Source organism: Salminus brasiliensis, chromosome 8, assembly GCF_030463535.1.
Source record: "Salminus brasiliensis chromosome 8, fSalBra1.hap2, whole genome shotgun sequence".
Taxonomy (NCBI): domain Eukaryota; kingdom Metazoa; phylum Chordata; class Actinopteri; order Characiformes; family Bryconidae; genus Salminus; species Salminus brasiliensis.
In genome coordinates this window covers 27,249,279-27,321,367 of record NC_132885.1, presented here as the reverse complement: position 1 = coordinate 27,321,367, position 72,089 = coordinate 27,249,279, and the positions used below count along the sequence as shown (strand labels likewise).

The following is a 72,089-nucleotide window of genomic DNA, read 5'->3' as shown; positions in this document are numbered from 1 at the left end:
ATCCGATTATTCTATATATTATTAATCCGATCTAGCTCAACAGCGGGAAAAATGAGATTATTTTTATTTTAATTTTTATTCCTATCACAATACACAATATCATTATTAGTCTCGGGTTTATTAAATTGTACATGTTATTATGCACATTTTATATAGCAATTATACTCTAATTCTACCACCAATGACAATATAATATAATAATAATAATAATAATAATAATTTTGTATATCATTAATAATAATAATAATAATAATAATAATAATAATAATAATTCGTTTAACATGAATAAAGCCATTAATCGTCAGCTCATCCTAATCCAGCTTTTTGTGAGTTGAATTTAACGGCTCTTAAAGTTGGGGTAAACGCCTGGAAACTTTAACTGCACGAGAAAAGCTCGTTTGTTCCAGCAGAAACCACACACACACACACACACACACACACACACACACACACTGATTTAGCAGTTTTAACACAGAAATAAGCGCGATGGGCGCGCGCGCGCGTGTGTGTGTGTGTGGGGGTCCTTTAAACTTGTCAGTAATATCAGATCGGTTCGTTTATTAATCCCTGAATTGATAAATAATTAAGATTTTGTTTAATTCCAGTTGGATCCTAATGAACCTAGACAGAGAGGGAGCACGAGCCATCAACGTTACACACACTCACTGTGTGTGTGTGTGTGTGTGTGTGAGAGAGACTGAGACAGAGACCGATACAGAGAGAGAGAGGGAGAGAGATTTCTTAGTAAGAAATATGTAAACTGTGTGTGTGTGTGTGTGTAGTTGTGCTTCTGTGCGCGTAAGAAATGTTCTTTCTCGTGTAATCGTGTGTGTGTGTGTGTGAGAGAGTGTGTGTGTGTGTGAGAGAGAAAGAGAGTGTGTGTGTGAGAGAGAGAGAGAGAGAGAGTGTGTGTGTGTGAGAGAGAGAGAGAGAGAGAGAGAGAATGTGTGTGTGTGTGTGTGTGTGTAAACTTGCTTGCTTCCTCTGTTTTATTCTATCCCTCCTACAATACAGGGTCCAACTTGAACCACATTCTCTCTCTCTCTCTCTCTCTCTCTCTCTCTCTCACACACACACACACACACACACATACACACACGCGCGCGCGCACAAGCAGGTCTGAGTACAAGTCTGATGATGGATTCCTGAGATTTCTCCAAACGTCCAAACGCAACTCTGTAATACATCACACACAGCGAAACACACACACACACACACACACACAAACGAAATTCTAACACCATCCTCATCCTCATACAGAGTAAGGGAGCCGAGTCTGGAGGCGCTGAAGGCAGAGCTGCTCCAGCAGGGAGAGAGATCTCTGGAGAAGGTAAGAGCGCTCACTGACACCGAGAAGAGAGAGAGAGAGAGAGAGAGAGAGAGAGTGTGTGTGTGTGTGTGTGTGTGTGTGTTAGCTACAATCTCAGACATTTAAAAAGCCTCCAAGCTGTGAGGAGATGAGAAGATGACTGTGTGTTTTAAGGGAGGCAGGTGGGAAAGTTCTGCGCTGATGAAATGACTGTGTTTCAGTCTGCAGCTCCACGATCAGAGCGCGGAGAAATCATCTCTTACTTCAGCTTTTACTTCAGTCTTTCATTTAGTGTTTACTGTATCTTTATGTCCAGACCCCCTTCCCCCCCCCCCCTACTCCCCTCCTCCTCCTCCTTCCAGCAGAATTTCAGAAGTTACTCCAGAAAGCTCTAAAAATAAGCCCGGTCTGGGATTAAGGACAGTCCAGGACTAGTACTAGGGTTATTACTAGCTAGTTAGAGGTGCGTTAACGCACACAGCAGTGCTGCATAACAGAGGCGTATTTAGACCCACTGAACTGAATTGCACCTTAAAGGGTGTAGAATTAACTCTAATCTCTGTTAAAAATCCTAGAATTGATATTACAGGTGTGGTAGATCAGTGCTGCGTATTTTACTGGGGATTTTATTAGCACAACGTAAACCCTCAAAACCTCCAAAAGCCATCCAGGATGTTCCGAGTCTGCCATCCTCACGATTCCCTCTCAGAGCAGCAAGAGCAGCACATCACATCCATATGATTATTAATTTGGATATCTGATTTTTTAATATATATATATATATATATATACCCTTTATATATATATATATATATAGAAAGAGAGAGAGAGAGAGAGAGGGGGGGGGTATTTACACATTATATTCACTTAGGAACCCAAATCACATTAACATGAACAATAATATTAACGAAATATTAATAATGATATAATAATAAACTGCCTCGCTCTTTCTCTCCTCCCTCCCTCTTCCACGTTTGCTCTGTGTTCCTCCCTCTCTCACCGCCCCCCCCCCCCCTCCTCCTCTCTCTCTCTCTCTCACCTCCCTCCTTCTCTCCCTCTCTCTCTCCCTCTCTCCACTCCCCCTCTCTGTCAGTCAGAGCGGTGCTGCGCGCGGACAGATTGAAAGTGACACACTCTCACCGTCGCTCTCGCTCTCTTACCTCCGCGGTAAACCCTCTCTCTCCCTATCTCTCTCTCTCCCTATCTCTCTCTCCCTCTCTCTCTCTCTCTCTTCGTCTTCGACTGGTTTGGGCTCGTGCGCCGCGCCGCGCCGCGCGAGAAGCTCTCCTTCACTTTCCTCAGTGACGTTCTGTTCGCGAGGCTGCGCGAGGCTGGAGATCTCGGGCTTAGATTGGCGAAACACTGCAGGCTCGAGGCGGATACACACACCATCTCGCGCACACCCCTCGAGGCCGGGAACTTGTGGTTCTGGCACTTTTGAGCACTAAAGCGTCTCTACCTCTCTCTCCCTCTCTCTCTCTCTCTCTCGCGCGCTCTCTCTCTCTCTCACACACCAACATACACACCCACACACCCACACACACACACACTCTGCTGTGTCTCCGGTGTACTCCACACACCGCCTCTCAGTCGCAGTGCAGAGCGGAGCGCAGCTGACCCAGTCCAGCCCTGGATTCTCTACTTTTACTCAATGGACAAAGTCCTGTCGACGGCCAGCCCCGGTACCAGCACTCCATAAGCAGTAAGTTCACCTCCAGATCACCTCTACACACTCACACACACTCACTCACACACACACACGCAATACCAGTGCTGTAGAGCTGCTGCTCTGCATGCTGAACTCAGGAGCAAATTCAGGCGAAATTGTCGAAACGAGTCGCGATGCTCATTAAAGTGACTCCTCAGGCGAACCGATTCTTTGCCGCATGTCTACATTTGTGAATGTGCGGCACAGTAAAGCGCTGTAACTCGCTCTGGGCTACTCCAGTCGGTCGGACTGAGAGTGAATGAAGCGAACACCGAGCTTTTAACAGGGATGTCTGTTCCAGTCCAACACAGCCTCTAATAACGGAGTGTGTAATCGACACACTGAAGCCCTGATGGAGCAAGATGGAGCTGACTGCCTCCTCGGTTACTCTGAGAGGACTCGCTGTGTGAACATCAATGAAGTGGAAAACTTTCTCCTTTTAAACCTCTATTTTAGAAAGAAAAAAAAAGCCTTTTCGCTTTAGTGCTCATAGGTAAAGCTGTGTGATGCTTTAATGTACTTACAGAAGGTGACTGAGACTGAACCGTATACTCAAATAGTTTAGTATATGTGTGGATTCTTTAAAAATATATATTAATAATAAATAGTGTAATAATAGATAAGAGTATATATATATACTACTACTACTACTACTACTACTAATAATAATAATAATAACAACAACAATAATAATAATAATATAGTAATAATAATGAATATGTCGGTGGTGGTTGTTATTATTATTATTATTATTATTCTTATTTCTGTTATTATTAATAGCAGTAATAGTAGTATTACTAGTAGTAGCTTCGTTATAATACTAATACTATTGGAATACTACTAGTACTACCACTACTTATAATAATAATAGTAATAATAATAAAAAAAGATACAGATAGATATTTATGGCTAATTTAATTAAATTCTAAGTGTCGATGTTTTCCATTTTTTTAATCATTTGACCGACAACTAATCTACAACTAGTCTAGTATAAAAAGTGAATCAATAAAAGACTCTGCACTCAGGTCATGCCGGTCCTAGAAGTTGGGCAAAGTTTCATTAGTTTAATTAGTTTATTAATAAAATATGAACGGTTATTTTTCTGGTTTTAGTGTAAATGATTGCGCGATTTAACAGAACAGTATCCCACACGTGTTTCTCTTTCCTACAGTTTTTATGTTTTCATGATTTAAATGACTTTATTAATCATATCAGTTGCGTTGAACATTGATATTATTAATCATATCAGTTGCGTTGAATATTGATATTATTGATCACATCAGTAGTGTTGAACATTGATATTATTGATCACATCAGTAGTGTTGAACATTGATATTATTAATCACATCAGTAGTGTTGAATATTGATATTATTAATCACATCAGTAGTGTTGAATATTGATATTATTGATCACATCAGTAGTGTTGAACATTGATATTATTAATCACATCAGTTGCGTTGAATATTGATATTATTGATCACATCAGTAGTGTTGAACATTGATATTATTGATCACATCAGTAGTGTTGAACATTGATATTATTAATCACATCAGTAGTGTTGAATATTGATATTATTAATCACATCAGTAGTGTTGAATATTGATATTATTAATCACATCAGTAGTGTTGAACATTGATATTATTAATCACATCAGTAGTGTTGAACATTGATGTTATTAATCACATCAGTTGCGTTGAATATTGATATTATTAATCACATCAGTTGAGTTGAACATTGATATTATTGATCACATCAGTTGAGTTGAACATTGATATTATTGATCACATCAGTAGTGTTGAACATTGATATTATTGATCATATCAGTAGTGTTGAATATTGATATTATTGATCACATCAGTTGAGTTGAATATTGATATCTAACTGTCTGGTCCAGGGGCTGTGTGGCTTAAGGTTTCTGAGGCCGTAGAGTTTTGTAGAGTTTTGCGCGCTCACGTTAACACCACATGGACGAGCGAAAGCCACTGACTGCCAACACACACTCAAACCTTAATGTGTGTGTGTGTGTGTGTAAACGTGCCTGTGTGTGTGTGTGTGTCGACACTGACCTCTCTTATTCATCGCTAGACCTGCATCTAGTCATTTAGCATGTTGCGTTTCGCAACGTTAAAGAAATTCCGACTAATTGGAGTCCTTTCTGATTTTCTCCTTAGTGCAGACTGGACAGTTCTAATGAAAGCAGCTCATGGTGTCCTGCAGATCTGTGTGTTTTCTGCAGATTTGATAAAGCAGAAGTATTTATTCTTCCCTATTGCAGTAGCTGCTCGGTCAGTATAGCGCAACTTTGCATGCTAGATAAATGCCCCTCTTATTCTGTAATTTAATTATAGTATTTTCCAGTGATGGAATAAGGATGATAATAATAAATCGCGTGCACCTGTCGATGTAAAGATTTTCGGAACAGCGGAGTTAATAACTCTAAATATTATACATTATAAATAAGAAACTGATCAAAATATCTGATTTTTTAGTATGAAAAAGCGACGTGATAGTAGTATATGTATGCAGTCAAATGAGAGAACTCACTATTATTATTTTTAAAATGTTAAATCGCACAATTGAAAGGAAACCCGCTGAAGCCGCGTTAGAAGAAATGGTGAAAAAAACGGTCCAAACCCGATTAAAAAAATAATAATAAAAATAAATAAATATTACTACTGAAACTTCATTACTCGGTCGAAAGAAATTGTTCCGAAATCAGAGCAGAAGATGAAAGTGTAATTTAATTGAATTCTTGTTGTCAGAGAACAACAAACAACTAAACAACGGACACTAAAAGTAGCTTCCACATCCAGAACTCCTCATGCACCGATGTCCTCTCTTTTTTTTTTTTTTTAGATTTATTTAGTCTAAAACAAAAAATCCATCAAAAAAATCCAAATATTCGAGAAATATTTTTTTGTAACTTTTTTTGTAAATATAGTTATTATTCATCGCTACTTATCAGTGGCCCAAACTCTCAAGCAGCCTAAACAGGTCAAATTAAAAAAGCAAAAGCACATGGAGGGAGAGTAGGATTTGGTGTCCTGTTACCTTGGAGATTTTGGCCCTGTCAGTTCAGGTCTCAGTTTGTGCCACACAAGAAAAGTTCGTGGAAGTGAACTGTATACATGAGAAGGCACTTGTGCAACCTGAGAAAGAGAGAGAGGCACAGTTAAGGCACCTAAGTCTCCATCAGAGTGACTCTGACATTCTTTCATCCAGTACCTGTTTTGAGGCTGTATTGTGTCAGAATTCATTTGGGGTAAACTTGACTTCATAGTGCATTGCTCTTTTTTTTTTTTTTTTTTTTTTTTTGCTTTTTTTTTCTGGACTTCAGAGAAGAAAACGACTACAACTTTCATCTCAGCAGCGAGTTCTTAAGCTTTATCTGATATACAAGACAGCAGCTTCAACTAATTCTTCAGCCATCCAGCTCCAGATTTAGAGCCAGCACACACACATCTACTGTTGCAGGGCCAGGCAAATGACTGTATTGAGTTAAAGAAGTAAAATGTTCAGGTTTAGTTCGTAGATTGCCTGTAAACACACCTGGCCTGTGTGTTATTGCATGAAGCTGAAGTATAGGTGTTCCGTATAGGTATTCTCCATATATCCCAGTGTATTTTTTTTTTGTTTGTTGAGGTTTTAGACGTTTCTACTTGATTCATCTTTAGTTTTTTTAGTTGATTGATCTAGAAGTACAGTTTTTTTCCATGCATGTATTTAACTGATCTAAGCAGGGATGCCCAGTGATATAAGAATCATATCAGTATCAGCTGATAACTGCTTTAAAATTGTTTGGCACCGGGCAAATGTTTAACCAACCAACCAACCAAAATTTCAAACCAACCTTTATTGATGTATGTACTCTACTCTGGAAGAGCACAATGTTTGAAAGTGATGCTTTAAGTTCTTGCATTTTATTCATTCAAGTACTTTTGAAATTCTATACAAATAAAAAAATGAATTAATAAAACCAAAACCAATTTATTTGAATGATTTAATTATATTTCTATCTTTTGATTCATTAAAAATGCACATCAGAAATGCTTTAAAACGGCATGGAATAAAATCTCTTCCTATTAATATACATTAATGAGAGATTTTATTGTTTTGATATTTAGATTTTTTGTTTCTCTGTTTGTTTACTTGTTTATTGTTTTGGACAGTGATGAATTACTACATTTCTCTAATCCGGATGAATTTAGTCCCTAATTCTAAAATGTTTATGTATTAGTTTTGGTGGATGCTATACATCATCATTGCCATTATTATACATTCCCTGATCAGGATATTCCTAGACCTAACCTCTGTCTAGTTTCCATGGTTATGAATTTAGTTTCAAATGATTTTGCACATCATATTTGCACATAGCTTATTAATACAACTGGTACAGGCTACAGGTACTTTCCCCCTCTGAAACCCATTCTGCCAGCACTATCAGCCTGCGTGTTGAATTGTATGTGTGTTAAATAGAGCTGATAGTCCTGTGCGCTTCGCTTTCTGCCAGTGGTGTTGAATTTGCAGCGGTTGTTATTGCCACTTTCCGTGTACTTAGCACCGACATACTTCACACTACAGAGTCAGATACACACTGTTAGTGCTTTAGTGGAGGCGTTTGTGTGTGTGTGTGCTTGCATATGAGTGTATTTTGCAGTCCTCAGTCCTGCTCAATGTGCTTGTCTACCATGTGTGACAACTGTGAGAGTTATTCCTATGAGTCAGTGTGTGGTCCTTGGAAGTGTCAGAGCAGCGAGACTGCTCTGTGGTTAGTCTATGTGTGTGTGTGTGTGTGTGTGTGTGTGTGCGCTTGCGCACACATATGTTCTTGCCTGTGTGTGTGTGTATGTGCACAATTTAGGGAAGGATAATAAAGTCCTGCCTCCAACTCTTTATCTTTCACTATTAAATGAGATGTTTATGAGCCAGCTAAACGTGTTCTACAGAGGGGCCGCCACCAGCACCCCTTTGCTTTTGCCACTGATTGTGTTTCCTTGGTGCACAACACATTCACACAATGTGTGGCCATCCCTACATCTGTCACGTCTTTTTTCCTTCATTTTCCCTATTAATCTCATACTAAACGTCTACAAACTCCGACTCACTCCTTACCCAGCTTGAGTTACACCCTCGCAGCTACATACGCACCCAGCTTGTCTTGCTCTGGACCTTATTTCCCCTTCACTATATGCTATTAGAGTCTCCTCATTGCTGTTGTCTTGTTATGTGTAGACCTGTTTAATTATGTCTCCTGGTTTACGCCGTGATCCGAATAGCTGATAAGTTGTTATCTGTCTTTCCCCGTCCTTCCCAACACACACCTGTGCAGAAGAGACACTGCAGGGGCCTTCGCTGACGTTCCTCCAACTCTCTACTCATCCTTTATCAGTGCTCCAACTGGGCCCATGTTTTAATAACCCTGCAATAAATGACTATCATTCAACTATTCCCTGGTCAGCGAGGGTAACGCCTTCACACGTCGCCAGCACGCAGATATGGACTAATAGTGCAGAGCAGGGCAAGCAGGGCAAGCAGGGCTTTATCTCAGCCTTCATTCACAGTTCTGTCTATTAATCGTTATTAGGAACCGGGTAAAGGGCTGGTTTTATCATTTGGCTCTGGAAGAGTCAATGAGCAGCGAGGTCAGTGTTACGAGTGTTCACACTCACCCTGTCTTCTCCTTTTTACTCATCAGAGAGATTTTTTTTTACTTAAACTCTAATGTTATTATTATTATTAATATTATGATTTTTATTATTATTATTATTATTATTATTATTATTATTATTGGATTAATGATATCGAAATATGAACTGAAGATTATTTCATCTTCATTTTTTTTTATCTAATCTGCTGTATCTGTTTCATACATTTTATTACCACAAACAAACGTTCAATGTATTTCCATGTACTTTGGAAACATAACACATAGAAGCTAAAGGTCAACTTGTGGAAACATATTCAGTATTAATATCAGTAGTATTCTCTGCTTTTGCTACTTTTGAATATTTCTTTATTTTTTAATGGAGCTACTGTAAAAATAAAATGTAAATTATGTAGTTATGGGAGTGATGTGCTTATGGAAAGATCTATAGACAGATGCCTAAAGCATCTTTGCTGAAAAATAAATTGGATTTATTGATTTATTTTGGATAAAATTGGATAATTGGTACTTCTTGCTCTTGGGCTCCCCCTGCAGTTGGGGAGTGTAGTTGGCGCTTTGCTGCAGCTGAAGCTGCAGCTACACTAGAGTTACATAGTGCAGTTCAGCACCGTGCCGAGCCTGGAGTGCCAACTCTAGGGAGAATCTCAATGATTTCTAGGCTGTTATTTTAGGGTAAAATTCTACATAATGCTGCTTTGAAGATAACATTTGTTGTGTCATTTAGTTTTACCCTCAAGCTAGGAAGCAAATGTAGCTAATAAGCAAAGGTAATTAACACAGCGCCAGAGTTGCCACATGCTTGCATTAAAGCCTGCAGAATTAGTCTAGTAATCTCATTAATCTAGACTTGCTTATGGGGTTTCTGACGCTATAAAAATATACCTCACATAGGGAAATTCTCTAACACCTAGATTTAAGGTGTCCGTGTCGGATTATAGCCCACTTTGGGGTTTGCGCTCCCTTTTCCTCTCTCACTGTCTGTCACTCCTGTTGTTGACACGGACGGTGTTAACGCACAGTGAGATCAGTAGTGTAGCGTTTACTACCCTCTGTTTCCTGTGTGTGGCAGAAATGGCCCAGAGGCCATTCTCTCTCTCTCATGCTCTCTCTCTCTCTCTGCCAGAGGAATGAGGGAGAAGAGAAGAGAGGTGTGCTAGAGCGAGAGGGTGCAGAGCAGAAGCTGTAAGTATATAGACAGGAAGAGAGAGAGAGAGAGAGGGAGAGGGAGAGGTGAGGGAAGCAGTCTGTGCCGTGTGGCCGTTGCAGTTTGGAAACCGTAGCCTCTCGGGACGAGAATGCTGTTCCACTCCCAAGCCTGGCTTCTCTCAGCCAGCTCTAAACATAACAGCCGCTGGGCAGTGCTCTAATGTGTGACTGCATTCTTAAAAAATAAAGGTTCTGGAGTTGAACGTACAGTTCTAGGAAAAGCATTTAGAGCAGAACCTTCACATATAATGTAGGTTCTTAAAACTTCTTAAAAAAAGGGTTTCTCACACTCCATTGAGAAGTTCTTCAGGTAAAGGTTCTTGAAACTTTCGCCATCCTTCCATGCTGACCTCTCACCCATTTATCACAGAAGCTCAGATTATTTAGGAGTCTTTTTTTATTCAGGTGAAAATGGCTTTAATGATTTATTAAGATTCGGCTTTTATCTTCACGACAAGCTATCATTCAGTTTGTCCATTACTGTAGAAGATAACTCGCACTGATTGCAGTTTTATCGGCAATGCTTAATCTATTGAGCTGATATCAACCTGTTAAAAGGTGTGTGCATCTCCAGCATGATCAATAAATTTACATAAGCATTGTGTTATGACAACTGTTTCCCAGTATTTGACGTTGTTGACGATGTTGATAATAGATGCCACTTGTAATAGAAAGATGAGCGTGGTCTTATTGACGGTCCATTTGGCCTTGAGTTTATCGTTGCCACTGGGACAAAACCTTCATTTTTATCTTATTTTTTTATCTATTTTTGTAATTTACTTTGACAGAATTATTTCAATTTAACCTTTTTTTGTCCTTTTCCAACTATGAATTTTACAAGAAATTATTTCTGGAGTATTTTTGTAGTTTTTGCTGTTCCTTTCTCTTTTTTTACTATGAGCATTATAACCGTATGCACTACTCATCATCCTTATCATCTCATGGTCATGATCTTGTACTTGTTATAAACATGTATAAAGGGGTCTTGATAGTGGTTTGGAATTGTGGATGCAAGTATTTTGACATTGCTACATGTGTCCTTAACAGTGCCAGTAATGTGTCTGAGCACCACATTTTAAATAGCCCCTTCAAACAGACCCCCTAGTGGTTTAGACGCAGAGACAATACTTTCAGAGTCCTGCCTCAGCCTCTGCCTTTGTTGTTTGGTGAAGTGGAGGGGTTTATGAAGAAATGCTAGCAGACATTTAGACCAGATATTCAGATGATTAGGAACATGTCTTGTCAAACATATCTTTAGTGAGAGGAACTATACAAAATTCCTGTGCATTTCGCTTTAGAGATTGTGTTACTTAAGATGCAAAGCAGAATTAGCCAGTTTCTCCACCTTAAAGGGGCGTAAGAAACTACGCAGATGTCTTCTCATGCCTGTACTGACCGTCTAGAAACGTTAGGGATATGACCCTCTGTGTGATGTAATCTCATGGATGGAGCTAATTCCTCAGCATCATTTGGATAACCACCCAGTATGAGTGCAGATACAAGAACTGACTTATCTCCTCTGTCAAATATTTGCAGCTTAGGAAGAGAGTGTAGGAGAAAGAAAGCGGGAGACTGAGAGAGGGAGTGAGAGACCAGCACACTGATGGCAGCTGAGATCCAGACAAGTTCTCGATTGGCATCAGTGGCCTCATTAGGCGCAGACAGGTCAGGACCTGTGCTGTACTGAACGGGTAACGAGAGGTTCAGCTTCAAATCAGCTGATAAATACATGAAAGAAACTGAGAGAGAGAAAGAAAAAAGGTGCAGGAGGATTATGATGGCTGATACTAAGATGCGGTAATAAGATATCACCTAGCCTGTGTTCTTTTATCTGTAGTTTTCTAACCTACTAATTATTTCCTAACACTTTTACCTTACCTTCACTGTTTATTTATGCTTAACTGTGTTATTCTAGTGTTATATAGTGTTTTACTGAAGAAAGCACTTATTGCTGCACTCTGCACGGCTGCGACGGATAGTTTTTGTGAGATGAATAATGAGATTAATAGTTCACTGCTCATCCTACTCAACTTTTAAAAGACTCCTTTCCGTTCTCAGATCCACTAATGCCTCCCAAAGAGGTAGAGCTTCTTTTTACTAAGTACTTTACTGAAGGCCCTTTATGAGTCCTATGGGATCTCTATAGTCTAACACGCATAGACAAACAAGCATAGGCGCACAGTTTATTTGGAGCATATTTACGACTTCCAATGCGTCTGTGAAAGTCCCCTTAATGTTGTTGATTGACACACCGAACACAGTTCCAGTTTTGTTACAACATGTTTTATAGTTAACTCGTAGATTGTTGTAAGGCAAGTTGTTCCGCAGACAGTTCCAAAGAGCAGCTTTTAGTAGTTTTGTGCTTTTTCAGGACATAAATGTCTTTTAATCTGTAAGAGCAAAGCATTTCTTTTTGGCTGCTGAGGTTATTACATAGGTATGTATGAAATTACTCATATATACTGAGAGTTGTCTGTGCTCTGTTGGCCTCCATACTTATATTAGTGTGGCCGAGACATAATAAGCTCCAAAAATCTAGTCAAAAAATTATTTTACATAATTTTGGGACCTTTAGTAGTGCTCTATTCATCATGAAATTTCACACAATAAGAAGAACAGGCAATTTAGCCTGTGTCAGAAAGTCAAAAACAGAAAAAATAGGCATACAAGTCTCCATTAGAACTGCATTCATTAGTCCAGTATGCATATATACGCTAACTGCCCAGTTGTTTTTTTGAGGTGCCTACACTTTTGCATAGTGGGAAGTTCTGTTATTGCATATAGTGTAAATAGACTGATCACATTCACCCGCCACAAGCCCAATAATGAGATCAGGCACTGATATTGGATTACCATCTTTTAATATTGTTTAATATCATTTCGGTTCACAAGCGTCACTTCAGCCCAGCATCATCCCAGAGCTATATGATGGATCTCCTTCGCTGGCGGGTAAAGCACATGCTACCACTCACTTTCTCATTTCGGGTAGCGTTGTGTGATGGGGGAGTTTTTGCCAATGAGGCTGGGTTGAATTGGAAATTACCAAATTGGGGGAGTTTGGGTGAAAAAGAATGCCATTATTGTAGCAGTGCTTTTCTATTGAGGTTATACAAAGCTCTGCATGTGCGTTTGAACACCTGTGTCAGAATATTGTACACCTTGAAGTAACCTAGCTGAATTTACAAATACAAAAGGGGTGTCCACAAACCTTTGGACATATAGTGCAATTCTTAGAGCCGTAAAGATAACTGCTAGATTAACATTAAGCCAAAAAAGTTGTGCCTATGATGTTTCGTAGCTGTGCACCCTTTGGGAAACGGACGCATGGACCATGGCCATTCCACACTTTGTGCTGGAATGTTGTGTTTAATGAGTGCTATTAATTCTGGACACATGTGTGAGTGTTATTCTAGTCATGCATGTCTGTTGGTGAAGTGTGTGTTGCTTACACAGGAGCTGTAGTAAAGCCCCCGGCCCTCAGTGACTCTGTGGCTCTATGCATGCTGGACTGCAGTTGACTCGTCAGTCTTTATCTCAAACGCATTTATTTGCACTTGTTTGACGTTTAACCATTTTTTCCCCCCTCCTTCTTCCGGTCACTCACCTCCCTGGGCTTTTTATACATTTTGAAAATTTGAACCCAGCCTCTAAATTTTGTATTAATGTATTTTTTTTTATAATGCTGGTGTTTTCTCCTCTGGGCTGCAGCAATGGAAAATAAGAGACTGTGAAAATATTGAGCGCGTGCGAGGAGAAGGAACTTAACAAAAGATAGAGTTACAGTGAAAGGTGCCTCTCTCTCTCTCTCTCACTCTCCTTTTCCTCTGTATGGAGATGGAGGGAGTGATATGTAAATTTGGCTCCTCCTCCATTTGGCCAGTGTGCCACTCAGTCTCTCACACTTGGCCGGCGAGCCTGGCTTTCACTCTGATGGGCATTACCAATATTAAAGGTTTGGCTGGTAAACAAGGACCTTTGGAAGAAAGCCCAAATGGAACAATCACTTACACAAGCACACGTAGGCACGCTCAGGGGTGCACATACAGGCCTCGCATACACACAGACACGCGTACACTTTTATACCACCGCTGCCCACAGGGGTCAGGGCGCTATTGGTGCCAATACACATATATACACACAGCCTAGTTTACATTCCCTGTAGACGCTGGTGCAGAACGAGGCAGTGGGCCTCGACATGAGTGTTTGTTGATTGCCGCGATAAGGGATCAGTGCTGTGGGTTACAGGACGGTGCCCTCAGCCTCGGTTCAGCCTCTACACTTTACCTGTTCTGAATGAGCAAACGGAGGAAAAGATGTTAAGCCGCAATTCGGACATTTTAGATCTTCTGGCGCCTTCCGTGATGATAAGCTGTGATGCAGAGTTTGTTGGGGAATTTCTGTTATCGAAATGATGCCCATCACACAGGTAGTGAAAGAGTTTTAAATCGTGTTATGATGAAGGTATATACTCCCACAGACCTTAACAACCCCCTCTGTGTTTCTTTCTCTCTCTCTCTCTCTCTCTCTCTCTCTCTCTCTCTCTCTCTTTTTTTTTCTCTCTCTCGCAGCTCCATACTCTCTGGCCGGTGTTCCAGTGTGGAGGGCGATGGAGAGATCAGAGAGCCCTCGTCTGCGGGACAGTCCTGAGCGCCGCCCCTCCTCCAGCCCGGACCTCAGCGGACCCCCGCCAGGGAAGATGAGTCGCCTGGAGCTCAACGGCAGCCCAACAGGGCCCCGCAGCCGCCACAACGGGGCCCCACACAGACCTCTCGGAGGTAAGACTCCAAAAGCAATAATCTGCACAGTAATGATACAGTGCAGAGACTAGGTAGAGTTGCAGCATCTACCCATTACCCAATCCGAGTTTTGATCCACCGTGTGAACCTTGTTAACCCCTTACATTCACAGGCACCCTTTTTTAAGTTCTTAAGTTATCATAGTAGAGAATAGAAGCCTGACAGCTCTTGGGAAAATAACCTATTTTGAATTGAGCGTGGTTGTGATATCACAAACATGAACTCATTTACATATAACCAACCTATTTAGCCTGCAGCGGTTTAACCCATGGGTTCTTGTAGAAGTGATCAGGAGCATTGATAGAGCTTTGGATGTTGGGAAGCAAATGTGTTCCAGCTCGAAAACAAGTGGCTGAAGATTTTTTGCGACATTCCTGAGGACATCTGACTAAATGTAACAGTTTGTTTGTTTGTTTGTTTGTTTGTTTGTTTTGTTGCAGTCCACACACTTTTTGACTGAGGCACAAAACAAGGAAACCAATCAGAACAGAGATCATTTATATAGCATGAGGTTTAAAAACCAGAGAGCACCTGTGAAAGTTCCTTTATATTAGTTTATTTTCTAATTATATATGCATCCAAAAGTTTCTGTTACAGCCTCTGATGATTCACATCATCAGTCAATCAGAACACGAGCTTTAGTAGAAGATGAGGCTGAATAAACAATCAGACCTTTTTGTACTAAGACATTAACATGGTTTGCTGGTCATTCATTTGCTTAGAAATGAAAAATTCTAAAATGCTTTGTTGTTTATTTCCAGATTTAAGCCTACATTTTTAGTGTTTCAGACTTTTAGACTTTCAGACTTAAAAACATCATGTTAAATTAAAAGGATAAAAAGATTAAACAAATATTGTACATTTATTCTGAAATAATAGAGTATTTCAGAAGTGGAATTCAGGAAAAAATGCAAAAAAAAGGGCAATATAGTCCCCTTAAGTCATCACTAAATCTGCAGTGGCGCTATTTATTTTCGTACAGAACCTAAAATTAAAATACGTCAGGTAGAGCAGGAGTTGACTGTAGGTGGAAGTGTGGAGAGCTTGCCTTCGGTAGAAAATAATAATACAATAAAACCACTAGAAAGTGTCGAGAGCCGTGCTAAATGGCAGCCCAGGCTTTCACATCTGCTGTGTGTCGTGGCTCCCCAGTCAGTTTATGCACTTCCCTCAGAAGGCCGGCAGGTCTGTTTGAGTATTTTATTAGACTAGATTAAAAGGCTAAGCACAGCACAGCCTACAATATCAATCAATTCCATCCCATACACTAATGTGGCCCCAGTAGTGTCGTGGGAACCATATAACACCAGGCGTACTTAATAAAGCGGCGCTGCTGAAGCCTGATTTACTCGCCTGGGTCAGTTATTGATCACAGGCGCATGAGCACACACACACACAGACTACACACACACACACACACGCAATGTAGTTGCAGAAAGAGAATTGAAATATTGGGTGTGGTCATGGCAGCTATTATTCCATGACATTTGTTTTTCTTTTTTAAAAAGAAAATACACACACACACATACACATACACATGCACACAGCGTTCACCCTCCTCACAAACCTAACACGCTGATTATATTCGCACTTCATTCGCTGTCGTTTCACCGGGAGTTTATTTAATTTGATGCACTTAACGTTATTTATTGAGGCAAACTGTCATCAATATCAATTAGCTGGTTGGCTTGACAGTAAGTAAGCTAACCATTAAGAGTGACATGACATAGCTTATCACTTTTTCAAGATGTGCAAGTCTGTATGTATGTGAGTGAGTGTGAGTGTGTGAGTGTGCTTTTTCAGCATGAAAATTGTTGTTAATCTGCAGGACAAGCGGAGACAGAAAGAGCTGCATATCCAGAGCTGTGCAAAAGTCTGAGGCAGCCGAGAGATTTATTTAAAACTGTTTATCTCAGCAGTGCGTTTATGCCTGTAAAACATTATAGAGCATTCTCATAAACACAAATAAACATAAATACAGAGCAAGCAGTAGTCAGTATGTTTGCCAGTAAAGTTATTGATGTGTAGGCTAGAAGAACACTGTCAGGAGAACAGTTCTGGTTTGGTTTGTAGTTCTACTGCCACTGTATGGCTTTGTTCGGTTCCATCGGCAGCTCATCTGATTTACTGTAACGAATGACTGATTAGACGAACTAGGTCCTGGATGGGACGTGGAGATACTGGCCCTCCTTGAGGCAAGATTTTCTTGATTTTTTAGCAGTCTGCTATAAAACTAACAAATAAGCAGTTATGTTCTTTACATGTGACTTTTTTACGTACGCTCTCAGAACACAGTGCTTTTGGAGCTTCCCTTTACAGGAGCAGGAAAAAGCCTTCTTAAGTTTCAGTGGAAGTCACTGTAAAAAGGTTGTCATTTTGACGCAATTTCTATACAGCATAGTCCATACAGCATAAAATATCAATACAATGTAAAGAACAGCTGTCAAATTCACATTATGTTAAAAAGTGAGATATGACAAAAAAGGAGATATAAGGTTTTGTGTGACTGCACCTAAACCTCTTCACCCTAAGATACAAGGCAATCAACATCTTTACCAGATATTTAAGTGAAACAAGCATATTCAGTAAATACGGTAAAAACGCTGTACTTTTTAAAATAGAATCTACAAAGATGAAGAAGAATGGAGTTATATACTGTATATATATAGTAAAGTACAGGTTAGTACTGATTAACCAATTCTACTCTAATATTAGAATTAATATTAAAATTAGAATAGAAATGTATTCTAATATTAACAGATGGCTAAACGTCCACGCAGTGCTCTTTTTAACATAAGCAGCACCTAAAGGGACATAGAAGGAGATAACATGAGACACTGCCAGTTTAAGGTGAAAGTGTGCTTGTCTGTTTGTGCATATGTATGAGTGTGTGTATGTGTGAGTATGGTCTGAAAGGAAGAGAGGGAGAGGGCCTTTTCCTGTGCCCTGGCAGCTGGGGTCGATGGTTAGTCCTAATGAGAGGTTGTCTTTGAACAGAGGAAACTCAATGTGTCTCCTCCAAACCACAGGAGAGCACTAAAGAGAGGGCCACACACATACACGCACGCGCATACACACCCATATACTGTATACTCATACGCAGCTCTACCCAGTGTATGCACCTAATATTAGCCTCCAATTACAAATGGCTGGACCTGGCCTACAGTGTCCCAGTGAAACTCCACTAATCACCCTGTCACACAGTATAACACCCACGTAGTGGGCTCATATACGTACTAACACATATATAGAGAGAGATAGTGGCACAGCTCAGCGTTTTCACACAAACACAACAGCTATTCGCACAGACATACTGCACGCAGATGTCTGCACAATGTATTGTGACGAAACAAGACTGATGAACCTTGGGGACGGAAGAGGGAGAGAACGAGAAGGAGAGAGGGAGAGAGAGAGAGCTGCTGGGAGCTGTGTGTTGACAGTTATATTTCCCTGTTGGGGTAAATTCACTTACTTGAATTGGCACAGGCCCATAGTGTGTAATTCACTCCATAAGAGCATTCTCCATTCTGAACTGGGAGCTGGGATGATTAATGGGGAGGAAATAGAAATATAGGAATTGACTGATTAAAACAAGAGGCATTTGGGGGTGTTGTATATATGTGTGAGTATATATATATATACATACATATATGGTGAACGAGATAAAATGGGACAGAATTCTATTGCTATTGTGTGTTTAGAGTATATACACATAGACTATATACATGCACATGTGCTTGCATGTGCCTGTTTGTGTGTGTGTGTGTGTGTGTGTGTGTGTGTGTGTGTGTGTGTGTGTATGTCTGTCGTTATTATTAGTGGCTGGGGTTTAGCTAATGCTTTCAGTCCCTCTGTTCTTTGGAGAGTTTTAATTAAGAAAGCTTTGGCAATGCATGGAGAATGAAAAATAAGAGCAGGGCTTGCCTGGTGGAAATATGCAAGTTTACTGCACACATCAATTAACTGCTTAAACTACAGGCTTATTATTAAGTTGTTCATTTTGAGGCTTATTATCCGGTAACTGCTATGAATTACAATGACTTATCCATGCATCCTTGGCTATCTCCTGTTGCAAGCTTTACAGACCCCTGTGCTAAAACACCCCATTTAGCTCATGAGAACCATGAGAACCATAAGAAACTGTAGCAATCTTATTCAAATGTAAAGTTGCTGCATTAAAAAGTTAAAAAGCCCTGGATCACTGCTTAACAGAACATATCCAATTATAAAAATCGTCATCTTATAGGCAAATGTTAGCCAACTGTAATGCAATATTGACAAATATTGTCAAACTACTGGCCTTCCAGCAAAACTGTACACACAAACACTGTAAACCTGTCAGCTGCTCATCAACCGCTTAGAAAAATGCTAAAAATTAAATTTGAATATTAAATAACAAAAGGTCTGTGTGCTATGAAGATGTTCTAATCAGCTTCCTCATGTGCTGCTATTTAATGAAACTGAAGATGCTCCCATTGGCTGGTTTGCTGTTGTGAGGCAGTACTAGCTCAGCCTCTGGGCTACATAATAAGACAAATCAGGCTAAATGCAGGAAAAAAAACCCGGCAGTGTATCACTGCTGTCTGCATTTAAACGGCTGAAATGACTGAGCTAGACACAGCCACTGCAGCTAATCCAAATTAGACAGGACGCCCTTGTTAGGAGCAGGGGTAGCTACATTTATTAGCAAATACGTCATTTATTAAAGCGACATATTCAAGTCTGGGCCTGCCAGCGGTTCAGGGGAGTTTAAGGTGCCAGTCAACAGAGACCATGAAGCAGTGCAGTGAACCAGAACAGTGTTCAATGGAGGCGGTGAAGTTTGCATATTCCGTTGCCACTTCCAACTAATTCAGCTAAGTGTCTTAACCGTTAGCTCTTAGAGCTGTATCTTGAGGAGATATCAGCCCGGCTTGTAAAACAGAGGGCGCAGGACTCGCAGAGCTGAGGCGCCTGATGATAAATACTCTAGGGGTTGGTTTGATAGAGCATTAAGGCAGTTTGCTCAGCACTGAATATTTGCATGCGCTGACTGTACCGTTACAAGTGACCAGCCCCAACTTTTCCATTCAGAAATACAAGCGATTACTCTTTTAATAATTAATCATTTATCAGTTTTAATACAATGTGCCCAGAGGCCAGTTCTCAGAACTCAACAACTCTCTCTGTCTCTTCTCTTTTTCCCTCTCTCTCTCTCTCTCTCTCTCTCTCTCTCTCTTTCACTGTCTCTCTCTCTCGCTCTCTCTCAGCAGGTCTGATGATTCCTGTGTTTTGCGTGGTGGAGCAGGTGGACGGAGGGATGGTGGTGGATGGAGAGAGTCGTGAGGAACATGCAGAGTTTGTTCTAGTCAGGAAAGACATCTTGTTCACTCAGCTGGTGGAGACGGCACTGCTGGCCCTCGGCTACTCCCACAGCTCCGCAGCCCAGGCTCAGGGTGAGTCTGAATCTGTACTCGTCTCAGCACTGCATCCTGCACTGTTGTGAGAAAACCTCGTATACTTCTAACTTTACAGGAGAAGGTTGAGGCAGCGGTAACTTTGCATCTGCCCCTTTACGCTGGAGTTAGGAAAAGCCTTACAGCCTGGAACTGCTTTTTCAATAAGGCACAGTAGAGAGAAGCCAATCAAAACAGAGGGAATTAGCATATGCCAGTTCCAAAGGCACAGTAAGAAAAACAGTCTGTTTAATTCTAACGGATTAGGAGAGGTTGAGAAGTCTGACTTGGCCAGAGGGTGAATGGCACACTGATGGCAGTGCAGTCATTCTGGAAGGCAGACAGCAGCAGGGACATCTAGTCTATGTTGATCTTTTACCAGCATTAAACAATTAGGGTGGACCCCAGAAAAATACTACAAGTGACCTCTTAAAATATTCGTTTAATGACCGTTATGTGACCAGAAAGACCATTATGTGAGTATTTAAAGAAAAGGATCGTAGTCCATGTTTATGATTGTTATTTTTGATCCATTTTTTTTACTAGGGGGGCAGGCTAGTCATTATCTCTTGTTATTCAGAGGCAAAATATAACACCACAATATACAGTGTGTGTCACAATGTTTGCTTGTCCCTGAGGTGGAACAGAAAAGCATAAAAAACAATCCCACCAAAAATTATGAGCCCTATTATTATGTTTATTTAACATTAAAAAAGCTCTTCACTGAACCCAGTGAACCTGGAGTAATTACCCTCTTTATAAATGAGCCATGCTGTAACCACGATAACCACAATATACTCAGAAATGGTATTGTAAGGTAATTCATCACGGTAATGATCAAATATCAGCATATTGCCCACCCCTAAGCACAGTTGCTATAGTTTCAGAAAAAGTGAAATACATATTTCCCACCACTACAGTATGATTCTGGCCTGATCAGTGTGTAAAGAGTAACAGAGCTCCATCAACAGGCCTGAGTGTGACCGAGCTGCTGACAGGAGCGAGGCTTTGATAAACTGTTTGCAAGAACTGTTGCGAGAAGAAAAAGAGGAAGGCCATTTGTTCAGCACAACAGAATCACAGCCTGAAAAACTCATTAAAAGACAACAAAGCAGACGGAGAGGGAAAGAATGTGGAGTGTGTGTGTGTGTGTGTGTGTGTGTATGTACTGTACGCTTGTGTGTATGTAGGACATTTCTATTGGAATTTATGTTTGTGTCTACATGATGCCTTTGTAGTGCTCTACTGTGTATAGACTCCATATTGCAGTTAGTGTGAGTGTGTGAGTGTGTGTGTGGGTGAAATACTGCGATTGTTTATGAGTGTGCGAGCCAAAGAAGGAACATAATAACACTTTAATTTATTGTTGTGCACATGGTTGTCATCTCCTGGAAGGCTGAAAAGTTTACTTGTATTCTGTAAAGTATGCAGAAAATTTAAAACAGCAATTGCTCTGAGTTTAGCCACGGTAACAAAAGACATCAGCGAGTATCTGAGGAGTGGGTCCAAACTTAAACACAGATAAACACATTTTGATCTCATTATTTTCTCAAAGGTAGAGCATCCAGTTAATTAGATAATTCTGTCTTTCTCATTTCAGAAAATATTTATCATCTGGTGAGACGAATGAGCTAAGGCCTTGTAATTTAGGCCTGTGCAACGAAGCGTTTGGTAATTTAACTAAGTTGAAGTAGTTTTACAGAAATAACAGACTTCTCGAACTGAAAACATGTGCTTTGGCTGCACATTTTAAATACATTCTAATCTTATTTTCCATTAAAAAGATGTTTGAGCTCTCCATTGCTGCCTGTTGGGTGGATAGATGCTGAATTTGAACAGTAGTGTAAAGTGCTGCAGTCCAGTATGTATAAAATTATGTTTTTTAGGGGGGTTTGGGGTAGAATTTGGGCTAATTTGTAGAAATACTCCCTTTGTAGAAATATTTACACTCTTAAAAACAGGTGAGGGTTCTTTAATGGTCCTTTAGTAAAGGCTGTGGATCTCTATAAGATCATTAAACTGAGTACATGCTTGTTTGCCTGGAGAAATAGTTTTTCATAGACAAGGAAATGCATATGTTATATTAAGACGAATTCAGCTATTGTTAATGTGACTCCCTTTTCAGGTAGAACCCATTTTTGCCTAGAGAGACATAAATTCACAAAAATATCCATACACTAAATACATCTGAAGAAAAATTGTGCTGACAGTGGTAGGACTGTAGTGCTACTGTAGCGTGTGACTAAACCATTGTACTTCTGTAGAAATGAGGTAGCTATAGTAGTGGTAATAGTCAGTTGTTTGGGTGACAAAAAAACAGGGTTACAGGGGAAGGCCCTTTTTTATGAAAATAAAAGAGCAAGAAGTCACCTCCCAGAACAACATCAAAAACAAGAGCGAGAGCAAGACTAAACGAAAAACAAACAGTTTATGCGCGAGTCAATCCACGCCACACCCATTTTCGGTCAACAACTCAAAAGCCCAAAGAAAAGACAAGAAGTAAAGCCACTTATTGTACTCTCTCTATATATATACTGTATATATCTGTTCATCTTATTCATCCAAATACAGTCTTTACTAACTAGAGCATCATCTACTAATGAGAGAGAAAGAGAGAGAGAGAGAGAGAGAATGAGAGAGAAGAGGGGAGAAAGAGAGAGCGAGCGAGAAAGAGACCTCATCTCAAATGAATACTTTTTGTTTTTTAAAATAAGCGTTTATGTTAAATGAATAATTTCTGGCTTAAATTATACATTTTTTCCTCTGCGGTTCACGACCAAAATTACACAGAGTCCCGGCTATTTTCTCCCTGTTTGAATTGTGTCCTGCATAGCTCCCTTCCAGCAGTGTATTTAAGCTCCTCTCCCAGCACCGCGGCCTTTCTTTAATTAGCCCGGCCAGTAATTAACTGGGAGATATTGTTTATTTCAATTATAAGGGTCTGAGGATTTTTATAGAAATGCGCGGACAGACCTGTAGTTTAAGGCTTCAGACAATTAACAGTGGTGATGGCTTACAGAACGAGCGCATTGTTGCCCTGCCACGTTTGACATGCGGCCACTGAGGGTCAAACCGCCATCTGGGTCAGTATGATGAAAATGTGTAGTATTGCTTGATATGGTACGAGCAGGCATTTCAATTCTTTGAACTTTATAGCAGCTGGCTTGGTTATTTTTTTCTTTCTTTCTTTCGTTGTGTGTGTGTGTGTGGTTTTTACATTTAATGGGGTTGCTATCATTTCACTCAAAGACCTGTACAGTATGTAAAGTAGATGTAGTAGGGCTGGGCGATTAAGCGAAAATTAATCATAACTAACATTCAGAACTTCTACCCGATGTCATCTTGCCCACTTCCCCCACTGTGCGTGTTCATGTACTGTCCCCTTAAAAACATACTACCTTGTGTGTAGTTACATGACTCCTCCCCGTCCAATCTGCAACATGGAGGAGAACTCAAAACGCTGAGCCCACAACTCGAGCAGCTTGTACCAAAGACAAAGCCAAGTCCGTTGTTCATTAATTATTATTGATATAATGTGCTTTAACAATGAATTGTGATATTGATTTGAAGTCATATCACCCAGCACTAATATATAGTATATATACCCAAAAACCTTGTTTATATTTTACATTGTGTCAATTCCATGATAAATGCTGTAAAGAAATGCTCTAAAACTTCAAATAAAATATTTTTACATTGACTTCCATCTATACTAGTACTGAGCAATATAACCTCAAATCAGTATCATGATTAACCAAACATTTTATCTCGATTCTTTTTTAATAAACAGTTGGGGTGGAGCTGTGTGATGGCACATGCGGTAGTATGTTTTTTTTAAGGAGACAGTACATAAACACACACAGTGGGGAAAGTACTTTTTTTTTTTAATTAAATAATTTATTTGAATTTCCTCACTCTCATAACTACATAATTTACATAACTTACATAACTTAAAAGTCCAATAGCAGTTACCAAATATATTTTATAGTAGCTACTGAAAACATTGCATCACCAGGGCCATTTGTGAATGTTTAGGGGTGTTAAACAACATTCCCCCAATAGCCTGGCTCAGATCATTTTGTTTGCAATAATGAAAAAGAATTTTAGTCAATTTCATTTATTTTAATAAGGAAAAATGAACAATTATAAGAGTTACAGTAAACACAATAAGACAATATTGAATCATTGAAGCATGTAATTGTAAATACATACAATTTAATATAACACAACAGGTAATAACTTGCCTGCACACAAATAAGCAGTAGTAATAATAATACTAATAATAATATATGTATATGTGGGGCATTTTAGTATGTAATAACTGCTAATACTGCAGGACACAGCCTCATATAATAATACAGTTTATGTAAATTACCGCAGTTTTTAGTGTGTGCTGTCTCTCTTACAATAAGTCAGTTGGTTAAAGTAAAATGAAAAGAGGAATCAGTTATACCGTAGAATTTAGATAAGTCCACCGGATGGACAACTTATCCATTTGGGCTACTATAGGCTGCATTGTGAAGGTAATCTCTCTCATACTCCCTCACTGATTTGGTTACTCTCTTGATTGATAGTGATGGCATGTGTGTATCTGTGGTGTCTCTGATTCACACACGTTGGGGCTTTCCCCTTAGCACAGCCATGCCACTTAGAGCCATTCAGGTGTGTGCAGCCAGGAGCATCTATCACAGCTCGTTCTGTTTAACAGAGTGTGTGATTGTGTGTGTGTGTGTGTGTGGAGAGAGAGAGAGAGACAGAGCAAGAGATCATTTTGAGACTGTGTGGAAGTACGTGTGTGTGTGTGTGTGTGTGTGTGTTCGTGTATATGAGTGTATATGGATGGGTACACATAAGCTTAAGCCAAGCCACCAGCATGCCACATGAAAAGCCATCACTAGGAGCAGGAATTTTAATGTGGCAATGGGAACAATGGTTTGAAGTGGAGGAGGGGGGGGGGGCAAAGAGCAAAGGCTTTTCCAAGTTAAAAATGATTCATTAATGACCTTACCACAAGCTCTGTGTGTGTCTGTTTGTGCAACGTTAGCGCATACTGTAAATGGGAATAGACTTGCCAAATGCTCTGTCGTCTCGGGAAAGTTGTAGAACATTCCCAGAACAGGACAGTTTTATCAGCTTGTTGCATGGGGTTAATAAGTGTATTGCTCGATTACACCGATTGTAAGTAACATGGAACTGTATGTGGGTGCACATTTTAATATCTTATGCTCATATCAACATAATAAACATATTGTCTCTGCCTCAATTAAAAAACAATGTATTGGTGACTTTACAGGAGAGGGAAAAAATGTTCTTAACTTTGAATGGAGGTCTATGTAAAGAGTTTATTCCAAGTAATTTAGAGCCTTTCTATTGGTCTGTTCATCCAGAAGGATTTACACAGGGTACGGAGCAGGTACAGGGTTCAAACGATGGAGAACACTAAAAATCACTGGACATCCGCGGTATATATATATTAGCGTTACTGAATAACTCATGGCATTTCAAAGCTAAAGTCTTTAAGATTAATGATGAAATAAAAATGGCACCATTAGTTGATTAAATACGTTGCACATCAAAGCTCATTGTAAAAATAATAGGAATAATGTGGCAAAAAAGTAAAGTAATTGCTTTCTCCCCAAAACAAGACTGTACAAATAACAACAACAATTCAAACCATAATAAAATATCTCCTCTTTTCCTTAAAAACACCAATTCAATATCTATTGAAAGTTTTAAATCCGCGCTTTTGACAGAACCTTCCTGTTTGTTTAAAATAAACAATGTCAGAGGTTGTTTAAAACTTTTGACATTGACGTTAAGCTACCCATTGAAAAAAAAAAAGTACCATGGTTTTGTCGAATGCTAGCTTTAGTAAGAATGGCTGGGTGGCTTGAGCAGCATTGCACAACGAGACAATGAGCAAAACAGACTCGTCCCACAGAAATCAAAGCACCACAGTAATATAAACACAGTCTGGAGAGAGAAAGAGAGCGAGAGGAGATCAGAAGGGGGAGTGGCACCACACAAATTGTCTTCATCTGTTTCGCTTAGTCCTCTAATTCAGTATCTGGGGAATACATCTCCGCAGATACCTTTGGAGGAACGAAACAAAAACACAAGACTTCCCGAAGGCCTATTAGTTCGTAACAGAGAAGAGCGTGAGTTAACTGGGAGTCAAAGGGGTGGCCAGGGCCAGAGCCATGGATGCAGCGTCCCACCGGGAAAGATCAGGCCAAGAGGAACAAACTAGGGGTGGAAGAGCTTGCGTCGTGTGGCGTGTTAGTTTGTTTCTACCCGTCAAAAAACACTAAGCCAGAGACATAGAAGAGAGGAGTTTCTGACTGTTAATACAGTCCCATAAATACGCTATGATTTTTAAACTTAATAATATATATATATTATTATATATAAGTATATATATATATAATATAATAAATATGTAAATTATAAAGAAAAATATGAATAAATAAAGTAAAAATGAAAAACACACGTATAACAGAATCCAATCCAACAGGCAGATGTTATAGAGTCACTGGCTTCTATTATGAGCATGTTATAAAGACTCCAACAGGTTCTCTGTTTTTTTCATTAGTAGAGGGAGACGTATCATGATTTGTCCGCAGTAATCAACTGTGTGCTTCAGATGCAGCAGATCGAGGCTGAAAAACACTGGGGTGTTCTTTTAGCTGTCCAACGCTAACTAGTGTTGGCAGACAATAGAGGCTGTGGTGTGTTGACTGGAATAGGCCAGTCAATCTGTGTGCACTTGAGCCACTTCTGCAACTGGAGCTTTTTAACTTACAGAAACAGCCCGGAGGCCGAGAGAGAGAAGGAGAGAAGGAGAGAGGGGCTGGCCCGTACGGCATCTGGCTCCCATTTACTGAACAGTAATGCGATTTGCATTGTTTAGTTTTCACAGGTTCAGCCTGTCTCTAATAAGACTCAGAGAAGCTGTCCTACGACCCCCCCCCCCCCCCCCCCCCACCACCACCGCCACCCTCACGGGTTGACTATTTCATCTAGGTCTGGGCTGCACATATCTACATATAAGAGTAAATGTAAGCAAAAGAGGAGCTCTGTGTGCATGCAGAGAGAGCACGGTATACATTGCTATGTGTGCGCCTCTTTTGGAAAATAGTTTAAGGTAAATAATGCAACGTGCAGAGGGTCCGGTTTCCATGTGCGGCACATCCCAAAGAAGCTTGTGACATCTGGAAATAAATAGAGCGGAGTCAATGATAGATCCAGTTCATCTATTTTTAATGGCTCTGCGTAGTTCTTCAAAAAACCTGCAGGACGGGCATGATGAGCGGTGAATAGCTGTTGCGTCAGAACAGAAATCGTTTTTTTACACATATTCCAGTAGAAGTGCTGATTGAACACGGAGCCCATATACTGGATGTAATAAAGAGATAAGATAGACTAATCATGTGAGCATCATCATGAAAAGGCATGAGAAAGTTCAAAAGTGCTAGAGGAGATGAGCTTTATTGCTTTATATCGATCAGATTGACCCGCGGTGGTTCGGTCTTCAATCTCAGTCTACTGTGGTTCCAAGACTCTCCTCAAGTCCCAGGCAAAAGATCTTGTGGGCATCTCCCCACTACAATCAGCCAAAAGAGGAAGCTCCGAGGTCGCTCAGGGACAGCCTCCATACGTTTGCAAGAGACAATCAGATGACACAGGGATGACAAATATGGCCGCCTCTGTCTCTCGTGGACAGCACGCATATACAGGCCTTTATGGACTGCTCTTCAGCCATAAACGGCCGTCCCATCCTTTGCACAGCGAGAGGCATTTATAACGGTCAATTTGGGTTAATCAAACAATCATTGACCGGTGTTTATGGCAGGGCCATTAATGGAGGGGGGCGGCCGTGGGTGTCCGTGTGGAGCGCTACGGTGGGTGCGTTAGCCGCTCCCTGCACGTCCTTGCTGGCTGTAAAAAAAAAAAAAGGGAGCAGCGGCGCCCCTGGGAGCTGCGCTTAATGGGGCGGCCGCCAGCCAGCGTGTCAGGTGCCTCTTCCCTGCCTGATAAGACTTTAATAGATAAGGCCTTATCATTACTGCCATTGTTCCCCGCTGTCTGCTTTTATAGCCTGGGATGAACTGTTCCATAGGGACAGAGAGACATAGAGACAGAACAAGAAAGAGAGGGAGAGAGAGAGAGAGCCATCTATGCAGTTTCCCATGTCCATGATGCAATGCCCAGAGACAACAGGCACATTCACAAACCATAAATAGTGACTCATCTTCCAGTCTCATCTCATCTACCACTCTAATACTGCATGTGAAAACACGCAACAAACGGCCTGCAGTAAATAAGGCCTTTACTGCGGACCAATGTCTATGTGGGAATCAGTTAAAGGGGTCTCTTTTCTTTTTGTCTTAGTCATCCCTTGTCATCCCGTGTCCCTCGCCATCACTGCTTTTCCATGGAGACGTCTAACACGTGTTCTGTTAATGCTTAATAGTTTTTCAACCGTAGTGGTGACGTAATGTCCACTGGTCAGCTTATGACCCAGGCTTTGGGCTGAGCGGTGGTGATTTCATTACAGCTGTGACATAATGGGAGGTACAAATGAGATCAAATTTGGTTAATGAAGCCTCTTTCTCCCTCGCTGTCTTTCTCTTACAGGAATCATTAAGGTGGGCCGTTGGAACCCCTTACCCATCCACTGCCTGACAGATGCTCCAGAGGCCACGGTGGCTGACATGTTGCTGGATGTCTACCACATGGTCACACTCCGCATCCAGTTGCAGAGGTCAGATAGCGTAACACACATCCAGTAACTCTGCAGTGGATTTGTATTGGCATGTATTTCTTTAGAAGACCCATCATTCATGACCTTGCTCGCACCATACTGGTGTTTTCCCAGTCCGGATCATGTTTTCCTCATTTTAATGGTTTTCTATGCTTACACGCTCTTTTCACCTCAGGAGGGGCTTGTTAATTAGCTGATTAGTTGGACCTTTTGGTGTTTAATCTGGGAAAACACTAAAATGCACAGAGCAGGAAAGCTCCAAGAAAAGGAAGAGGGGTCACTGAAGTATACTTCTTAAGCTACAGGAATACATTAAGCAATTGGCAGAAAAGAATTTTTATTAGTAATATTTTATTATGTTATTCTAGTGGAAAAATGCATAATAGTTGTGGTCAGTATTAAAAATATTAACATATTACTTACAATAATGCAATAACGTCTGCAGATTCCTGCTGTGCCTTCGAACCTTTGACTATTTTAGCTATACTCTAGAAATCCGTCTTTGATCTGTCAGGTGTATTCAGGTGACCTCATCTGCTCTTAAGCTTTCCTTAAAGGATAGCATTTAGGGCAGAGTTGGGGCCGTGCCAGAAAGAGCTGCAACTTTTAGCGTCTTTCCTCAAAGAGGTCTTTCATGGCTGCTGATTGCAGTTTACTCTTATATGCTGTGCAGATAAACACAGGCTCCACATGACAGGACGGGTATATGATTGTGTTGCTGCGCACCGTCCCAGTTTGTTTCCCTGCGTCTCCATGGCAAGGGGCACTGTTTTTCTGTATTGATCATCTGAGGGGAAGCTGCAATGTATAGAGAATCAGGAAGTGATTGTTCCTATGGTTACAGCTTTGCCAAGCTGGAGGACCTGCCGTCAGAGCAGTGGAACCATGCGACAGTGCGCAATGCTCTCAAAGAGCTGCTGAAGGAGATGAACCAGAGCACTCTGGCCAAGGAGTGCCCCCTGTCCCAGGTACACTTACACTTTTTTTATATATTTAATGTTTGTAATGAGCAGGATTTTTTGAACTTCACATCCAGAGCTTATTCAGCAACAAATGATGGAGGTATTGCCATTTTTCATACCATATACCATCTCAAAAAGAATAAAATTCAGTCTAATGGGGTGTAAAAGAATTTACTCCAAGGGTTTAGACATTGCTGATGAGAATAGGCCTCTTATAAAGATGGATTGACCTCATAAGCTGAAGGAATCACAAATAAGAAAACCCTGTTGAATATCAGAATCTTATGTTATATCTATTATATCTACTTATATCTCTATTACTTATATTATTTTCATTATATTTAATTATATCTAATTCCACATATAGTTAGGGTTGGATTTACCATTTGAGCTTGACTCAATGGGAGAAGTTTGTCATAGTTCTCAGATATGCCTTTTCTTGTAAGTGATATCGTAATACTCCGCTTAATCTAAAAATATTATTATATTTATTTATTATACCACTGATTTGTTTCATTTATTACTAGATATCCCACAATTTTGAGGGGATAGAAAATAATATTTTTATGTTATCCTCTCAACGCTGTATCTGTCTGTATTGTCCTTGCTTCATGAAAAAGTTAAAGTTATGGAATAGTTATACTGTCATCAAACCTTCCCTTTCTGAGTAAATAATTTGCCTTAGAGATGGTTTAAACATGGTTACACTGCTGATGAGTGCTGACATCACAGCATGGGCATTAAAGGACTGGAGTATGGCATTATTACAAATTGAGGTACTTTGTAAAAGCATGTAAAAACTCTCTCTCCCCATCTAACCCCAATTAAACCCCTCTGCCCTTTACTAAGTGTTATCAATCTGCTTTGAATTTGTATGACAGAATTGATCAAACTTATGAATAAACTCTTCCATATAAACACTCTTCATACTGCTTTGTGCTTAGCTTGAATTTATGAGTCATTTCTAACGCCGCAGAAATTACTTTAATAGTTTCACAGCAGTTATGTGCGTGTGTGAGACTAGCGTCGCATGTTCACTTCCATGCAAAAGAGCAATCAGTGAGATTTATGTATCTGTGCATGCTGTGTTTAAGTGGAGCACTCTGTGTGGGTGTTGATCCTCATATCAATTGCTTGCATATGTGTGTGGCTTTCTGTCTCTGCCCCGGCTCTGTGTCACTGAGTCTCGGAACATGTCGCAGTGCTAGCACACAGCCATGCTAGGCTGTGCACTTTATAGAACCTTTTATTTAAAGGCCTTGACCATTCGCATTCATTTCACTTATCTCATGTATATGCTGTATATATCTGCCTTTATTGCTGTTTGTCATCAGTCCTTTTTCTTTTCTCTGCCCTTCTTTTTTGACTTTTCCCAGAGTATGATTTCATCTATAGTGAACAGTTCCTACTACGCTAATGTCTCCACTGCTAAGTGCCAAGAGTTTGGCCGCTGGTATAAGAAGTACAAGAAGATTAAAGGTGAGGTCTGAGCTACTGTGCTTTGATTTTACTCTATTTTGTATTTGTGCAACATCTTATTGACAAACCTTTGCTGCTGTTCTCTGCTCTCTGGTTTTCTGTTGAGTATATATTTTTGGTGTATATACTGTAATGTAACCATCAATGCAAAAAAAAGTATTAATGTAGAAACTACTATGAATTATTTGGTAACATTTATCACATTTGTGGTGCTCCACAGGGTTTTATTTTAGGGCCTATAACATTGATTTTAGAGATTAATGCCGATATATAGGCAGGCCTGTGTACAGAGCTCAAGAAGTTAAGGTAGTGAGGCTTGAACACCACCCTAAAGTGGTCAAGTGATTCCTAAAATCTATCAAACAATTACATATGATACAGTTCTCTCTTCTGCTCTATTTTCCATTTTTTATTCATGTAAATATATTCGTGTCCAGTTTTTTTATAAAAGTTATAAAAGTACTCACTGTCCACAAGATAACACACTAGTCACAATTCAATACAATTGTATGTATATTTAGAATGGTTCATTGTGTAGCCATGTAGTCTAAACATGCTGCCAGTGCCACGTATCAGGCAGAGTTTCCTGATGTGTCCCTAATCATTAAATTCAGTTAAAAAAGAAAAAATACTCTCTTTTAATGCCCCCTCTCGCAGTGGACTGTAGAAACACAATCCCCATATAGTCTAATGGAAAGCACACCTCCTTCTCCCTGGGGCTGCAGGAGGTCTTCGCTACCAGGACATCTTCACCACTGCATCATTTAAGCCTCTTAGCATCAAAATGCCTATGACAATTTTCCTCCTGCCCTTGCCCCCTCAAAAAGCGACATAATTACACAGAGAGACAGATCAAAGTATTGCCCCAACCCCAAGTGCAGTGACACAGAGACAGAGACATGGTGGAGAATAAAGAGGTCTTCAGCACACTGACAGAGCAAGCAGTGTTGGGTTACACTGAGCCTCCGCTATTAGTTCTGCTCACTGCTTCCCAGAACCAAACACACAGCCTCGCTCCACCAGATGTGAGCTGCATCATGAAGGCATCCTACTGGGTGACTCTGTTGTCTATCATAATCTTTAGTAGAAGTTGCTAAAGACTGCAAGTTTTGTTATCTGGTTCTAACAGTTGGTCAAATTTGTGCCATGGTCGCATTATTTCACTTCCTTTTTCTTTGGCTCTCAGGTGACTATTTTGAGAAGATGTGGCCAGGCCGAGAGAATTCTGAAATTAAAGGTAGGTGGTCATTTTAGAACATAACTGTAAAGCAGGGGCTTCCAAACATGGCCCTGGAGTACCCGTGTCTTGCACCTTTTAGAGGTTTCCCTTCTCCCACACTCCCAATTCAACACAGGAAAGGCTTTTTAATCGTCTGTGGATTTTCTAACCCTGATAGTGTCTTAACTATTTCCTTTGTCTCTTCACAGTGGAAAGGGACAGCCTGGTGGACTTCTGTGTGTTAGGACAGCGCCCTCCCCCTCATCTGGCCAGCCTATCTCAATTGGGACCTTTAAGCAGTGCAGGTTCCCTTGTTAAGGCTTCTTCTGGGGAACCCCAGAACACATCTCAATCTCAGCCTCCATCCCAAGGGCAACCACAGCCACCCTCTTCCCACGCTGGCCAGCTCCACCACAGCCCGCCGCTGCGTGCCCAGGTGGCTCCACCACCTCCTCCAGCGGCTTTGCAACCTCTCCTTGGTCCAGGAGGCCTCCTCTCGCCTCAGCTCAGTCCGCAGCTCGTGCGGCAGCAGCTAGCCATGGCTCACCTCATCAACCAGCAGCTGGCTGTCAGCCGTCTGTTAGCCCACCAGCACCCACAGGCTCTCAACCAGCAGTTCCTCAATCACCCGCCCATCCCAAGGCCTGGCAAGTCTGGGGGACCTGTAGAGCCTGGATCCAACCCTTCAGCAGCAGAGGTCTCTTCTGACATCTACCAGCAGGTTCGCGATGAGCTCAAGAGAGCCAGTGTCTCACAGGCTGTGTTTGCCAGGGTGGCATTCAACCGCACACAGGTACAGAAACTCCTACTGGATTTTGTCAGGATACCTGGATGTGATTTTTTTTTAAACTAACATCTCCAGAGATGTCCTTTATAGTCAGCAGTATTTCTGCCAATGCTACTAAATACGTGGAACCTTAAATTGTTAAAACTGAACAATAAATAAGTCGTTAGTCTACAGCCTTTGCATGATGATCAGATGCAGTGACTTGCTTGTGCTTAATTCATCCAAGTCAGTCAGCAGGGAACTAAAACATTAGTTGAAAACTCAGGCCAGAGTTTTCAGATCTGCAGGCCACAGCACTAAAGCCCAGCATGGTGGTTCCAGCCCCAGGGCCATATCCAGTCTCTGCTCCCGCCCTCTCAGCAGCCCACACACCTGGCACATTGAGCATCCGCAGGCCAGAATTACGCCCCATTAGAGCCCAGCCACGGAGTGGGCGGTAGATGATGTGATGCAGGTGAAGACCAAGTGGGATTTAGTGTGTATATTCTTGCAAGAAGTGGGCCTCCTTCAAAATGCTTTTGTGCGTTGATATGTGTATATGTATGCGTGAACTGATATGTTATTGTTGGTAATAACATTGAATTTGTTATGAATTAACAGATGTTTGGAAGGAGGAACATGCTGAAGCTCCTCCTCCAACTTAATGTATTTTAATATATAAATGCCATTTTTTAATGGTGTTAAATTACAGCCACCATGACAGTCATTGGGATCAAGTATGAAATCTATGACCCACAATTCAGAAAACACTTATGATAAAACGTTACTAAGTAACTAAGAACCTGCATAAAATAGTCTTGTCACTTTTTAACCTCTGTTAGGTTGTGCATTTTCTATTGGTTAACTTGTCATGATTTTCCACAGTGCTGGAATATTGGAATAATGTGGCATGAATTCACAAAATGCTTGTTTATGAACAACAGGGCCTGCTGTCTGAGATTTTGCGGAAAGAGGAGGACCCTAGAACAGCCTCTCAGTCTCTGCTGGTCAACCTCAAGGCCATGCAGAACTTCCTCAACCTTCCTGAGGCTGAGCGAGACCGAATCTATCAGGAAGAACGTGAGCGCAGCATGAACCCCCCTGTAGGCCTGCCCCCAACCTCAAACTCCGGCTCTGGGGTGAATCGCCTCTCTCAGGTAGCCCATTATCCTTCTACCCTACCCATCAAATTCAGCAGTACACCCTTCACACCCTTCCTGTCGTTCTCTGTGAACAAATATAGCAGAACCTGCTCTCAACATTTGTGTTGTGTCTGAGTTTCCATTGTTTGTCTGTATGCTTTTGAGATGGTTGTGGTTTCTAACTAGAGGATTGTTTTGTGTTTGGTTTTTTATTTGGGTTTACATCATTATTGTTTGTTTTAAACTCAACCCGAGGTTTATGAAGTAAAGATCGACATAAACCAAAGCAGAGGTTTAGAAAGTTGTATAGCTAACCTGTCAATGGACATCATGTTATTTTCAACGGACATCTTTTTATAATAAGTTCAGGGTACTTATTTCCACTGATGATTCAGTTTAACTGTAAATGATTCACTGAAACCACTTGTGTCCTTTATAGGTCGAATGAGTAAAATTGCATGACATGGCATTTTCTTCATGCCACAGAATGCTTCCTTTTGTGTTGTGAATGTACCTTTTCTAATTGCACCCGATGCCACCTTATGCAGAAGGTGTGGGAGCGCAGCATGGATGAACAGTTAACCCCTGACGCCTGGGCATCTATTTGGAAGAATAAGGCCAAAATCACAAATTCGGTAAGGATCTCTCTGCATTTGCTTACTGAATATGATCAGACAGGGTGTTGAAATATCATTTCAGGAATTATGGCTTCTATTAGCACACTGTTCTGACATCATTGTTTTGCTTATGAACTGTAAATGGTTTATGAACCTAATTTAATTTATATGTTAACTCTGTAACCTGTAGAAAATGAGTCCATTTCAACTTCAAGTTTAAATGAAAACACACACTGTACAGTTTGTTTGTGCTGAATCAGCTTAAGTGCTCTGGTGAAGTCTGATGCTTTATTATTTTTGCGTGGACCTGAATTTTAAATGTATGCAGTATTAATCACATATAAATGTTCATATATTAATTACATATATGTACATGTATATGTGAGAGAAAGAGAGAGAGAAAAGATGTAAATAAACATGAAAACAGTAAAAAAAAAAATTCATTTTTAAGAAATTTGATTTTGTCCGGACACTCCCAGCCAGAACATTTGATTTGTTCAACACAGATCTGTTCAATTCCAACTCACTTAAAATGACATCACTAAGCATAGATTTACCAAACTAGGTGTTGGGTGATATGTATAATTAATACTAGACTCCCTCAAGTAGATGCTTTATTGAATGTTTATTCTAATATTACTGTTTTACTAATAGTAAATAAACACTTACTGCCCACATAGGGAGCTTTGTAATTCTAATTTCTAAAGCTGCCTTGGTGCCACACCATTTTAGCGCTTTTCAATCAGTCTGGAGTTGTGTAGTGTTCCTGAAAAGACTACATCATGTGCCAGAATTCCTTTAAAGATAGACTGACAAGGCAAAGAGGTATGGCTCTGCTCCTGTTCCAGCCTGTTTATATTAAGTAAATGACTTGGGACCTTGTTTTCTGCACAAACTTTTGTATCATTTTGGATCACTGAGCAGTTTGCAAACCTAAGGCTGCCCTCAATAAAACAGGCCAGATAACAACTTATATCTGATATGAGGACAGAGTCCTTGTTCTTTATTCTGTAGGAATGCAGTTGTGTATTGTTATTATTATTATGTCTGTATACAGTTATCTGGCTATCGTTTGTGTTGGGGAATGTGAGATTAGCTTGCCCGTGCCTGCAGAACAACTTCAAACACTGCATGAGAAAAACACGCCCCCCCCTAAAATCAATACGCCATAATTCAAACATAAACTACAAAGCAGATGCAAGAGCAAGCCTTAATAACGTATTTGCCGAACGTGCCTTCCTTCGCATCACAAATTGGGCTGTTCCCAGAATCAGACATGTATATTTGAGGAATATTGAACTTGCTGCACTCGTCCAAGACTCTTTCTAACAACATTTTTTTTGTGTTTGTCTTGTGAATGTTCCCACTTGTGGCTTCCTGTAGCCCAAGCCCTCAGGTCCAAACCCTGATCTTCCCCTGAAGCTGGAGTCACTGGTCAACATCACCTCGTCCATCTATGATGAGATCCAGCAGGAGATGAAACGGGCCAAGGTGTCTCAGGCGCTGTTCGCCAAGGTGGCAGCCAACAAGAGCCAGGTAACCCCCTTTTTCAGTGGCTGACTTCAGATGTTTACACTGTAGGCATTCCACACATACACTATCTAATTAAGATTGTTAAGTGGTTCTTGACTTGGAGATATGGTCTAAAGAAAAATGTCATTAATTATCATACACTTTAACATTATTTCTAGGTTTCTAGAAAAAAAAGTAATTCAGATCTGCACAACTCATTAACAAAAATGTTTTTAGGAATTTTAATGATATAATTTCTTAAAAATTAAGGTTCATAAATTGTTCTTGACTTGTTGATGCTTGCAGACTTGTTGATGCTTAGAGTAGTAAACACATTTTTTCCAGTAACGATATGTTTTTTGTGTATTTTGCATTTTAATAGTACCAAAAAAGTTACTGCCATAACCCCACTCAAACCATATAGGGTTCTTTAGAGCGATGCTACAGAAGAACTACTTGTGGCTTTCTAAATGGCCTTTTAATTAAAAATGTGAGATGTGCAAATGTGAAAATGGATGGAACCATGTGAAATTCCCATTTGAAAAAAGAGATACGATGCCATTTAAGAATCGCTTTTGGTTTGTAAATGAACCAATGAACCATGTAAAGGCTCCACACCAGCACTCTACATCCAGATCATGATCAATAAACTTTAAATGAACAATATATATAGTTCTTGCAACAGAATAAGAAAGCCTAGGGCATCTTTGTTAGCATTGTCTCATATTGTTAATGAATGCTTATTGCGTGATAGTTTCCCACAATGCAGGAATATAAAGCTGTAAGTAATACACATGAAACATAAGGTTGAGCCGTGTTTCGCATGTATGACTTTCAGCTTTATATGAAACATGAAGTTAAGCCATGGCTGTTCTTCAGTAGGCAGGGGTCTTGGTATCTGATCAAAGCACGTCTTTGCAGTTGGTAAACAACAACAGTGGCAGATAGACGTGGTTTACATTGCAGATGGCCATCGCAATGATTTCCATACGCCCCACCGTGACCCGACGACTTGTCATGTAGATCCATTCCAAAGATCTCTCCTTCGGTGACTCACTCACAATCAGATGATACATGTAGATGGATGTCCCATTGTGCTACAACCCCCCTGCCCCCCGCCCCCGGACCACTGAGATAGTTGTGATTACTGGCGACATACTTCTGCCTTTCACACTCGCCTCCGTGTTTGGAAATCTACAATTCAGTACTGATTTTGATTAGATTGTAGACAGTAAGTAAAGGTTGCGGTTTCGAGAGTAGCCATTAAATTCTGGGAGGAGATTTCACTACTACACTGTAAGGACAACAGTATTGGGACATCTGCTCCTGGCATTCATGCTTGCTTCCAAAATCAAGGATATTAAAAAGTTCTTATGTGTTTATTTATTATGTGTTTGTTGGGGTGACTGTCTCTACTGTCCAGGGACGGCCTTCTTTTGGAGCATTGCAGTGAGGATTTGATTGCATTTAGTGAGGTCAGGATGTTGGATGCAGTTGGAAGCAGCATCATTCCAAAGAACACATATACCCCTCTAGCCCATGCCTGGCGTAAGGCATGGTGTTAGTAGTTTCATGTTTCATGTTTGTCTGCTAAGTCCTGTTCTATTGACACTCTATAGGGACTAGACAAGCTGGGTGTGTGCATTTGCACATCTGTGTCAGCAATGGGTGCAATTTTGAGCAACAAATGTAGATGTCCAAAAACATTTGGATATATAGTGTATTTTGGCAATACTTCTTACTTCTTACTATAACATAATGCTCTCTTACTCTCTGGGTTTATGAAGTTATACACCTTTGCTTTACAAAGTGTTACACATGTAACCTTAATGCTTATGAGCAATTATACAGGCTTATTACAATCATTACAAGCCATTATGTATGCCACATCATGCATTATAAATGCATAACACAGTGAAGACTGCATAGAAATCATCACAGCTTCTTCAAGAAATAAGAAATACAATGAGTAGACCTTCAAAAATAGATCTTATTAGCTTTTGATACTAATGTATAAAGACAACATAATTTCCATTAATGTTTCTATTCCTTAAATGAAAAAGGAACAGTCAAGCGTTGTGTAGTACACACTGTAATCAGGACAGCGTTTTAGTATTTCCATAGCATATTCCCACAGATGCATCATCTGCATAAACATTATGTCAGGTTTATTACAATAATTAGGCTTCTGAAATCACTACACATATAGTTCAGCAGACCAAGCAAATTTTTAAAAAACCCAGACTTGGAGCAGTCGTGATGGTGTGGTGTCTTTGAACTGTGGCATTCAACTGTGAGTGTCGATCAAGGAATATTTGGGGGGGACAAATGTGCTTGGACTATTTTGCAGGTCCCTTTCCCATTTGAGAGCAAAGGGAGATAATTGATTTAGTCAGATCTGATCCTGAGCCCAGCTGCGCCCAATTCTTCCCATGAAATAGTCTGAGTGTGGACGACACTCTGCCGGCCCATTCACACAAGCACTGTAAACAGTGTGTGTGAATTTGCAGGTGTGACTTCATCCAAAGGTGTGTGTAACATGTATGTACAGTAGCATTGTAATAGTGTATGTGTGAGTGTGTGTGAGTGTGTGTGTATGTGTGGCAGATGCAGTTGGGTCTCCTAGGTCCAGGGTTGGGTGGGGGGTTTGGGGGGGTGGGTCATGGCTGAACGCGCCCATCTGCTGCAGCTAGAGAGAGAGAGAGAGAGATAGAGAGAGAGAGAAAGAGTGAGCGAAAGCTCTATGACCAGGTTATTAACACTGGATGCTGGAGGAGGTTGACTGCACACAACAGCTGGTGTCAAAGACTGGCCCAGTCTAGCAAAGATAATCAAATCTCCCTCTCCTCGCTCTCCAGTTCACACTTTCATTCACTTCAGATAAAGAGCTACGGGGCTAAAGCTTTAGCATAGCTAAGAAAACAGCTGTTAGCACACCTTTTCTTTTTTTTTTTATTTCTTTTTTTTTTTTAGTAATGTATAGCAGTTTTAACCATTAACCATGAATATTTTTGGATATCAGCTAAAAGTTGTTTATGATTTACACTTCATACACATACAAAATTACTGGGTAACACTTTATTCAAAGGCTACTTACATAGGGGCTTCATAACACATTCAGTAAGCATTGAATAATGTATTTCTAAAGCAATAAATAAATATTTACGAATCGCTCATGCTATGAAATCAAGCAGTGTTCAACATAACATGTAAAAGTGTTGAATAAGATTTTTTTTCATTTATTTAAATGTGCATAAATATATTAAAACACTATACATGTACTGCCCCTCTCTCAAGCCATGTCTTTGACGTCCTGGTCTCTCTCAGCAGTGTCACCAAGACAGTGCTTGCCTATTGAAAATGTTTTCAGCCCTATGAAGGAATTTGATGCCCTTAAACTACTAACCTAGTGAAGGACTTTTGCTTCATTTATAAAACTATTATGAAGCATGATTCCCATAAGAGGTAGAGTTTTAAGACAGACACATATTTATAAACAATACATATTAGTTCTATTAATGATTTTAAACCCCTGAACTAAACTGGTAACACATTTCCAATTCATAAAACCTTCGTTGGCAGAATTCCGTAGACATGTCATGTATAAAGAAGGCTCTTTCATGCCTTATATCATTGCTATTATGTTATAATTTTTGACATTTATACATATCATATCAACACAATGTTTTCCTCAGTGACCCAGAAACCGATTTCGTTTCACCTACATCTTGCTGGCAGTCTGAATACTGGAGAGGACAAAAGAAACTGCTCCAAACAGCTGCATTATCCGTTTCCAGTGGGCGAGACTCGTGTGCACGCTATCTGGGTAGTCTTTTTGAGATTTTGAGATTTCTGAGAGTGATCACTGCTTGGCCTATAAATTTAGACATGTTGAAAACATTGATTATCTTCATCTACATTGGCATCTGTCATGGGGTTGGATATATTAGGCAGCAAGTGAACAGTCAGTCAGAGTCAAAAGCAGGTAAAATGGGCAGGCATAAGAGTCACTTCGACGAGTGCTAAATTACAGTGTCTAGACGACTGGGTAGCAACTGTGACTGGCCATCACCACTGAAGGATCGTTTCTTCAAGAAATAACATCAAATTTAAGAGTGCTTAGGTGCTTCAGCTGTCCCTTTCCACAACTACTGCTTGCTTGCTCATTGCTCCTCAACTCCTGTCCTCCTTGCTACTCATCCACATTCTTCTTAGGTAAAGAAGGAGTGATACAATGAGGGGTACACAGGAGCAGCCAGTGTGCAATATCAGCTCTTTCACACTTCCACACTTTCCAGCATCCCTCCACACATAACCCACACACACACTGGGGGCAGTGACCCTAGTGCCTGGGGAGCCATTGTGGGTCAGGAGCCTTGCTTAAGCACACCTCAGCCATGCATGTTGAGGGCAGAGAAACCAAGGAGTCTGCTGTCAAGGAGTCTGTTGTTACTTCTCTCCCCCTGCCCCCACTTCCTGACGGCCCAGGGGATCGAACCAGCAACCTTCTGTTCCCAAGCTTACTACTTTAACCACGACATGCCACACTTTAGATATACACCTTCTGTGTACTAACAGTATTCTGTGCTTGGTATAACATTGTAGGTGACACTTCTGTCCTTCTTTTGGCAGATTGGGGTTCAATTCCTCACCCAAACAAGAACACCAAAATTGACTGAAAAAAGATTTTAGCATTTAACTAATTCATTTAACTCTCTCTCTGTTGCTCCCTCTCTCCCTTTCTCTCAGGGCTGGCTCTGTGAGTTACTGCGCTGGAAGGAAAGCCCCAGTCCGGAGAACAGGACCCTGTGGGAGAATCTGTGCACCATCCGCCGCTTCCTCGCTCTCCCCCAGGCCGACCGGGACATGGTGTATGAGGAAGAGTCCCGCCATCACCACAGCGAACGCCTGCACACTGTCCTCCATCTTCCCTCCGAACCTCAGGTCAGCACAGGTCAAAAGTCAAACTCCACACACAATCCAGAGTTGATGAGGGTTTATTAAGAGGGAGCTTGAAGTACTTAGCACATCATGGTGAACGCACTAAAAAATCCCTTTTTGTGTAAATTTCCTTAAAATGGTTTTGCCCCATTTTGTGGTTTCTGATATTTTTCCATATTTCCAATGGTGCTGGGGAGAAACCGAGGCCAGTTTCATTGTGTGATCTCACACACACACACGTCTGTGGAGCTTTTGTTTTAATATCAAGGCCTCTAATGCAGGGCCACTGCCAACCTCTAATAACCTAATACACCCAGCCCTCTTTAATCATACACACACACACTGATCCAAATAACAGAGTACTGATTAAATGGACTTTCCCCTTCGCCAGCCAGGGTCATTACAGTATACACTAAGGACACATACAATTCAGACCCACACACACACGCATTCATGTATGTAAATGCATGCACTCCCTAATGGTAACCCCATAAATCTACTTCAGATATTCAGATCAATGCATTCTGCTCTATAACCTTCAGTCCTTGCCTAAACTTCATACATATAGACTATATATATCTCTCTATCGCTCCTTCACTCTCGTTCTTCACTCTCTGGGGCTTGCGCTCTTTTATAGTAGTACATTAAATGCTGTTTAAATGTTTATGTGTGTGTATTTGTGTGTGTGTGTGTGTGTGTGTGTGTGTGTTTGGTTGTACTTATTTATGTGAATTGGGCGCAGTAGGAAATGCCCCATTAGGGCACACCCTGACAGACAGTGCCACCACAGCCCTGATATTATTAATGACGGGAAGAGCCGCAACAGGAACGCACACACACACACACACACACACTGTGTGACTCATGGGAATACTCTGTAGTATGGTCACTATGGTTACTCTGCAGTGGCTTTGGCCCTGAACTATTGCACAATATTGACCGTAAAGGCATTGACACATCTGGGAAGGGAAAGAAAACTAGCATTGACTGGTCCCTAGGCAGCAAGTGAACAGGTAGCTCTTGAAGGTGACTGTAGTGAAAACAGCAGATCACATTGAAACAGATGTAGGTATGCAGACTTTTTAAACAAAGTAGTTGAGATAAGCTTTTTTGGTCCAGGTTTCTCCTGGATACTGCCCAGCCAGTGATTGGATGTGTTTAATTCCATCACCAGCTCACCAGCAACATTATTAAGCTCTGTATAATAACTATACCGAATACTGGACTCCCATGAGGAGAGCTTTGGAGATGTTTTAATGAATACAGTGATGTGAAATGACTGCTGTTTGTATGGATGTTATGTGTGTTTATTCTAATATTAGTGCTTTACTGAGCAGATAAACACTTACTGCCCAGGCAAGGCTTTTAATCTATTTTTTTTTACATTCCAGATGAAATGAAATGTGCCATTTCCATTTTAGTATACTACCCTGAAAAACTCCAGCAGATAACAAAGTACTAAACAGTGAAGTTTAACAGAGCCGCCGTTCAAACATAGTATAGGGCCTGAATTGAGGCACGGGGCATGTTTCAACACGCACAGCTTCACTGAGTTATATGTTTCATGATGTCCCTAGCTGAAGTTTGTGGTTGTGTGAAGGCTTTCCTTCAGTCAGTCTTTCTTCTTCAGTTTCTCTCTCGATCTCTTGCTCTGTATGTATTTGCGTGGTATTAAATGCTCATCGCAGGAAGGAAACTGTGGTTGCTCCATTAACACATTCCAGGGCTCCTCTGACATTAGGCCCAGACAAGCCACCACACAGAGGACAGAGACGGCTAAATATAAAATTCACAGCCCTCAGATGGCACTGACTCCAGAACAGATACTTGCTTTAATTCCCAATACACACCACTAAATCTGGGAAACAAGACCTGACTCTACAGCAGTTCTTTAAATAGGAATACAGAAATGACTTGGAGGGGACTGAGTGATTTTATCTTCGGAGTAGACACCACAAATGAGTTGTTTTAGTCCTTAAACTGCACTTATATGGGTCCGCACTTTTTTTTAACTACATATAAATGACAAAGCAGTCACTTTGTTTTGAGTAATACATTGTAGTTGCTAAATACCAAGTCTTAATATACTAGCTGAATAACAAGCCTGTAGTTTAACACTTAAAGACTTTCAGTGTCAAGCATGCAGATCCAACTTCCAGAGCAAGTGTAGGTTCCTCTCTTAGTGTGTGTCAGTGAGTGTGTGTGTGTGGGGGAGTGTGTTTGTGGGTGTCCCCATTGCTGTTGTTGTTTTCTTGACACTGTAATGAGGGCCCCTCCCCAGATCAAACTACCCAGCATCCCTTAGGCTCCAGCCAGCCTGCCACCACAGACCACACATGTGTCCCAGCTGCTAATGCACACACACACACACTTAAGCACCATGGTACTCTGACACAGGCACACATTTTTGACATATACACTATGCAGTGTTACAACACCTTCAGTCAGTTTAGAATCTTTGTATAAGGTGGTGGTTCTTAAAAGGTACTCATTTACTAAAGGGATTTATGTAAAGCACCTTCAATTTAAAAGCTTTTCTTTCAGGAATTAAAAGAGGTCCCCCTCACCTACCCTAAGAACCTTTCTGACACCTTCTCCTTTTTATTTCCCCTAATTGTCTCCGCAGTGTAGCCATTTCCCTCTCATACCCACTAGTTAGAACTCCCCCTATCACATGAGGCTACCAGAGCTGGGAGGGTGAAGGTTGAATTGCGTCTAACAACATCTAACAACGTGAAAGAAGAGCCAGTGCTGCTGCCAGTTCAGACTGCCAATTTAGTTACATCAGCTAACAGACAACCGCACTGGCTCGCATCATGCTGAGTTGATGGGGGGGAGAGGGAGGGCAACATACCCAACCAGAGAGAGTGAGATCAATTATGCTCTCTAGGCCTCTTGGCCGCGTATGGCTCTGGCTTCAATGGGGATCAAACTTCAGTGGGTGATGAGCTTTTGATGATGGAACCAATGCCTAGAATTCTTTTTCACATTTCAACACATTTACTTTTCCTAAAAGCTCCATTACAGAAACGTACCCAACATTGACATGGATTTGATGCCTGAGGCCTGGGGCATTGTTTTTATAGTTAGTCGGTTATAAAAACCCCAGAAGATACACCTAGGGCCACTTTTGGATTTCGATAGTGAATAGTAGCTAGTAAGTCATCTATTACCACCACTGTAATCTTTAGACAAACCACATTTCTCACATCAAACCAATCTGAATGACTTGGTTTACATTTTGGTTGAATTACAATGTAATTAGAATCAGAAATTTTTACCATTTCCCATTTAGGAATGCATTAAATATATGGGTCTAATAATTACTAATAACAATTTGATAGGGCATTTCATTTTAAGTAGGGGTGTAAGAAAATATCATTTGTTTTCAAGTTTCAAGAGTCTTATTGTGATCTATGCTCAATAAAACAGGCAGTTACACTAAACAATGAAATTCTTACGTTTGCTAGTTCTTCACTAACACACATTAAGACAAGTAAAAACTGTATAGCATGAATTAAAGACTATACATATAATACAATTAGTATATATTGAAGTTATGATTAAAACATTATGATATTTTGTTGATTCTCATAAATATAGTATTAATTTTTAATGAATAGTTTACAGTTTAAGTTTGGTGGCAGACAGTGGTTCATTTAGTGTTGTGTTTAAACCCCAACCGCTAGATAGGAGAGTTGTACTCTGTCTGATTCCACTGTTCTGTTTGGATGAAAAGTCAACTTTTTTTTATTTTATACACATAATGGTGTGTTTTTATACTTCACAGTTTCCTAAAATGTAAAAATGTCAATATGAATCATAACCCTCGTATCGTGACACATATCACATCGCCAGGTTCTTGCCAATACACATCCTTATTTTCAGGTGTGTGCATTTCTATGGTCTATATCGTGTTACTGTCACTGCTGTGTGAAAAGGCCTTGTAGTACGCTAGTTTGATAATCATGTAGAGATCTAAAACATCAAGGGCTCCAGTGTATGATGTCATCCATGATGCTGGAAGCCTTGGGGTCCACAGCATTAACACACACACATACAAACCTGTACGAGTGACCCGGGTTTGTGCCCTAGCTTCCTCAGCACTATTTGTGCCGTGCTCGTGGCCATAAGTGCCTCCCGCTGCTCATTTGGCAGAACTCTCCTTATGAATAATTTCTCTTTTGTTTTTGCTAAATTGGATGCTGCTGCGTGCCGGGCACTGCCCCCTCCCCGGACCCTGCCACGTGCCCTGCGACCCCTGCTGAGTGCTGGATTAGAGAGGGAGCTGATAGTGTGCACACATCCAAGCCCACACGTTTAAACTTTTTAAAATTAGAGACCTTGAATGCATGGTTCTATCTTTTTTTTTGTTTTGTATTACCTTTCATTTCTTTTAAGCTATAAATGAAGAGCTCTGTAGGCTTCTTCTGAAAACCCACTGGCAGTAAAACTACATCTGCTTTACTTTATTCATAAGGTGATCATTCACTTCATAACATAGTGATATATTTCTATCACTTTTTAACATATTTATATAAAGTTTTTATATTTATATAATTTTTAACTTATTTACATGTATTGACATGCACAGGAAGGCACACACACACAAACCAATACACGCATACTCATCCAATCCCTAGGTATTACAATGAGGCCAAATGCGAAGGAGAATTAGTATGCACGCCGATAATTGAGGAAGGTGAAGTCATGCAAAAGAAAACCAACAGAAAAGTGTCTTTATCATCATTACATATTTATCTGTGTGTTAATGGTGTCTCTAGTGGCAACAAAGCCCCCCTTCAACTCAGGTCTGCATCCTCTCAGGAGGACTAGCCCTCATTAAGAATCAACTGAATCTTTTATGTTCTATAATTCTTTCATACTTCTGCGCTGTAATTCGCCCTGATTAAAAAAAAAAAAGCAAGAAAGAACGAAAGAGAACTTTTTCCTCTTAATGCAATGAACTCACAAACCCGTCCCTGGTTGGAATTAAAATACACAGGGAATGCTTTGGGTTCAATATTGAATTATGCCGTAAGTGCGTGAGGGCAGAAAGTCTGTGTGTCCAAAGTAGACGCTGTGGTTGAGCAGACATAGAGGGAGCAGTAAATGAAGTGGACGGAGGGAGAGTGGAGGAACGAGGGGGGCTGACTTCATGGCTTTAGCAGCGATGGGGCTGATTTGGAGATGGAGTCATTCTTCTGGCTTAGCGTGGGCTCTCTTCATTAGCGTCCTCCTCCATTAAAACGCTTTGCTGTGGACAGCCTGTTGGACAAGTGCCGCACTCTCTGGTTCCTGCTTGGCTTGTGCCACCGCTCATGGGCATGATTATTAGTGAGAGAATAAGATGCGTGTTGTCCACCAGCTATTTAGTGAGTGTGTGTGTGTGTGTGTCTGAATGCAAATGCCAAAGTACAGGACCTAACTGAGTCATAGTATTAAGCTTCAATATGAGCCAATAGGAATAGGAACCAAGTCAAAACCAGAAATAGTGACGAAAGTCAGAAACATCCTGACTGTTTGGGGAAACCAGAAAAAACAGAGCTAACACAGTCTAACAATATGCCAAATCTTTGCACAGTGCCATATGAGAACCACTTTTGGTACCCTCAAAAATCTTTTAAATAGAGAAAAAAATTGTTTTTAAAATTAGACATGAGGAAGCCATTCAAGGATTAAAGAACCTCTTTACTAATTAGACTAATTACTATAGAACCTCTACATGCTTACAAACATGCTTCTTTTAAGAAGTCTTCAAAAAACCCTTTGTGGCACACTTTTAAGGAGTGTACAATATTAGGATCACCAAAACGGTGCTAAATTATAAAGTGCTTTTGAGAAAATTACATGTTTCATATTAAAGACAATTTAACCCAATAAACCCCTTAAACCCTGTATGTAGGCCCACACCATTACTTTTATCATTCACATCACTTTAATAGGCCCTAAAATAGAACCCAGGGGCACTACGAATTACAAAATCTAGGCAAGTAAATGGAATTTTGGTTTAAGGGGTTAAACGCATTTGAAAGGGAACTTTTTGGCTACTCAAGTTAAAATTAGGGTTGCATTTACAGTTAATAATAGACAGCCTCCGAAATGGGGGTTCTTTTGGCTTCATTAATCCTTCTTAGAGAACCGCCTATTAAAATGTTAATACAAACAGTACGTTTTAAGAATCTCTGCACAATGTGAAGTGCACTTAAAGTTGTGTAGAACCTTTGGAAAGGAGGAAAGTTTTAATGCTCTTAAAGTGAAACATGGTTCTTCTGTGGCATCATAAAAGTATCTTTTTTGTGGCACCTGTTTTTAGAGGCTTATAGAAATTCTTATGGTTTTATATTATATATGTATTATATGTATGGGACATTATTAAATATGTAGTTTAGTATATATAACGTTTGTATAACATCTATGTACATGTGCACAATGACCAACCCCTCAACCCATTATATGAAATGTGTGTATGTGTATGTGTATTTGTGTAATGCACTGTATTAAAGAGCTGGACTGTGTGTGGTCTCTGACTGTAGGCCATCAGATACAGAGTGCTATGCCATGTGGCCAGTTTTAATGTCCATGTATTTGAATTCTGCTCCCATCCCAGCTTTTCAGTTCTTTTTGTGGCCTCTGTTTGTTTCTCAGAAACATCAAAAATATTACAAAACGAAGCAAGAGAAAGAAAAAAAGACAAACCTACACACTTCCTATAAAGCACCAAGCCCCAGAAAGCCCCCACAAGTGAAATCGGAGCAATTTCATGGTCTGGCCTGCCCTCAATATTATTTAAAAAAAAACACCCTATTATTATTGAGTGGAGAGAGCGAGAGAGAGAGAGAGGGAGAGACAGAAAGAGCGCGCGCGAGAGAGAGAGAGAGCGAGCGAATGACTATTATCTTTATGTAGGTCCTTTAATTTTAATGCACCGCAGATTTATAGCTTAGCATTCCAGTGTGGAGGCATTGGGCACCCCACCCTGGTCATAAACCCAGCGGGACAGCGCCACAGACTTCGATAGCTCTGCTGTGACACGCTGCACCTTCTACAGCTACAGAAACACTAATTCCATTTCCCGCCACCCACCTCTTTACTATTTACACCATTATCGCTATTTACCACATACACTCCATCCCCAACTTGCTTGCCCCTCACCCCCACCCCCACTTCCACTCCAGTGATACCCAAATGTGAGGGAATGATTAATTTATTTAAAGAGAAAGTGTCTCAGTGCTGCAGCACCAGCAGGCTGACTTGTTGGCTAATGCTAATTCGCATTGTTGTATTAGTAAAGAATGGCAGCATGTGTTTACAGTTTCATGAAGATGTCTGTGCTTGGATTTTGGAGCCTTTTTTGTTAAACTTCAAGTGGTCAATCAGAAGTAAAAATACGATAGACTATTTTGAATGATGGGATTTTTTTCCCTCTGAACTTGACAGATTTAAAACTCCCTAGTCATTGGATGTTAAATGGTCTTGAAACATGTTTTCCTCATAACAGACCCCTTTCTCATGTGCTTTATTTTGGGTGTCGTGTATATTTATCCAGCATTCGCCTCCTTCAGCTTTTGTCTGGCTTCTCTTTGTACTCCATATGGTTGAACATAGAGTCCTGATGCTGTTAATGATCTCAGTGTCAATATTGCCTTAAGAATGACAAGAGAAACATTCCAGTGGCATTTGTGTAATATTCTTGGTTAAACAGTCAGAGCTTTGGGCAGTGTGGTTGGATTTTTACTAGAGGTGATTGGACATTCTGGTCAAGAGCTCCAAGGGCACTGTAGAATTATCTGTTAAAGGAAACCTTTGTCCTATGAGTGGTCCTGCAGTTATGACTCAGCATGACTTTTTTTTTTAATTAAGGGATTACTGTACCCTACTAACTGGTTCTTTTTTTTTTATCAGGCACTCCATAGACAGCCTATTGCTCCACTGAAGGACCACTCGCCCATGCGTGAGGAACCAGTTCCCAACTCTGGGATGGAGGAGAACCTTCAGACAGGTGCTAGCAGCAACAATGGAGGAAACAGCAATGTTGCCAAAAAGCCCCGTTCCCGCACCAAGATCTCACTGGAAGCTCTGGGCATTCTGCAGAGTTTTATCCAGGATGTCGGGCTGTACCCTGATCAGGAGGCCATCCACACACTCTCAGCACAGCTGGACCTACCCAAGCACACCATCGTTAAGTTCTTCCAAAACCAGCGTTACCATGTGAAGCATCACGGCCGGCTGAAGGAGCTGGGAGCTGAGGGTAGTGTGGTGGATGTGGCTGAGTATCGAGATGAAGAGCTGCTCTCTGGTTCGGAGGATGCAGAATCCAGCGAAGATGGCCACGAGGAGATCTACAGCGGACAAGACGGTGCCTCAGCAGGAGTCACCGCCTCTGCCTCAACACCATCCTCCACCTCAGGCCAAGAAGAGAGCAAGGACAAGAGTGGGTCTCTAGGATCCAGTCGGCCCAGCTCCTTGCCCCCCTCCAGTTCGTCTCCCAGCCCCCGAGACCAGGCTGAATACCAGAGATAAAGCACTTCGACCTGTGGAGAAGAGGGGGGAGGTGTGGGGAGAGGAGATTGGAAGGTCTGCATTAACATCTGGAAACCGAAAGAACTATCACGGAGACAGTTGCATTGTGGCAGCAGTTCAGAGACTAAATGAAATAGACACAGGGTCAAATGAAGACTTGTTAAAGGGAAGCCAAAAAAGAACTTGATTATATTCAGAGACTGATCATTGTGGAAAACAAAACACCTGAGGTGAGGGGTCACCGATTTTAGAAATGCCCTGGCAATGTAATGAAGGGATATTGATTCTATCAGTCAGGAATCATTCATTATTTGTTAGAATGAGGCAGACCCAGATCCTGAAGAAAAAGAAAGCAGACTTCTTCTTCTTCCAAAACTCTGGCAAACACCACCTATTTACTGATGATTTCTCAAGCTAACATGGCAGTAAGCCATGTTTTATGAAAATTGCTAAGTCAGGCAAGTTTCCCAACAAGTCCCTAACATATTCAAGCAAAGAACTCCTTCATTTCTGCCCCACAATCCAGGGGGTCTGTCATTAGAGACCACTGTCCCACCCTCCTTCCTCCAGCTCTACAGCGTTCAGAGTAATGACAGAGACTGAGTTTTAGACGAGATTTAGATGAGCCATGGAACTCCACAGGAACCCACGTATCTTTACTCCTGCCTGATCAAGGAGCCTGGTGGGTGGCTGTGGCTTCCCTCTTCCTCCCCTCTGTGATGGGGCATTCTTTGTGTCTCCAAGAGGTGGCTGTGCTTGGCTATTTAAGCGGTTGGATGGATCGGTGGGTGGGTTGGAGGTAGTGATGAAGGCTGGGGTGTATACATCAGCCTAACCCATCACCCACTGTAAACACATGTGGTCTACTGAAAGGTCCACAGTTAGCCCAGCAGGCCCTTTGAAGATAGAGCCATCCCTCCCACAAACAACCACATCATTCCAAATAGTCCTATGTGGCTGGACAAACTGCCGCTTTACCCTGGTACCCAGGCACGCCTTACATGGACTCTCCTCGACACCGCTGTCTGTCAATCAAAAAAAAAATAATAATACAAAATCCAGAGTGCTTACTTTGTACGAATAATGGGTACATTAGACGTCTTGTCACAGAATCATTTTGTACTCTCTTTGCACTTAGAAAGGCTAGTGTCAGGAAAAGGACACGATCGTGGAAGTACATCGCCTGTTAGGGGCAAGATTTTAGAAATATCCGAGAACAGTCAGACTGCCTCAATCTGCCTTTGACCAAGTGGAGGAAAGTAAAGGAGATCCAGCAACTGTCATCAATCAGTCGCTTTATGTGCGGTAGCCCCACACCCCTCCCTCCTACCCCTTCCCTTCCCAGTCCCTCTTCATCTCTTCCTCTTACTGGCACCCACAGTGTCCTGATTTCAAACCACCTACCCACACTTTATTCCACGTCTCTATTTATTGCTATCTTTATCCACAGTTATTATTATTGTTATTATTATTGTTATTATGGTTGTTCTTGCTGTCATTGCTGTTATTTTTGGCTGTTTTGTTTTTTTCATGGTCTAATATCAGCTTTTGGCTCAAAGCTGTTGTTTTGGTAATGAGAGACTTTATGAAAGAGGGGAACACTGCCAAAACAGAGACGAGAGAATTAGAAGCAGTTACTGAAGTTATTGAGTGAACCCTGTGATGTTGTATACTGCCAGTTCTATATACACTACATGCTTTCCCAAAGAGAACGGCAATAGGCGGACCTGGAGTGGAATCCAAAAATCTGAATCACAATGATAAAAAAAAACAACAACAACAAAAAAAAACAATAGGAAATGTACTTTTTTTATTTTTTACTAATGTTGACAATCCATTTTGTCCAGTTTTGAGCCAATTGAAACGTGTGTTGATCCACATCTCTGGAAATGGACAGAGCAACATGGCTCCTCTGTTGCAAAGCCTCTGTGAATAATCATAGCAACACTCGGGTCTGGGGTCCTGATTTGCTTTTTTAGAATCAGCTGCTACCTGTTCATTCTGGATAACAGAGCAATTGTCATTGTTAACCATACACTGACCTTTAAACCCTTTTCTTTTTCTTTGTTTATTAGGTGATGTTTATGGTCTATGTAGATGTTTTGTCTATTACGAATCGAAAGATTTACTTTATATGTCTTTGATGTGCAGATGGTCTCCCTTGCAAACCCAAACACAAAGACAGACACACATTAGTTTGGTTTCTGGGGTTATCACCGGAATAAAAACTTCTCATTGTGAGCAACTTTCAAATAAAATTTCAAACACAAGAGGACTTAAAAAAAACTACCATAAACTTTTCACTTTGCTGTATGTAGCATTATACTGTGTGGTCCGTCCTGGACTGCTTGCTCTCTTTAGATTAGGTTCTTGGGTATGAAGCCCATGCTTCTCTGAGCTGCCCATGCAGTGCGGCTGTGGCTAGCCTGCGTTTCTCAGTCCTATTCAATTAGAGGCCTGGGTAAAGCCTCCAGGACCGTGGCTCTCTAATAAGACGTACATAGAAGTGACAATAATTCACATGGAAGTGCTGGCGCTCACAGAACGGCCCTGCCATTCCCGCAGGGAGTCCGCCGCATTTCACACCGAACAAGCTGTGACACAGAGAAGCCTCAGACTACGGCGTTAGTTGTGGTGTTTGAAGCCGCCGCTCTGTGCTTGTCCACCTCCCCCCTTATTTGCGGCCTGTGTTCTTTAGTCAGCGATCTCCTACCCACCAACCAATGACCATTAATGAGGCCTATTTCTGCTTTCATACCGGTGGTTTAGATTCGTTTCCATACCTGTTTGATCTGCAGATAGAAGTGTGTGGAAGATGTGACCCGAGCTGGGTTATCCAACTATTCATTTTGCCCTGTTTGACAGCTGGGCTGGGAAAACTCATCCTGGCTTTGGGTTTATCTGTTTGAATTTAGCTTACTATGCTGAGATCATTAAATGCACGATAAGAAACAGCCACAGGCCGGATTAGAAAAGAGAGACTACAGACAGATGTGACTGCTCTCGCTTACCTATTTTAACATGAAAGATTTGCTACACTCTAAATAAATGTGCTAAAAAGTGCTTAAAAGGGTTCTTCGAGCCATCTTTGGTTCCCTCTAAAGGATCTAAGATTAGTTTTTCCTAGAACTGTATGTCCAAGCCAGGATCCACTTCAGAACCATTGTTTTTAAGAGTGTATTTCATACTTTTTTTAAGGTAGAATAATACAAATCGTACCTCCAGGCACAGGAAATGGACAAATTGCTGAAAGTTCATCATATGATCCCCGTGAGATGTGAGACACGTCTCCAGTTGAATTCTAGCATAGTAGCGAGTTCAGGAATGGCAAGAGGAGGACATGTTTTGAATCTCTCCCTGTAAATGTCAGATATTTGTAGGCTTTGATAAAAGTGTGTAATAACACATTGCTGATTGTTCGCTGGATCTAAACCTTACTTAAGCTTGTCAGTCAGCCATCACCCTAGGAGGCCAAGGCACGCCTCTGCCATTACCGTCCCCTCATCCCCTCGTGGCCCCGCCCCCTGCAGAGCCCACATCAGCCTGAGACAAGCGGCTCTGATGAGTCCGTCCACGTCCTCCTCCCAAATTATCCACAGTCCTGGTGAGACAAGTGTATGCGTGCGCTAGACTGGTGTTTAACCTGCCGCAGGGGTGGCCTCCCACACGTTCGGCTCCTCCACTGCCTCCTCCTCCTCTTCTCCATCCTGCTTGGAGTTTAGCGCTGAACGAGACGGAAGAGAAAACAATGAAAATCCACTGAAAGTCCCTGATGAGCGGATAGGTCAGGGTCACTGGCCAATTATCTGTCTTATTTTTTCCATCTCTGCCTTTTCAATTTTGCGCACTTTGTCTCATTTTCTCCTTCGCCAGGCAGGAAGACAATCACTCTCACTCATGCTGTGCTGCCAGGGTTAATTGGAAGTGATCATGTCCCCTTGTGGGGAAACAAGTGGTTCCTAGAGAGCAGGCCGACTCCCAGAGTGGAGATGCCCCAGGGCTCAATACTTGCTCGCCACACAGCTGATTTAGTCGAAGTTCTGGCCAGCCCAACTTCAGTGGAATGCCTGGAAAATACAGCTTTCTTTAAAAGACCACATTAGCCTATATGATGGAACGTGTCAAAGATCGAATAAAAGAACCTATTTTATTTCCAATGTTACCTCTCACTTTTATACAGTAATTAATCACAGCCAGACACAAACAGGCACACACAAACACGCCAGTCCCAGTTCTGTTGTAACGGTCCCGCTGTAACTTAGCACTTAAAGATTCAATTATTTCACAGACATACAAGGCAATGAAGACGAGCCCATCAGCAAAGATGCCATTTCTCTGCTTTTTGACATTTTCATTGACCAATGGTTCATTGCCGAAGGTAGACCTTTGTAATTTCTCTTCTATTCTTTTTTTTTTTTTGTAATCTTGCAGTGCCTCTTAACTAAGCACAATGCTCTGCCTGCTTGCTTTGGAGATGAAATATTTATCCTCATCAACACCTACAATGTGAATCAGGATTGCCACTCCAGGATTGGTACTTTTCCTTGTCAATCAAATGGATTATCATTATCACTAAGTGATAATAAGTTATGTGCATTATTTGGCTTTTTTATTTTTTTGGTTTGTGTGTCTAATGTTTTGGTTTTATTTCATTTAGTTTTTTTCTCAAATTGCTGTCATTTAAATAAAGTGCATCAATGGAAAAGCTGACCAGTCGTGTGCTTCTACCTGTTTTTTCCTGCAATGCCCCGCAGAGCCTCTTCTTCTTTTCACAGCACAGAGCTACAAAAACTGACACTCCACCAAGACTGCTCTGAAAGTTCAAAAAGCACAGCGGTCGTCTGCAGAACAATGCAATGTTGTCTTTTGCAGAGGGACCAGAGCTCGGGGAAAGCGAGTGGTACGGCCACAAGAACCAAACACTCTTTCATTTGTGCATAAAAAGCAATCAAAACAAACCATAATAGGAGAAAATGGCCCACGGGCCGCCTTTGGAGGGATGTTACTGGAAATGATCAATGACAATGTCATCTTTCCCTTTTCATCCATTGAGGAAGACCTTTAAATAAACAGGAACGTTTGGGTGCCTGATCATCATGGGCTACCCAATAAAACATCAGCTCCCTAATCACATGTCTCTGGACCTTGCTAAACTATGTCTGAAAAAGGATGCCTTTTGGAAATCAACAGCAGATGAACTTACCACACGTTAGCTTTGATAGCAGTGTGCTAAGCTGCTTATGCAACTATTGATCATCTCAGAGCTTTATTGTATTTGGGTAATATTGTTTCATCATTCATGGATGTTATTGCACCTCCACCTTTTCCTCTCTTGGGTGCTCCCTCATCTGCAAATGCCAAATTCTTTCCTCGCACTGACTACCTCAACCCTGCACAGCTCATAATACACATTTTTTATTACGAGGATAGTTGGATTACCCCAATCCGCATAGCTCTGCTCTATTGCTTTTGCGTTAGCAAAACGCATTGATTTGGTGGTTGAGGCCCAAGACGTCTATCCAGCTGTCTGTCTCTCTTTCCCTCTCCCTTTTTTTCTCGTCTCTCTCTGTCTCTCGTGGTCCTCCCCAGTCGTACCCAGCCTGGGGTGCCGTCTCCCTCATACCGAGTCCCGTCTCTGGCCTCCTGCCAGGCCTCCCTCCCTCCTCTCCAAGAGCAGCTTGCAGTGGTGTCCTCTGGTTTTCATTCAGCGCCAGTCCTCCAATCTCCTAATTGAACTTATTATTCGCTCAATTGGCTTGCTTTAACCCTTTCTTCCCTCCAGGTCCGTGGCTGGATGTCATTAAGTGGAGGATTTTTCGGCGGTGAGGGTGTTAGGCGAGCTGGAGGGGTTTTGATATGAAACCGTAGGACTGGCAGGGAGTTTCGCTGCATCCGTTAGTTGCTGGATGCAAGTCAGGCTTCGTTCTGCCACTGTGGCGGAGCTCGGACCACCCAGAGAGGAGTGCAGCCCAGTTTGTTTTCTGGCTGATGAGTTTCTGATCTCGGCTGACGGCTCGGGTGACCTAGCACAAGTCTCTCTCTCTCTCTCTTTGTCTCTCTCTCTCGCTCTCCTTCTGTTTCTATTACCAGACCCTACATTGTCTGGTCTGATAGCACATGGACACAGAAAGCCAAGCTGGCAAACAATGCACCAATAGGAAATACTATAAAGTATATTATTAAAGTATATTATAATATTTGTAAATGATTATAATGACTACATATACCTGCACTATACACACACACACACACTTATATATGTCCAAATGCCTTCAGCTACTTTAAGTTGCACCCATTGCTGACACAGACATGCAAATGCACACACACAGCTTGTCTACTTCTTTGAGAGAAGTACTGCCCACAGAATAGGACTCTCTGGAGCACAGCTCTCTGGCATGGACTAGAGGGGCACAACCCCCCCTCCCAAACTTTGAACTCTGAAGTAATGGAACTGTGGTCTCTGAAATGATGGTTCTCCATCCAATACTTTTGGGATGAGCTGGCGAATTGGGGATGAGGTGGGGAGGTAATTATCCAACAGCCTGATTTCACTAAGGCTCGTGTTGCTGAATACAATCAAATCCTCACAGCAATTCTCAAAAATCTATTCAAAAAGTCTTTCCTGATCAGTTGAGACAGTTACTCCAACAAAAGCAGGATAAACTCTTAAACTTTTTTAAAACATTGAATTTTGAAAGAGACAATAAATGAGCAGGTGTCCCAATACTTTACAAAAAGCAGATGCACTGTTTATACATATAATCCCACTCATTTCAGCATGAGTGTGTTTATATTAAAAGCCCTTCCTCCTCCTTGCTCCTTACTCAGACAGGATGCACCAAGATGGCTAGTTTTAACTGCTGTGGTTTTGAAATTCTGCCCAATTTGGAAGGCCAAATTACCCCATCTCTGTTCATGTGAACTCCCCCTATCACTAGCAACGCCCCCCAACACTAGGAGGGTGAATACTAGCAAATCATGTGCTTCAGCCATCTCCTCTTACTGATGCTTCCCGGCTCCGATACAACGGCTAACAGATGCCTGTGCTATACGACATCACACTAGGAGCCCTGAGAGAGCAAGGCCAGTTGTGCTCTCTCTGACTCCGGTTGCTGATATTAAGCAGCATGACCCGGGATTCCAAGCAGCATGACCCGGGATTCCAACCAGCGACCCTCTGGTCATAGTGGCAGCACCTTAGCCCACTGGACCCCTACAATTTTAAAAATTTATTAAAATTGTTGCACCCTTAATAACATTTAGCTGGCAATTTGCTAAAGCTTCATTACACTAAAATTATGCTGTATGACAGTGAAGATTTTCACGACATTAAACACTGTTTAGCAGTTATTAATATAGGGAATGCCTGAATGCCTACCAGTTAATGTCTCAGCCCTGATGATCTAGCACAAGTCTCTCTCTCCTTCCCTTTCTCTGTCAATGCCCCCCCTTCAAACCCCCTGTCTAACACACTATAGACATAGCCTGGGTGTGACATCCTAAAAGCCATCTGTGTGGCACTCCCCCCCCCCCCTCTTTCTCTCTCTCTGTCAATAGAAAGTAGTACTTACACGTTCTCTGTGATGCCATGTGGATGTGATTCACAAAGCAGCAGCAGTGGGATTCCACACTTCCTCTGACCTACAGCGCTTTAATCAGATAAATCCATAATGACTGGGATAGTTTTCCAGCGACAGTTTGAATTTCTATTGTCTGAGCAAACAGCTCATCTCCAGGCTATATTTCCGTGCTATTTGTTCCTAAGATTTTTCTTTTTATGCTATTTTTTTACTGTAGATTTATTACTCTGACTCTGACTCTGACGACACAGCAAGTAGCAAAACAATGTTCATTTCTCTTGTAATTTAGCTCTAATAACATCCATGTTGTACCTCTAAGGGCTTCCCTGTCCTTTAGAGAGGACGAATATTTGCCTGTGACACGGCGTTGTCTGTTTATAATTATCAGACCACAGAAAAGTGCGTGTAAGGAAGCTCAAGGGGCCCATGTGGCCAAGGGCTTTAAGCGGACACAATAAAAGACATTGTTGCTAAAGGAAGGGTTTAATGCCACACTGTGTCTAACAGAGAGCTGTGTGGCCGGCGCTATTTTCTGAGTACTGTCTTCCTCCATCTGTTTACATCTGTGTGTGTGTGTCCTTTATTTGGATTGAAAAATAGTCTAGCTCTGTTTGAGATTCACATCTTCCAGTTCATCCAGCTGCTTTGATCATTGCTTTATTGGATATATTGTGAAAAGTGAACACAGTGTGGATCATTAGTGTGTAGACAGTAAACTAACGAATAATTAATGGGTCTGTCCCAAATGTGGACTAAGTACTAATATCAACTAGGACTCTCTGGAGCAGATAAGCATGAATCTACTGGCTCTAATGCCAGGCGTGGGCCAGAGAGGTATAAAGCCCCCCAGCACCGAGCTCAGGAATAGTGGAACTCTGTTCCCTGGAATGATAAATGGTGCTCTGTCCAATACTTTTGGGATGAGTTGGGGAGTTAGTGATCATGCAACATCCTGACCTTACTAATGCTCTTTTTGCTGAATGCAATCAAATCCTCACAGCCATGTTCCAAAATGTAGCTGAAAGCCTTCCCGGGGCAGTTTCTCCAACAAAAGCAGGATTAACCTTTTTAAAAAAAATAAAATTAGCCTTGAACAGGTGTCCCAATACTTTTGCCCACATAGTGTGGTCACTAGGGTGTAGCCACTTTGGCTAGGTGGTAGCTGTGATATACCAGGTGGTTGCTATGATTTTTTAGACAGTTGTTGAGGTGCTGCTATGGTTTCCCAGGTCGCTGCTATGCTGTGTTGCAAGGTGGTTGCTACGGAGTTGCTGCAATCAAAAAAACTTGAGAACATTAAAAACTATCAGGAATGTCACAAAAAAGTAATGAAAAATAAAATCTGAATAGGATGACAATACAGTACTGTAATATTATTGTAGTTCTTCATGTAGTAAATGACGTCCTGTTTATGTACTTTTTGTGTATGCAATGGACAGAGAGCTGGAAGGGTGATTGACAGCTTTCTGGCGGGAGAGCAGAGGCAGCTGCCAGGGCACTGCTGCTGGGGTATTAGGGCCTGATGGCAGCACGATTAGGGGCCATTAGAGGTGAGAGCAAGGGGGCGGCAAAGGACGCAGGTGCACCAATGCCAGCTATTACCCAGAATTCAGTGGGGTGGAGCGCAAACACACACCTGTGGTCTCCCGTTGGCACGCTGTCTCATTACACCCCCCCTCCCATCTCTCCCTCACATTAATACACACACTGATAAACACGCTAATACCCAGAGCACGCTCTCCAGTGTGTGCTTTTCTCCCCTCTTCTGCCTGCCAATTTAGTCTTTTTCTCTGCTTTTCTCTCTCTCCATCTCCCACTCTCTCGCTCTCTCTCAGTCTATTACCATCCGTAACTTCCATATTTCACCATTTCTCATCAAATGGAGTTCAGAATTATTTGATCATACAGTTGGCTGATCTTAAACTGCCTGAAAAAAGCACACAAAGCCTAATTACCTCATCTGTAACCCGCATTCTTCCTCATGTGTGAAAATCAGTGTCAAACTGTGTCTATTAAACACTATATGTCCAAATGTTTGTGGACATCCTTTCTAATGAATGCATTCAGCTACTTTGACTTGCATCCATTGCTGGTACATATGTGCAAATGCACACACACAGCTTGTCTAGTCCTTGTTGAGAAGTATTGCCAATAGTACCTACTGGCACCATGTCTAAGGATAAACTCTTTTTTAATACCCTTGATTTTGAAAGGAACAGTGAATGAAAAGGTGTCCAAATATTTTTGTCCATATAGTGTAGCTAATCTAGGTCTTCGGTTTGAACCATAATGTTGCTTAATGTTGCCATATGCTTAATAGCTGGTAGAGTGTCAATGTGGTGTTGAATGGCTCAGCAAAACGTACTCCTCCAAAAAGATCATGTCATGTGACCATAACACCTTTCTCCAGAAGGCCGTTCCTTTGTCCATTTGGCAGCTGCAAACTTTAGCCTAACTTAATGGTGTAAATTGTGTAGCAGGAGCTTCTTTCTTGGATGGCAGCCTATCAGTTCTTGGCGATGTATCACTTGCTTGATTGTAAACAGTGATGCTGGCCCTCCAGCAGCTTCTAGTTCTCTGCAGACTTGTGCCTTGGTGGTTCTTATTTATTCCTGACCGTCCAAACCAATTTTCTCCCAGCTGAGGGTGACAGTTAGGGTCTTTTCTTCCAGACCATGGCAAGTTACACCTCCCCATAACTTGTGATCTTGTAATCTGCAGTTGTTTAGAAAAGGCTCCAAGAGACATTCCTGACTTCTACAATCTGCAATCCTCCTTCTATGATCTGCACTAAGCTTCTTGACATTTCAGATAGGACATGTGTGTTGGTCAATTCAGTAAACACTGTCAAACAACCCCTTTTTATGTGGGTACAAAGGAGCTATCGGCTAAGTTCAATCACAATCACCAACAGGAAGTTAAGAGGCCTTGGCTTTGGCTAACTATGGCTAAGACATTTTGGACCCTGTGTTTGGACCCCCCAAAAATACCATTTGTGCAAAAAAGTCTTTAAAGATGTATGCTGTATTTCAAACAAATCACTGAAAGACCAACATTGACATGACATCCATGCCCATAATAAGTGTATGTAAACATCTAACCACAGCTGTAGATTTTACCTTACCAGTTGCTCTACGGCACAGAGCTGTTGCTGCTGTTTCCCATTTACATTTACATTTACATTTATGGCATTTAGCAGATGCTCTTATCCAGAGCGACTTACAAAGTGCTTTGCTATTTACCCAAGAAAGAAACCTTAGCTAGTTAGAATAGACTAATAATTCAGTTTGCGTTTGAAGACAGCGAGCGACTCGGCCGTTCGAACACCCAGGGGCAGCTCGTTCCACCACTTTGGTGCCAGGACAGAAAAAAGTCTGGACGCTTGTCTTCCGTGGATTTTGAGGGATGGCGGGTCGAGCCAAGCCGTACTTGAAGCTCGGAGGGCTCTTGGTGCAGACCGGCTTTTGACCATTGCCATCAAGTATGGAGGGGCTGGTACAGTCTTGGCTTTGTAGGCCAGCGTCAGGGTTTTGAATCTGATGCGGGAAGCAGCTACAGGAAGCCAGTGGAGAGAACGCAGCAGTGGAGTGACATGGCTGAATTTAGGGACATTGAAGACGACCCATGCCGCTGCATTCTGGATGAGTTGCAGGGGCCTGATGGTGCGCAGTTTCCCGTTTCTGGACATTTCTGAAATGCTCCTTTTTGCAGTCAGTGACATATACTTCCAGAAGGTCTAGAGCAGGGGGTGTCAAGCCTCTGTTTTTTGATAGCAGACTACGTGACACACAATCTAATGTGAAGTGGGCCGAACCAATTGATTTTGTAACCTGACACCCTGTGTCCACTTATTTCGTTTGGTCCAGCAGCTACGAGAACCTTCTTTTAATTTGAAATTTATTTGGTGGGCTGGGTCAGAATTTCAAACAGGCTGTGGTCCGAGGATGTTCGACAACCCTGGCCTAGAGTATAATTTTTTTATCATGAATTCGGTCCCAATAAATGAAAGGTGTTTGAGTGAACTCCTGAAGTCCTAAACAGCAAGAGAGAGAGAGAGAGAGTTCGCATAGCTGTAGATACCCCAGAGAAAATATTCATACATAGTTTTCTTTCTTTTGTTAAAAATAAGAATAAGAGTTCTCTGAAATCATTAGGCCTTTTCTGAAAGGTTGCAGGGTTCCCCTCTGCTGACAAACACCTTGCTCATGCTTTTTGCATGCACAACAATGAAGTATGGCAATAAATCAGCAATATGAATCCCTGTTCTAATATAAGTACCTGAGATAGTGCACTCAATTAAGGCCATTGCCCTCGTATTAGTGAGAGACAGAGACGGAGGGAAACGTGAGCCGTGATGATGACCTCCCGTGGGACACCAGGCTAAAGCAGGGCATCTGTCACTGGCCTGTATCAGAGTGTCGTACGCCAGCGTTAATGCACCAAACAACAACACTCACATGAGCACACACCCAATCAACACTCATGAGCAAACATTCAATTACGCCAACCGAGCATGAACATCAAAACTGTCTCCGTTTGATGGCCGCCCTCAATTACTGTGACGGCATAAGTAGAAATAGCTTTTGGCAGACACGAGAAGACTTTTTACTCCATATTTCCCAAAGTAAACGAATACAGCTCATATTAGCAGGCTTTTTCGTGTTTCGATGTGCTGAAGGTTTCTTTCTGAAATGAATCTACTGCCATGTTATTATGATAAAAGGAGTGCATAAACAAAGAGACCCTGCTTTTTAGGGGTCAGGTAGGCAGCAAAGAAATTATTTACAATAAAAATAGCAACTTGGTGCTCTGTGTTAGATTCGTCCGATCGAATCAGCATCAAGTGTGGAGCGCAATATTCAATATAAGAGACCAAACAGCTGCTGCGATTAAAAATATATTACTCGCCGCATTTCTCTAAATCCCAGAATAACTAATTGCCTCTGGAACATGAAACATGCATGAGGGGAAATGTAATGATTTCATCCATCAAAAACGTGAACAAACACACCAGCTCGAACATCAGACACTCGCACAGCATTTTTTTCCGACCTGAATGTGGATGTAGTGGACTTTCTCACGAGAATATCCTCAGGAAGTTCTGTAATGTTGGGTGATTGGAATGGAAAACCACAGGGATTCACTTCCCTCCAGAGTAGGCATGTATTTGATATTGTATATGGATGTGCAATAGATGTGGAGTTAATAGATCTCTAATAGATGTCTCATCTGTGCTACCTCCTGTATAACACTCTCATAAATAAAGGCTCCTCAGGGGATATGTGGTTCCTTTTTGGGGGAACTTCTCTGAATATCCACAGGTCTATATGGAACCATTGATTTTACTATAGAAACCCTGAAGAACCATTTGAAGGCTTTTTAGCACACAGCCTTTGGTTGAAGGTCACAGAGGAATTTACACTGGACGCTACACTTAGATGCCATCACTGCCTCCCACAACCACTGCCCCTCCCATCAGCCAGCAGTGGCATGGTGACAGGTGTGTGGAGCAAGGGAGCCTGAGGGGGTCCCGGGGTGTCCCACTGCCCTGATGGCTTCCGCTGATGCCTTCTGACAGCCACGGACCGTTAGGAGGACAAAGCTGCAAAATTCATGCGGGTCAGAACATGGTTCTTTCTGGTTCTAAACATTTATAGAGACATAGTCTATATCCATTAATGAAAAAACTAGAAGGTCATTGAACATGGTCAATAAACATGGCTAAAAATGTGACTACAAATATATAAATGCATTCTACTTTATACTATTACTTGTGTTAATTAAGGAATATTATTTATTGTTATTGCATGGTTACTGTTATTGTTAACATAATAAATCATAAGTAGTGTTAATAACATGCTGTTCTATCAGTACCAAAAAAACATAGATGAAACAATGCCATAGGCAGTTAGAATGTCCCCCAGCAATGAGCTGTGGAGCAGTGGAACTGTGTTCTTGGGAATGGTGATGGTCCACCATCCAATACTTCTGGGATCCTCACAGCAATGCCTTTTAATTCTTTTGATTTCTGAAGAAACAATGAATTAGGAAGGTGCATATGCATATAGTTGCATATAGGTTATTACTCATAGATATATGCAAATTATAAGCACTTGGAAGGTGTTTTTGTAAACTGCAAATGGAGGTTTATTTATTTAACCATTTGCAACCACGTTCATAATGCATTATAACATGGTATTAATGCATTGTGTTTAATATAAAAATAACATGGAAACATGGACTCTACAAGACATAGCCTTGACATAGCATTAACTTTTTTGGCAGTTTGTGCTACAGTAGCTCTTCTGTGGAATCTGACCTGACGGGAACCTTGGATGCCGAGGCTCACTGCTTGTCCTCCTTTGGACCACTTTTGGTAGGTACTGACCACTGCATACCAGGAACATCCCACACTGCCTTGCATTTTGGAGATGTTCTGACTGAGTCGTCAAAATTTGACCCTTGTATAAGTCACTCAGACTCTGTGTGCTTGCCCATTTTCCCTGCTTCCAACACATCAACTTTACTTGCTGGCTAATATGTAAATCCCCCCTCTTGACAGGTGCCATTGTAACCAGTTAATTTCTTCTTGTCACCCACTTGCACAGTTTTGACAAAGACTGGAGAGATTGGACAATGGAGTCCATCATTGAATGAGAAGCTGTGAACAATTCTGCAGTTAAAAAAACAAAACAAAACCTCATGAATCTGATTTGGAAGCTTTGACTTTTCTCAAGAACAAATTTAAACAACATTTTAGGAAGAGATTGAAGAATGAGGCCCTGGATGTTATTCACATCACTTCATGTCAGTTTTAATGTTATGGCTGAGTGTTGTATGGTTGTTTGAGCTGTTATATTATCCTCAGTGAGTATCAATTATTTTTAATCTCTATGTTTTCACAATTTCTAGAAAGAGATCACACTTATTAATGAAAAACAAGCAGGGATACACAAGGTCACAGGGTCTGAAGAAGCAATGCAACACTGGTTCCAGGGGAACCAGACATAATGTTTTTCAGATGTCGTTATATTGGTATTGCCTCATACAATATCTTGATCTACTGCAATTGTCTGGGTTTCATTTGAGTTTTGTATGCTATCATTTTAACCCTTAGCAATTTCTGTCATCACTGCTGATAACTATTGCATGGTTTAAATTGTTGTGGCTCATTTCTCACTCATTTCTCACACGCAAAAGTATCGTATATGATAGCAGTTATTATTTGTTGCTTATTATTATTCTTCAGATTTGAGGACAATTACAGTAATGACTCCAACCTGTCAAAACAGAATGTGTATCAACTCAAAATGCAACTCATTACATAACTAATTACATAATTCATTGTGTAGCAAAACCAGTAATAACCATAGAGCTCTCTAAAAGGCTTAAAGTCAGTCATGTCTCTTCCAGTACGATGAAGCAACACATGATTCTTTGATTCTAAGCAAATGTCAGTCACTCCTAATTCGCCCTCAAACATGCGGTGACACAGTTTTCATAAATGATTGACCTCCTCAGACGTGACAGCGGCTCCTCTTTGGCATTAATCGCCCTGCAGGACGTGACTATAAGGACTGCAGTGCCATCACTTATTGGCCCTGCACTGTTTATCTTATTAAACACTCACAGGTCGCTGACACTCTCTCACCCATCAGATCCTGTCTTTCTCAGGCTGATATTAAACTGAAAGCTAAAGTAAACATCAGCTTTTAAAGATTCACCATGCAGACAGAAGTCATGTATGTGAATAAATCTCTTAAAAAAAAAATTCCCAATTAAACCAGCGGTAAAGAGTCTCATGTCCTGGGCGCTGTGAAGCACATTCTTATGTGTCATAGATCAGGCATCTGTGGCCAACCCAGGGAGTTGCCTTTACACTGCATTCATGCTTCCACAACATACCACCCAAACCCTCATCACACACACAAGCACACAAGAACACACAGGCTCACGCCCTCTGCACACCCGCACTCTCGCCCTCTAATGCGGCTGTGCACGCAGTATTCAATATTCATCAGCAAGCTGTCACATAATAGGCCTCTTCCGCCAAGATGATCATTCTGCATTGGTTAACAGCTGACAGTGCAGAGCAGCCCCAGACAATCTCCACAGCTTCCAGCCACGCTACCCCAGCTAACCAAGCCGCTGTGGAATGGAGGTTTTGGGGGCTTTTGGGTCGTTGGTCTATGTTTAGCCTATGTATAACTCTCGAACATCGCCTGAGAAAGCCACGTACTGCGGACAGTCGTGGCCAATGGTGCCTTTTACAAACCCTGGGCCACAGTGATTGTTGGTCACTAGCAACTGTGCAAAAATAGAGAATAATGATGGCCTTGGAGCTCATTGTGCCTCTTCATGGTATTAAGGGTTTGCACTGCAGTACGGGGCAAGAGACGAAGCCCTCATAAAAAAAAATAAAATAAAAAAAAACAGGCCAGGAATAGTCCCAGCTCTTCTGGTCAACTCAACAATGCTCACCCTGTTCTGAACGGGTGCTTTTACACAAACTGGGTGTGAATTTCAGCTCTTTTAGATTTAAATTGAGTGAATTGGAGTTGAGAAACAAGCTGAAAACAGGCCTCATTTAGATACCTTTATTTAAATGGGCTGAGCTCTTTCTGGTTTTCTTTTAAGTAGCTACATCCCTGTGTTTGTCTCGCCATAGAGACTGGACTATTGTGAGACATTCTGGTGGGTTTCATTGTTTAATACATCCAAGAGTCACACACTCTGAAAGGAAGAGGCTGTTTTCATGGACATTCAAAACAGCCAATCAATGAGCTTTGTTTTGGCATGATCTGTAGGGATGGGCAGTCAAACACCAAAATGCAGACCCTTGTGAAATAACATAGTTTGACTGTATAATAGATACTGAATGCATTAGAGAAAAATAGATGTGTTCACCATAGCATATGTAGTACTGAGAGAGGTTCAATAACTTGCTCTACTGCAATTGCACAGTACTATCAACACTATACTTTTCATAGCCTTTCATAGCTTTTATGGACTGTCATGAATTTCACTTAAAATTGTGTATGTGAAGACATCCTGCTGACCCCTATTTAAAGACTGATGACTAGTCTGGATGTATTTGAGGCATTCATGTGAGTTCTATTTATTTATATCATTATTAATGACCCATTAATAGTTAAAATTGTGTTTGGGGGAAATAACCTGAAAAATCATATTAATTAATGTAAACTTTGTATTCTTTGAATATTAATTACACATTCATGACATTTTATTACACCCCATATGGCAAAATGCTGTCATTAAACAGACATCTCTTAATTGGTTCTTGGCTTGGACAAACAGTCCACATAAAAACTCTGATAGATACAGAAACATTACATTACATTGTAAACAAACTGTGGTTCTACAAAACGTGCTCTGAGCAGTGCCACAGAACAACCTTTTAAAGAACCTTCAGTTAGTGCAAAATGTTCTATATAAATTTACATTACATAATGTGGGGGCTCTAAAAACGTAAAAAAGGGTCTTCACACTTGCACACTTTTCACATTTTTTTTTCAAGAACAATTGAATGGAAACCCTGATGTTAAGCAGCCTGTTCACATCTCTGTAGTCTTCTTAACTCATCTGGTATCTTTCCATCATCTCCTTTTTCCCCATTTCTCTTTCTGTCTTTCCAACAGAGATTAATGTGTGACCGAACACGGTCAGCTGCCAGGACTGTGTGTGCTTTAAATGTCGCTGCTCTCTGACCCTGTAGTGGTTAATGGCTGAGTGTCAGTCATTAGAATAGCTAGTGCCATCAATATTAACTTTCTTCATTTAAGGGAAGAGAAAAGGTGAGCTCGGCTAGAGACAAAAACACAAGTACAAAGATTTGTCTTTGGTGTGAACAACCGAAACGAAAAAGCTTACATAAAATGATGCCATAGACGCCCCACTTGTGGTTTTCCCGAAGAACAGTGATGGTTTTCAAATGAAACCACTCAAACCAAGTTTTTATAGAAAACTACAATCTACATTACAAAAAAAATATGTTGCTGTCTTTATTTTTAAAAGTGTAGCCAAAGGACGTTGTAGAGGTTTGAAGCAAATGTTCAATCTCTTAAACTTTAGATTTATTATTTAGTTATTAATCTTTAGGCTCGTTATTCAGTATCTACAGTGAATTATTCACTTACTGCTACGAACCTGTACACAAGTTATCTAGTTAGGAGAGGGGGGCATTGAAGTGTTGGTTCACATACGGAGATTAATGTTTAAGGGTTAGCTCAGTGAGGTATTTACTGTACCATGGTTGTGTGTATGTACTTCAGTGCACTTTTGCGACTGCATAAAACATTCATAATAAAATGCATGTGACTTTCCGTGTGTGTGTGTGTGTGTGTGTGTGTGTGTATGTGTGTGTGTGTTTGTTGTTTTTACATAACCATGTGTGGGCGACTGGGCTGTATTAGCTCACCTGTGCAGCTCAATATGTCCCATCCCCTCCGTCATGCTCAATTAGCCTCCAGTGAGCGCGTGCAGAGCTGCCTCTTCTGCCAGCTGCGATTGGCTGATGGCCGCAGCGATAGCATTGAGCTGCTGTCTCCTCCACAGCCCCAACATGCAGCGCACTGTCTGCAGATGTATGGACTGATAGCATTCACAGCTACACCGGCGCTCTTTCATCTGCCGCACATCTCATGGCCCACACGCCAGTCATGGGCAAGAGCGAGCATGCACTGGTCCCTGCCACCCACTGCCAGGGCATCAAGGCCTGCCAGTCCTACACTGGCACACACTGGGTTACTGAGTGTGTGAAGACATCCTGCTGATCCATATTTACACACTACATGACTAGTCAGAACAACACATTCTGATCTCATTATTTGCGTAATTAACAATGACTTTAATTAATCTAAACATTATTTGGGCTGAACCCTGAAATGAATTACAGTGGAGAAATCATGAACTGTCACATTAATTTATTCTTTATAAACATTACATTACACATTCAAGACATTCTGTTACAATAAACATGGCAGAATGCTGTTAGTAATTATTCATATTCTCATACATAAAAATAAACATTCCCAAATGGTTCTTGGCTTGGAAAAACAGTTCCACAAAGAAGCGTTAATAGATGCTGGATCATTGCATTACAGTCTCAAAAATAGCACAGAAGATCCACTTTTGGAACAATGTTTAAAATCGACCCTCTTTCTTTAAACCTTTACTTAGTCAGACCAACAGCCACCTACCAGTCCGACCAGCAGGCCCCCCACCCACCACCACCCATACCAGTCCAGCGGCACACCCTCCTACCACTCCGAGCATGTTAAAACCTAAATGGAGCCTTGACTATCTGCCACTATTATGATCAGAGCAGTTCAACAGTTTAGATGGCTTGGTAACTTTTATTAAAAATGTTTAATTAGTTCTGACCAGAGGAGGATGGTTCAGGTTCCCCTTGTGAGTCTTGGTTCCTCCCAAGGTTTCTTCCTCCAGCTCTGAGGGAGTTTTTCCTTGCCACTGTCGCCATTGGCTGCTCACTGGGGGTCTTGGATTCTTCATGTCTTCTTACGTTATTTCTTTTTTGTCTCTGTCTTTTACTAATAACTAATTATGTAAAGCTGCTTTGTAACAACAACAGTTGTGAAAAGCGCTGTACAAATAAATTTGACTTGACTTAATGTAAATGATCTATGTCAATTTAATTATTTTTAACATAAGGTGAAGGTTCTTTAAACTTTAATTTCTTGTCCAAGAACTCTGAAAGGTTTTAGAGCATCAAAAGTAAATCTGGAGGTTGTTTAAACTTTTAAAAAATTCCTGTAAAAAAGCACTAATGATTCTGGAGCAACAGCAGAGGTAGAATAAACTGCTTTAAAATAGACTGGAAGAGAGCCATTCTGAAGGTTAATGAAAGACCTTTTTCACTTTCCCATCATATCTGTCCCTGCTGTGCATTTCTTTCCAGTGCTTACGGTTTGTCTGTTGTCCAGTTTTATAAGGGTATCATTTATCTGCCACAAAGTTCAGATTGTTTTGCCTGTACTTGTTTGTGTTTTCCCTCCTGGATATTTTGATTTTGAAAGATTGCAATTTGGGCTTTGCGCTGCACCCTGTTTCTTTTTTGCTGTTTGTATTAAAAGGCCCACAAACTACAGCTAAATTACAGTCAGTCCTAAATCTAAAGTGGACTTCACATTTGATTAGACGTCTTTGCATTTGTCTTGGTGACAGCCCTCTCAATTGCGTGAGTGCGGGTGTGTACGTTAATCATGAATCAGTTTCCACACTTGAGAAGCAGTGGTCCAGAACAGGTTTTTGACTGTTGACCTTCTCCCTAATAGATGACCACTGAAACAGTGACTGTTCACCCAAAGAGGCATCATTATCTGTGAATGAATCATTGGTTCATTCATTCATAACACCTTCACTGGGGAAGAGGTTAAAGCCTGGGATAACTGTGTTCTTCAACATCTTTCCACCTAACCTTGGATCATTGCTGCTCAAATGACTCTTTTTCCCCTATATCATTTCATTTCACAGGTTCAGAGTGTTATGCCTCAATTTACATTGCACTTTCTCTCTACACTCTGTGGGCTATGATTTGAAGACTCCAAAATGTGCCCTCATGCCAGTGAACCATCCCAATTTTCTTTCAGCTGATAACACTTTATCAAGCACATCGGTACGCTACTTATCAGGCTGCGGATGGTTCTTTAGCCCCATGGGGTAGGGATGCCCACCCTCCAGGGCTAGTCCTCTCTCCTTTCCCTCCCCAGAGGTCCCCCTCTCCCTGTCCGAATCTGTAATTGTGGTCTAATGGCTGCTTTTGAAGCTGATCTGGTGCATAAACAGGCGAAGGAAGTCTTTAGAGCCATAATCACTCGATCCCTCCCTCCTCCTCCTCCTTCTCTCTCTTACTCGCCCTCCCTCTCCTTCCTTTTTCAGTTCGGCCCGATCAGGCCCCTGCCTCCCAGACAACTGCAAACAATTAGGCAAATTAGTGGCTCCACCATCACCATCAAGAGGCCTGCTTGTTTATAATTTAATCGAAGCGAATGTCAAAACAGTCAAGGCTTGAGAGAAACAAGATGCGTCCGTGAGATGAAATTTAAACTGCCAGCCAGTCCAAAATATTAAGAGTGTTTGTTTAATAGCATGCAACCAACTGGGCAGGGAGAGGGGGAAAGGGAAAGAGGGAGAATGATTTGGGGGGGGGGCAAAAAAGCAGTTTCCACATTTGTATATAGATGTAGTTTATTCACTTAGTCCCTCTTTTTCAGTCTTTTTCCCTTTCTTTTACATCTATCACTATCCCACACAAGCACATGCATGCATGTAGACCTTTCTCTTTTTCTCCTTATACTCTAAGAATCCTGGGCCTTTGCTGTGGATTTGCAACACTTACTACTAACTACAGAGAGATGCTGCTGTGTTGATTTGAGCCGCTCCTGCAGCAGCTGTAAATAAATAAGAGTGACCTGATGGAAATGTAAAAGGGACTCAGCTCTATGAGCCATCCGTTAGAGTGATGAATTAACAGCAGTGCTCCAAGCAAGTCCACTGCCAGCACAGTGCTGGAACAGCTAGAGCTATACACTCACCATCCACTTTATTAGAAACACTTACCTTGTACTAACATTCCCTGGGCACTTTATTAGTCAACATACCTTATAGCACCACCGCATCAACCCATCATCCATAACATTAAAACCACCGGCCTGATGTTGTGTAGGTCCCCCTCTGGCCCATCGAGGCTGCATATCACATAGCCAACATTAACCTTTTCAGCAATTTGTGCTACAGTATCTCTTATGTGGGACCAGGCGAGATGGCCTTCACTCTACATGAACAACAGTGAGGTATGAGATAATCAATGATAATTACCTTACCTCACTTCACAGCAGTGGTTTTAGTATTGTGACTCTATTGTAAGAGGAGAATTTATGAACTCACTGTTGACCTTATATTATTGACCTTATATAACTGACCACTACCCAAAAATATCCGGCAATGGAGTATTAGAGCAGGGGTTATTAATTCAAGCCCCGGAGGGTCTTGGTCCACCACAGTTTGTTGATTTCCTGCTTTAACATGCCATCTCAATCTGGCAATTAACTGATGACTTTAGAAATCAGAAACTGTGCAACTCTGAAACTCTGACCTCCACGACTGGAATTTATTATTCTTGTACTGAAGGATTGCTATGAGATATAGTGCATGACAACACAAGATAGGCTGTGTTGACCAGTAAGATGAGCCTACTAGGTCAACTTTGAACTTCAAAATTAAGTGGCAGGGGAGTGTATGTCCTCTCTTCACACAAATACTCACAAACCCACACACATAAAATGTATGCTCATCTACTCTCAGCGAAGGTTGGCACATCATCACCATTACCATGGGTTAGGATTGCTGTTAAAGCAGTTTTCACAATTGGGCAATGGAGACTTCATATTCACTGACAGCACAAAAAGTCCTACCATAAAGAA

At 41.3% G+C, this 72,089-nt stretch overlaps 1 protein-coding gene across 1 annotated transcript; it reads left to right on the top strand.

Annotated features, from left to right (window-relative positions):
* The first annotated feature begins 14,484 nt into the window (after positions 1–14,484).
* On the top strand, positions 14,485–50,068 carry satb2 (SATB homeobox 2). Its single transcript, XM_072685216.1, has 12 exons — positions 14,485–14,666; positions 19,940–20,122; positions 28,760–28,886; positions 29,731–29,854; positions 31,225–31,327; positions 32,514–32,564; positions 32,756–33,339; positions 34,257–34,469; positions 35,003–35,089; positions 36,455–36,607; positions 41,333–41,527; positions 49,430–50,068. Exons 1-12 carry the CDS (start codon positions 14,498–14,500, stop codon positions 50,045–50,047), a joined length of 2,607 nt encoding a protein of 868 aa, XP_072541317.1. The 5' UTR covers positions 14,485–14,497; the 3' UTR covers positions 50,048–50,068.
* The last annotated feature ends 22,021 nt before the right edge of the window (positions 50,069–72,089 follow it).

Excerpts from the sequence above, each read along its gene's own strand:
- satb2 (XM_072685216.1), top strand. The coding sequence starts at position 14,498 with ATGGAGAGATCAGAGAGCCCTCGTCTGCGGGACAGTCCTGAGCGCCGC. Across the intron at positions 34,470-35,002 it reads GGGTGAATCGCCTCTCTCAG|AAGGTGTGGGAGCGCAGCAT; the intron begins GTAGCCCATTAT and ends CACCTTATGCAG. Across the intron at positions 35,090-36,454 it reads AGGCCAAAATCACAAATTCG|CCCAAGCCCTCAGGTCCAAA; the intron begins GTAAGGATCTCT and ends GGCTTCCTGTAG.